The following is a 63,822-nucleotide window of genomic DNA, read 5'->3' as shown; positions in this document are numbered from 1 at the left end:
TAGGACATAATCTTGCATTTTAGTGAAAAATGCCAAAATCTCAAAATGCCTTAAAATGCAAGACCATAACCATATATCAGTCTACACCACTCGGCTGCTATTACCCATGAACCTGAGCCTCTCTGTCACTGAGATAATATAAATAACCCTGTGTACATTCCCACGGGAGGGTTCTAAAGAACACATCGAGTAGAAAAGTAGTAAATTGCATGTTGCTGAGTTAACACTGAGAGCTGCACCGTGGAGGTTCCCGAATATTATGTCATTAGCATTTAACCTTCCACAAGAAACATTTTTGAACGTAGGGCGGTTTGACGGCAGCATCATTTTTAAAATAGTGGTTGGCTACCACACGGACATGTCTCGTCAAGTCCATGAAATACTGTGACTGTGGCTGGATCTTAATAGACTATAAAATCACCATCTGACCTAGGACGCAAAACCCATCTTCTGTTTTATTCAGTACTGCAGTAATCACTGGAGAGAAAATACTCTTCTTTGAACTTATCTGCAATTAAGACTTGACACACAGGAACGATAATAAAAAATTTAAGACAACAAGGTACTTTTTGGTGCAGGCATTCCTACCAGGGTAGGGATTTAAACTGACAACCCTTTGTTCAGAAACTAAATATCAGGGGTGTGGGACATATGGGCCGTGGGCAATAACGGCCCGCTCGGTGGTTCAATCTGGCTCGCTTGATGAATTTTAAAAGTGAAACAAAGCACAAACAATTCATGTTCGTGATGTTTTGTGAAATAATATTTCATTAAATATGAACATTTTCTTGTACTTATTTGCATGGAAACAAAGTAGAAAAACATGGACTCATTGTTATTCTTAGGTAATTTATGTTATGATTGTACTGGTCCAGATCTTTAGGATTTCTCCCGTCAGGTCATCTGACAATGTCGCCTTTGGTTTTCTGATAAAAGAGATTGATTCTTTCGCCGCCTGTTTTGACCACAAGGGGTTTCACACCAAGGCCTTTGCCCCCCAAAACAACCAGTACAATAAAAGACTATCTAAATTCCTCCCTTCAGTGACCCTGAACTCAGCGGCTCTAAGCAGCTACAACCATGCACCACATGTTGTCAGAGATTGAACCTGGAAAGAAGCATGTCTCAGAAGTGATGAGCTAATCAGAGGGCTAATCAGAGATGTACCACTGGATGAAAAAAATGATGAGGTCACAGACCGGGGCAGTGGGGCTGATTGTTCCTGAGAGGAGGGTACGCACATCAGGTCAGGGGTGAGTGCTGGGATGAGAAACGCGTAGTTGAACACACATGCCCTTGTGACTGTCACGACTCTGGAACTTCTAAAATTTAGGAGTATGCTGTAAAAAGACCACAAGAGATGACAAGACAATGAGAAATGGTCAGAAAAGATATTTTTAATAGTATTATTTGAAACTTAACTCCAGGTTTAAATCTAGGGTTTATAGTAAACTATCATGATTGATTTGTCATCGTTTTGTCATTTAAATGCATCGATACATTGCAGTCATTCAGACCAGTGTTCCCCATACATTTAAGTTAACAGCATGAGGTTATTATCCAGGTAAAGATCTACTTTGTAAATCTGCAGTACCGAAATAGGAATCAAACAAAAATATAGGAAAATTTTATCGCAGCCTTTTTTTATTTCTGTCCCTGCTCTATATAGTAGTAAAAGTTAACCTTTTTCTTTTTTTAATTTTGGCGTATCTTATTGTGTGCAATTGTAAATTATTATAGTTTATAACAGTTAGAAGTAAATCTTCATTTAAAAAGTATGCTTCCTGGGTGTGAATGAAAAAGAACAAATAGATTAACCTGACTGAAAGTCATTTTTGATTAAATTCTGAAAGAGACATTAAATTCTTAAGACACATTATCTTGAAGGATTAAACCTTAAATCTAATATTTGGGGACTATGAATTTATTGCTTGTGATGCCTGATAACCACTTTTTCAAATGATAAAGAGTTTTTTAAGGTTTTATTTGATAGAAACAGTTATAGTTTTGATGACTTTACTTTGCAATACCTTTATGTAATACCTACTAATAACTGACAACTAAGTTATACACAAATTTAATTTTTTTTTTTTACTATATTTAATCCCTATTTCTCCAGGGCATCAGCCCTCACTGATGTTCTGCCCTAAGTCTTGGTGCAGTCAAATGGTTTCCACCACTGGGCGAACTGCAACACCTTCTTCCTCTGATTGTCAAAGTTCTCTCTGATCAACTTCCTCCATCGTCGTGGCTCTAAGTCCATCATGCCACCAACCACTTCCTGTGAGAATTATTTACAATATTAGATTCAACTTTTTCTTATTTAATTATAAACAGACATCGAACCTTAGCATTATCAGCATGCATCTTCCTTTGTCTCCAAAACAGGGCAGTTTCGCAACCTGGTGGTTATTTTTATTTCAAAGTTAATCCTGAACTACCACACACTGACCTTGCCAAAGTAGTAAGGGAACTTCTGTTCATTTTCAATGACATGAGCGAATCCTCCCTGGAGTCCAAAATCTACCGCAAAGTAGGGCAGACCACGAGGAACCTATGAAAACAATTAAAGTTTTTATTTAAAAGACAAAATAATCTTTAGATAGTTTGACAAAAAGTGAAAATATAAAGTACGTACAGCTCGTCTGACATCTTTGGAAGACAGATCCACAATCTTCTTGTTCATCGCCCATTCCTCATCACACTCCAAGATAGCTTTCTGGAGATAAAAGAGATTTTTATCAGTCAACTAAAGAAATTTGAGATGCCCTGGTACTGGTATATGTACTGGGCCACATACATTAATTAGATATTAACAAAATATATTAACAATATAAACAGTTTGGAGGTACACCCAGGACAACAGTGTTTTCAATGGAAATGAGACTGGAAATTGATTATAAAAGCTCTGCTCACTTTCTGCTCTTAACTCTGTGGTGTTAACCATCTCATTTTATTTATCTTTATTTTACTGATAGATGGTTTAATGTGACGACAGTGAAGACTTTATTTATATAAATGGTGTTAGGACAACACTACAAAATACATAAAACACAGACCTTAAAGTATATTGGTGCCATGTCTCCCAACTCTTTAGGTAGTGGGATACATTCCAAGACCATGTGTTGTTTTCTTTGAAGGTTCATGTGAGTTTCCATGAACACACAGTCCAGCTCCTGTGACTCAAACATGCGGACCAACGTACGGCGGAACAGCTGAGGACACAATGACAGAAAGTCATGACCTATTGGTCACTTATTGCGTATTAAAATGGGACCAAGAGGACTTGTGGACTAACCTGCATCTCCGACCAGACGTCTTCGTCCAATGAGGTTGCGGAACAGTGGTGCTGTAGAGGACTAATAAGACAATGTCCCTCTGCCATTGACACTCCTGCAGGAAGGCTCAGGTACACCTGGACACGAGTTCACAAACAAAGTTAACTACAGACACGTCTTGCTCCTGGAACCATTTTTTAAATAATTGTTTTATTTTTTTTAAATAATGATGTTTCTTCCAATCCTAAAATCATGTTTTTACCCTAACACAAAGACACAATTCCAGTCATCCCACATTCCCAACCCCGTACCTTGCTCCCTATTGCCACTATTAAGTGCTTCTGGAGCTCTTGGCTGCTGAAGCAGCGCTGACATTTCTCCAGAGAGGCAGCCATCCTCCTACTCTCCCCGATGGCTCTGCTCCTCATCCTCTCCTCCTCTTTCCCCTCGCCCTCCCGCTGTGCTGCACTTGACACAAACATGTCATCCAGCGTGTAGTTGTCGTCGTCCGTCTTCCCCATCATCTGTGGAGTCGAGAGAACACAAGTGGTGGAGATGGGAGATGAATTGCCAAGAAGTGGGGGGGGGTGGAAGATGGAGATGTGGAAAAAAAAAAAAAAGAGTGGAAACATAAAGAGGAGATGGTGAGTAACGTTCAAGATCATCAAAAAAAAAGAAGCTATATTTGCAAATTAACACATGCTCAATATAAAAGATTTGTTTTTATTAAATAAGGGAATATTACTGACTTTACATGTTGGAGTAAAATGATCATTTTAATGAAAAAAATGTTTTTATGTCTTTTTATCTTTTTAAATGAAGAAGCAAAATCTTATCAGAAATTGGCTGCTTTCTGTAATTGCTTTGTGCTGACGCAACACAACAGTCTGTGTCATTTCTGTGTGTGTGTGTGCGCGCAATACTCTGTACTGTCCTGAATGTGGGTGGGTTTCCATGTGTGAACTGTGTGAGGCTGGACACTGAGTATTGCCCGTCTCGTCACCATGGCAATCAGGCAACATGTTGGTAACTGTGTGTGTGTGAGAGAGAGTGAGAGGAAAGCATGGCTGAAGTGTGTGCGGTCAAGTGAGTGTCCCTTTATGTAGGAGTGTGTGTTTGTGTGTGAGTCAAAGTGAGAAATGAGTATATACCCGTGTGCAATAACTAGTGGGATTGTTCCTAACAAGGCGATCGCAGACCGGGGACCTCGCCCCCTTGTGGGGACGTGCAATGCTGAAAAATACCTGCTGCATTCACTACGTGTCAAAGGCGTACAGTTATTTTTCAGGCCCAAATATGTCATCACATGTACTCTCACATTTTTCATCAGGATTAATAAGGCATTCAGCTCACCACACATGTAAACAATAAATCTCACATACCTCACAATACATCTCAGCTGCTGTATTATATAAGAATATCTGCTTAACAACTTCTATGAAAGTCTGAGCTAATGATTAATTGATTTATTCCTGATGTGTTCTAAACTATAGATTGTTAATAAAACATGAAGCAGTAAAGTGGGGAGAATAACATATGTCCGCCTCACAGCTCATGCATTAATAAAATCAAATCTCCAACCAATACAAGCCCACTGGCTCTGCAGACTCCAAACAATAAATTACACTTCTGGACAAGTGGCTGCAGAAATGATGCTATAATTTTATGGATGGAGGCAGTGAAGGTTTGCAGAGTTTTGTGCCGCCAAATAAAAAAAATACGAGACAGAAAACGCTAAAAAGTCAGCTGTACAAGAAGGTTGGTTTCTCCTTTCCTTTATGACATAAGTAAATTGAATATTCATCTTATAGAATATAAGTGCTGTTTTGTTAACCACTATTCCACATTGTCAAAAGGAAGGAAACAGAAGATGTAAATATTTTGGAAAGGTGAGAGTCATTGTTTACCACATCAGAAATATAGGTGGATCATTTACAACTGTGGTGAGGTTTACTGGCAACATCAGTGACATAAGAAGTGACCACACTAGGTCTGTCTTGGGTCGGTTTTGAAAGGAAATCACTGGTTTTTAATAATTTTAATAACTTAAGCAGCTTAGACATTTGCTGAATTCCCTCAATTCACATTCCTCTCTTAACGTAAAGAAGATCCAAGTAGAGGTTCTGGAGGTTTTCAAAATTCTCCAAGTTAAATTAGAATCAATTAAGGTGTTAGAGATGTTCTTGTGGTCCCTGTTCGGGATCAAATGTTTGTAGGGGAGACGCAATCCTGTGTTTGGCTAGTATGATTAAAATCAGTAGCGCAGCATAAAATCTGTCATTTACGGTTGTTTGACTTTTTGCAGCATGAAAAATTATTCAAACATTTGATAAGATAAAGGCGAGGAGACATACTGGAAAACTACCAATGGAGTCAAACAATGGGAAATGAAGATGTAAAAGAGCGTAGTGAGATGCTGCAGCGGGAAGGATGCGCTGAGACGAAAAGCAGTTTCTTTCTCTTGTAGATCATAAATCTATAGCTGTGATTAGATGTGGTATTTATAGAAGGCACGCCATGGTAACTGTAGATGTATTTTTAGTGTTTGTCTTTGCTGGTGCACTGTGTGTGTGTCTTTGTGTGTGTGTATTTTTGTATTCATAATAAATGTGGGTGAAATATTTATTGACAGTGGGCCTGCACAATATAAGCAAATGTTCAAAATGCGATGACAATACTGCAATGATGACTTGACTTGCGATAAATAAAATATTTAAGTTTGCATACCATACATAAAGGACTCAACTCTGGTGAGCTGACGACAATTAAATAAAAAAAAAATTGAAAAATAGAAATGGAAATTGAAATGGAAATTCTAAAACCAACTTCTTTGGAAAAAAAACATTTCTGTGCATGCTTTTATTGAACTAAAGCCACAAATATGAAATAACTGGAATAGGAGGGTTAGAAATGGAAATTCTAAAACCAACTTCTTAAGTTAAATTTCTACACATCACCAAAAAACAACGATAACTTGCGTAAGGAACTTACGTAACAACTTAATTAAGTTTATACTTGCTGTTTAAACCTAATTAACGACTGTTAACTATAGACTACAGATGCCTCTTAAACACAAATAACATCTCGATGATGTTAAAAATATAAACCATGTACCTCTGAGTGTTGCTAATATCTTGCACAATTATTTAATGTACTTCTACCTTTTCCTTTCTAACTGTGTGTCACTTCATTACAACAACTTCCATAATAAAAGCCATTATCATCAAAACAACAAACGGAAAAATTATAACCTCAAATCCGAGATGAAAGCACAAAACAACAACAAAATTATTCAGTAATGCAAACATACAGTCATGAATTGGATTATTGACAATATCCTTAGCCAAATATTGTTGATTATTAAGTTTCAGTCATGTGGCGTCGCGCTTACAAAACTGCTGTGACGGCTACAACTGCTCTGCTTTCTGGCATTTTCCTTTTTTTCTTCTGCTGAGCAGAGAAACCATGTGTTCAGGGCTGCACCTGATTGGCCAAATATTAGCATGCTGAGCATAAAAACACGGCACAAACACTTTGCCTTTCAGACCGGCTTTTGCAGTGCTTTCATTAGGCAGTGACAATGGAAATACGATTAATCCGACAAGCCTAACTGACTGGATTGCATCTGTGAGCACACTGTCATGTGAAGACATTTAAAATGTTTAAACCAAAATATGAAATCAGATGCCATCTTAGTAAGTTAATAAAATCCTAAACTATCTATTATTACATTAAACCAATTAAATAGTTTATGCAAACATACTTACATGTATACATTTATATATGCTAACATAAACACACACAAGATGTATATACTGTATACCTTCTTCTATATATATCTTCCATGTGTGCTTTGGCCGGAGCACAAACAGTTCCGTCCTGCAGTGATTCATTTTTATCACCCAGTGGAGCTGCTGTTTCCGCATCGAGATTTTTATAACCTGAGAAAACTGGCAGTGCCACCTACTGACCCTGAGGTGTTGGAGTGGTGAATGGATATTGAAAACCTTCAACCTGAAGTTTCCAGGCTGGGGAACATATCCTGAGTTGTCATTTTCTATGGTCAGCAGCTTGACACTGCACAGATCACACTGCTCATTCTGGTAATAGTATAATAGACAGCAGTTCTCCTACCTTGGCAGCCATGCGAGAGTAGAGGGCATGCTGATCATGAGCTGAGCTCATCTTCTCCCTCCGCACCATTTCTTGCAGACCAACATTGTCATCATCCTGGAAATATCGCACACGCTCTCCATCCACATGAGTCTCGATCTGAACAGAACAGAACAGAGATGTTTAAAAAAAGGCACTTCTTTAAAAGAGGCTGTGGATAAATAAGCCAACACTAAGAGAAACTGTGACAATAGTGACAAAATTAGACATTATGAAATAACTTAGCCATCAGAAAGACACTTTCACAAATTACCAAAGGCAAAATGTAAAGGACACACTAAATTAGGAGTGCACCAGTAAACCAGTGTTGTCCTACTGCAGTTCAGTGTCTCATTGTCCTTGTAGGTCATTTATTCAAGTGCTTCTACAACATCAGCAGTTTGGAGGAATTAAAAAAAAATCAGGTTCAAAAACAGGAGCAATGCTCACAATAACATTTGTTCTGTTAGCAAACAAGTGATTTAATGCAGTGTTTCCCAAACTTTCTTTCTGGGGATCCATATTTTAAATGTCACAAATCTTCACGACCCAAGTCAATAGACGCAAGACGACCCAAAAAAACCCAAAACTCTTGCGACCCACCTGAGGGTCGCAACCCAGTCTTTTGGAAACAATGATTTAAAGGATAGCCTCAAGATGCACCTTAGCACTTCCTTAATATGTTCCTTCTCAATACAATGTCACAATGGATTCAAAAGTTTAGAATAGTATTGAGAGAACGCTCCCATAAAAGACAACTGATGAGATTATTAATAGAATAAAGGCACTGTGATTACTTTAAAAATGTGTACCCTCAGAGACTGAATTCCTACGATAATAACAACCTCTAGCAACTAAATGAATAAGAACAAACAGCAGACCGCGTACCCTTCATCTGCTGCCGCCAAATAACATTTCTTCTCTCGGGTAGTTGCTTTGGTTTATAATTGTTTTTTATGTTAAGTTGTTTTCTTTTGCCTGGATTAGTTTTTCTGTTTATACCTGAAGAAAATTGAAAATTCTTAATCTCTCCCCTTTCATCTCTTCTTAAGTTGTACCCACTTCCCTCTCTCACCGGTTTCTTTTTGCGTCGTCCTCCATGCGGCTCGTGAGGTCCAGAGGGGGCGTTGACTGGCCAGGCTCGACCAGATTGGTCTGTTCTAAACAGAAGGACTTCCTGCTCTTCAGAGGATTTTCCAGATGGCTGCAAAAAATGTTTATGGTTTTGTTTACTTTTGTCCTGTTGTTTTAGAATCTGAAAACAGAACAACAAACATATCGAGTAGAGAAGCAAAACTTCGGATTTTTTAGATTTCACTGTCTCCAACAAACAACAGTGGCCTCCATCACAGCCCAGAGGTACTGACATTATTAAATCGGGAGTCCCATTGTTTTAATTAGTCTTTGTTTCATCTCATCTCTATCCTTTATTAGTCAGGTTCATTAATATTTGTAAGGAGGCAATATTTGTGGGTGGACATAAGAAATAACTGTATAATTATTTAAGTGTTTGCATAATAGGACAATGTAATTATGGAAAAAAATGTTCAAAAAAAACCATTTTGTTTTTTTTTTTTTAAAAGACATTCAGAAAAATCCATTGTGGAATTCAACAGTCTGTAAAAGCCTGACCATCGACTGATAACTAAAGCTGGACACAGAGGGTGAAAGCAGGACAGGAGACAGGAGAAATGGAGAAGCAGTGTATGACAGACTGTCAGGACAACTTGACAGGGGAAGAAGATCCTGAACTCCGACCAACACAATTAGGTCCACCGAGGCTCCTTACACAGCGAAAATAAAAACAAGACCTCAGTAGGAGGGAGGACAGCATCAGAACGCTGCACACCGACTCTTTAATAAAAGCCAAAAGTCTTCCATAACAAGACTTGGAGAATCAGTTAAGCTCTGAAGGGTCAGAGTAACTTGTTCTAAACTCACTTGGACCCTGCACTAAATCCCAAGAGTTATGACACTTCCTATGAAGCCATACGGAAGACTTAATCAGGCTTAGTGGATAATGCTACATGTTACAGCACGATAATTTTGCCAAAATTACTAAAAACTGATTTACAGGTTATATAAATAATCTGGAACTGTTTTATTGTGAGTGTAAATTAAATATAGAGTTTTGCATTCTTTCTCTGCGGGCCGGTACCAAATGATGCACAGACCGGTGTCAGTCCGCGACCCAGGGGTTGGGGACTACAGCTTTAGATCAAACTCAAAGAGACAGTGTTTTAGCAGTCTCCCATTGTCTGTGGTGATACATTCAAGGGTGGGGAGAGCTACAGAGAAGACACAGAGCTACTGTCCTTAACTCTGTAACACAAACAACAAAGCATACCTGATAAATATTCTCAAAAAGCTACAAAATTTAAAAAGTATACACTACCTTATTGCTGATAAATATACTCAAGGTACATAAAGAACAGATAATCATGGATATTATATGGGTTTTCAATGTGGTTTGATGGGATCTTGGGATTGTCTAAGATCTTGCTGTTCAAATAGGTTTAATAATGTGGATAATCACAGATAATCGTGGTTTGATGGGATCTGGGGATTGTATAAGATGTTGCTGTTCAAATAGGTTTAATAATGTGTTTAGGTGTGACGCGAAACTTTAAGTTAACAAGTTTCCACAAACCTGGCCGGATTTTGCCATCTCAAACTGCTTCTTCTGAGCGGCATGGTTCTCTCTGGCTTGTCGTGCAGCTTCAAGTTGTGATTTCAGTTTCTCAACCTGGGCCTAAAACAGACATGGACATAATTTTTGCAGCAGGCTTTTTGGAAACCAACACCAGGAGACTTAAGAAAGTGATGGAAGACACATCAGTCAAGAGAACACACACACACTGGAGCTCTTAAGCTACACTGTGGTGAGGGATGTCGATACCTTTATGTACAAAACACACACACACAGATCTGCCCGTAAAAGGCACTTAACGGGTACTAACACACATAACATGCAAAAGGGTGTTTGGGGATTACAGGTCTGATTGCTTTGTCGTGTATGCTGATGCCGACTGCCGGGCTGATGACACTGAGTTTTACAGTTCTCAGTTTGTGTGTGTGTGTGTGTTTGTCAGTCAGTCCTGACATTTTATCCCAGAGGTCCCAGTAGCACTGACACATGAAGACAGATGGGGAGTTAAGTGCTAAGATCAATACAAACAATAAATGAAATAATCCCCTGATGGGCTGTTAAATCTCAGCCCACGCTGTAGGGTAATAGGCCAAAAAAAAGAGAAAGAAATGGAAATCAAACTAATAAATATTCCAATTAAAAAATGCACTCAGCCAGAAAAATTAAATCCTGAGAACGAGGGGGTTTGGAAACACGGGTGGTAACATTTAATCAGCTTAACATGGGATGTAACGGTGGTGTGATGACTCACTGTTCTGCCCCTGAGTTCTGCCTTCACCAGCTCACTTGCCAGTCTGTTCATCTCCTCCTCTGACAGCAGAGGAACTTCTTCTTCTTCCTCCTCTTCTTCTTCTTCCTCACTTTCGCTCTCATCTCTGGATGAACCCAAAAGAAAAAAAATTAAAGTCAGAGCAGAACCAAAATGGCATTTAAGTCACTTTTTATGACTAAATCACTCAAACTAATCTAAGTAGCAATGTCAGGATTCTCTGTTCAGTTGGTAGTGACAACAGGATTAAGAAATTGAATATCCTGCTCTTCCACCAACCCAAAAATACTCCAAGGAATCCTCTCTGTGAAGATTGTCCTTTTGATTCAAACATGAGGGGTTTTTTTTTTCTCCGCTGTGAGAGTCTGTTTTGAGTTCTTCCCCCCCTCCAGCGATCATTACAGCTTTGTATAAAAGAATGTGAACTGAAGTATGGAAAGCGTCGTTCGAGGCTATTACACTCCTCACAGCCTCATTTCATTCTGCTGCCACGCTGCAGACTCATTTGATACTGCAGGGGTTCCGCATGCTGGTTTACCCAAACAACTTAGCCTAATGAGGCAGAGCTCAGAAGTGTGACGACTGCACACAACCATGAGTGATGCACCGACATCTGGCTCGACATACAAGAACAAGCCAGGAACTGTTTCTGTGACAATTATTTTAACATTTTGTCCCACATTTATTCATAATGGATTAAATAACAGTTTTTATTCTACAGTGGAACTACCCTCTGCTTTAGTTTTCACTTTTTTGCAAGAGAGTAAAAGGTTCTGATTGGAAATGTTTCAAATTGTAGTCACAGTTCCCCCTGTTGGGCTGGAAGGAGAGCTACATGCCTCTCTGTTTACAAATATACAATACTAGAATTCCAGAACTCACACACAGAGACAGACGTTAGAAATAAAAAACAAGCTTCACACCTTGATGTTTTTACTTGAGCTTTGCTCCCACATGGGGTTTCCTTTGTAGCAGTCCCAGTTTGACTAGGATCACTCTTTATCTCCTGAGGTGTGTTTTCTACGTGGTCATTATTTTTGGTTGGATTACTGATCTTCTTCCAGGCTGGAATGGCTGCACTGCGTGTAGCAGAAGCTTCATGATCAGAGGCGGGTTTCAAGTATTTTGCATTGGGACGGAGTGGAAGCCGATGCTCGCTGCCTACATTAAACAGACATTAAACATTATGGTTAGCATCTTTTTGCTCTACAAAAGTGAAACGCTTGATCAGTGTATTTACTGACTTTTATGGTTGTGTGCAAATGCACCAGCAAGTTTTACATACATTTTTATTTTCAAAATATTAACCATGTTACTCTCCACTTACTAACAAATAGGAACACAATAAAGCCATTAACAGTTGTGGTCACAGTATACATATGGAGACATCATTATAACTTAATTTAGCCTGGGTCAGTCTACATGCATGTGTGTGAGCATGTGTGTATCCTGGTAAATTAAAGATCTCTTATTAACTCATAGACAGGCAAATACAGTAGAGGTGACGAAACAATGGCTGCACTGCTTGAACTCTATCTAATGCTGTTAAAATACACCAGAATGCCTTTGACTCAAACATGTGAGAAAAGGCCTTGACATCAACCCACCTAATCCGACGTCATCTTCGTCTGAGGGTTTAAGGAAGCGGCCTTGAAGTGAGCCACTCGAGTGGGTACCCTGACTCCTGGATGATGATGAAGATGATGACAATGGGCTGACTTTGTCCCTGTCCCTGTCCCTGTCCCTGTCCCTGTCTCTGTCTCGATCTCTGCTTCTTTCAGCTTCTCCTTCTCTCTCCCTATCTCTGTCTCGATCTCTGTCTCTGTGTCTGTTCTTCTCTCTAAACCTGTCCTCATCTCTTGCCCTCTCTTCTCCTCTCCCCCGGTAACCTTCATTTTTCCTCTCCCCCGCCTCTTCTCTTCCAGAGGGGTATCTCTCCCTGTCTCTCGCTGATGAGTCTCCCTGTCATGTCTTGGCCATTGTTCACCTCCTTTGGTGTCTCCCTCTCTTCTCCTCCATCTCTCTCTGTTCTCATTTTCTCCTTTTCTCCATCCACTATCTCTCCAACCATGTTCTCCTTCCCCTCTTCCTCTTTCTTCTCTTCCCCGTCCGTAAAAGGCCTTTTCAGCTTCTGCTAGTCTCTGCTGAAATTCTTCCATTGACTGTGAAAATATTAACACAGAATTACCATTTTAAACTTTTTCCACACGCACAACAAAATATCACAAGTCTGCCATTTAAAATATACCACAAACAAACTTTAGTATTGCAAGTTGCTCCTCTACCAACCAATAGAACATACTTACTCCATATCTTTCAGCCACCAAGTCAGTGAGGTTTCGTTGCTCCCTCTCTGCCTGTTCCTTCATCCTTTGGTAACTCTTCCTCAGCCAGCTCAAACCACCATCGTTAACTACTGAACCTACAGCTAGGGAAAAGAGAGAGAAAATGTCAGTTCTGCATTATATACAATTATACTAATTTAAAGAGCTGATAAAGCATGAACCAAATGGTAGCGTTCTGCACCTCTTTCAGCACCACTGTAATTAAAAAAGGTGAATGGTGGTTTGGTGGGAGTATGTTAGTGTCAGCATATTTTGCTTTGCTGTTCAGATTCTTTCAGACAGGCTTTACAGCTGGGAGCTGTGCAAACTGGGTAGATAAAATATATTTGTAAATACTCCCGCATTTACTTAGCTTATCACAGCTTTTTTACTTGTCTTTATCTCGTCCAATGAATTTTAAACAGCAGTTGTTTTTATCTGGCCTGTTGTTAAACATCTGTTCTACATGTTAAGTCTATAAAGAAAATTAAATCATTTACACCCTTCTTTATTTTATGTTTTTATGATATTCATGGTAAATAGGACATTATATGTTTCCTGCTGTTTTCTGTGGTGGACTCAAAAGACTCACATCTTTGAATATGTATGCTGACAAGGTACATTATTAAATTCTTGTATGAATTTATAAAGAACCTGTAAATAATCAAGACCAAATTAATGAAGTCTTTCAACACCGCGATTAATTTGTATTTCAAACAGCTGGACAATATAATGACCAACGTCAACAATCACCTACCTGTCTTTGCTGCACTACCAGTTGACTCCTGTGGAGGCAGGCCAGTTCCTCCATTTTTCCAGTATGGGTTCAACTCCAATTTGTGCAAACCAGCCTAGGAAAAATCACATAATAAAAACTAGATTATATTAGTTTTTTTCTTAATTATTTTATTATATCAAATCACATGATAAAAACTAGATTATATTAGAGTTTTTTTCTTAATTATTTTATTATATATTTTTATTATTTTCACAAAATATTCCAAATATATTAACTAAAACTATGTAAATCATATCTACTTGTATGGTATATTAGTAAGGTATGTCTACAAAAAAGAACAACCAACAGCAATTGCTCTGTGCCTTGGTCTCAGCTGGTGTGTTTGTTCCATAGTGGAATGAGTGAAATAAACCGTCTTGTCAGTCATCCACTGTGTTCAAATGTGGTAGCAACAAAAAAAGGCGGCAGAACAAAAAAAGAAAAGAAACTGTACCTCGAGATACAGAGCCTTTGTCTGTATTTAGCAAAGTAAATACAAAAATGGAACGCCCACAGCAAGTGTACTTCGTTACTTTGAAAAAGCTTCACAACCCCGGACATCCCTTAAAGTACCGTAATATATTCTTTAGAGGGTCCCTAAAGGGGTCCCCTGAGTGGCATGTCCTTAACCTTCCTCTGGTGTTCGGGTCGGCACCGACCCGTTTCCAAGTTTTAAATGCATTAAAAAACACATAAATTAGTTTATTGCGTCAAGGCTTTTTGACTTTGTCAAGAACCTCTGTTTCAACAAAATAAAAAAAAAAATTTTTTTTTCACTAAATTATAAAATGCTCTGGTTGAAATTACGACCTTTGTGTTGTTCGGTTCGGTTTCGACCCGGTTATAAAAGTCAGATTATAAAGCAATAATTAGAAGCAAAACTTTAATCATAAGTGCACTGTCAGCCAAAACACTGAGCTTTAGGGGATGCTCATTTTGCCTTGTTTTCCAGTATTCCTGCACAAAAACAAAACAAATACCTCATGATGAACATGGCAGGGCAGCTGCTGCAAATGTCATCAAAATGACCCCTGGAATCACAAGGTTTGCTGTGACAAGAGTCAGTGACATCCAGAGGTCCAGGGCGACATGTGGAAAGACATTGATGAGGAATACCTGGATGCCTATATTGGTGTTCTTCTTCTTGCTGGAGTGTACAGATCCTGCAATGAGGCCACTGATAGTCTTTGGGACGCATCGACAGGCAGAAATATTTTCCGCTCAACAATGTCACTTCAGACCTTTCGCATGATATCAAGAGTCCTCAGATTTGACAACAGAGATACCAGAGCAAATAAAATAATAATAATTTAAAAAAAAATACTTTTTTGCCCTTTTCTTGAAGTAAATATATATGGGTCGAAACTGACCCGTAACACCATAGATGTTACTATAGTTAATAATATTAAAATTAAAAAATAAATAAAACAAATTTATTTAAGAGATGTGTTCTAATAGTGCTTAGTAATAGTCAGGTAACACAACAACCTTTTATTTATTTATATGATTCTGTTGAGGTTGATTTTACCATTTTTTTTAATTGAAATCGAGGGGTATACTGACAAAAAAAGGCCCAGAGGCCCACACCAAAAATATTAAAACCAATATTTTCATGGATATGGAAGCCTAACAAGGTAACCAAGAGATGAGAAACAAATTGGATGATAGCTAATTGTTTTTAGTGTATTTTACAGCTGATTTAAGACACGGGTCAAAACCTTAACATAAGAGTTGGTAACAGAAAGTGAACACAAGAGGAAGGTTAATGAGGGGCATTAAGGAACCATTAGAAACCTGAGAGTTAGGGGTACATGATAATTATCGGCCCAATATCAGGAACTATGACATTATTCCAATAAGTCCAATATTGTAAGGAAAAGACCCAATAATATATCATATACATTTTCGTCAGAACCGTGGTGTTTTTTTTTTTCTTTCTCAACCTTCAGACCTGAAGGGCCTGGAGTGGGTGCTTTGTTCAAGTTGCATCAGTATAATCGGAAAATTATTTTTCCTGACTGGAAAAAACTTGTCAAGTTGTGATAGTTGCTGACTTGACTGTGTCAATATCTTATCCACAGCATTTTACCCATTATGTTATACATAAACCATTAAAATGTGTAGATAAATAGGACTGAAAAAACTTCTTTTAGACTGGAAAGGGAAACGTCTATCACCATGTGTTTGTAGCCCAATGCGCAGTGCTTGGTAGCATTGTGCACCTAAATTTATTGTAAATAAACATAAAGACTAGTCTAGTAGTCTATTTGCTTTATATTAAATTGGTTTTGGCCTTATTATTTTGCAATGAAACTATTTACACACACTGCAGTCTGTCGGCTCTGACACAGTGTTGCATCACATGCATCTGCATATCATAGCCCATGATTACCGAAAATATGTGAACTAGTGATATCAGCACAAGAACTATTGAGGAACATTTAGATAATTGCTTTTGTCATGTTATAATCCTCAGACACCATCATCGGTCACAGAGGAGCTCAGTTTCACGGCGAGACACAAATTGACCATTAAGTTAAAACCTTTACTCTTTAAGGCAAAAGGCAAATCCACTTCAATAAAAAAAAACATATATTAAACAACCCAGATCAAGACAAGTACAGAAACAATATAACTTGAAAAATAAAGAGATTTGGAGTCTTAACAATAAGCACATCATTAGCACTTGGTACTTTTCTCCCGATGAAATTAACACGAAAAATGGAGAAATCGAAATTTTGGTCGGGCCAGAATGTATGAACCAAATAATCAACCAGTTGACTGGGAGATTACAGGCCTATTTTCCAGATTGTTTATTATTATTTGTTTCATTTTTATTAAAGGCTTGCTAATATTTGTTTAAAAAAAAAAGATTTCATTTACAGACTCAAAACTGTTTTTGGTTTTGTTTATGGTATTGGTATGGTATTGCATTGGCCTTTGGTAGCAGGAAGTTATTGATTATCAGTATCAAACCTGTTGAGAATTGTAGAACTGTGACAAAAAAAATTGGAGAAAACAAACCTGTTCAATTTCCCGAGCCTTCGCTCTCTCCTCTTCTTTCTGTCGTTCTTTCTCTGCCTTCTTCTCTGCAGTGGATGTGGTCTTCATTGCCAGGAAGTCAAATGTCATCCATTCATCTCTCTACAAATTGAGACAGACAGTTAACTCCAAATACCTTACCAGTAACTTTCATCTAAATTGGGCCTAAATTTATGATTCACTATTATGGAATTCGCCACGCAAGTTTTGAAACAAGAGATTAAAACCTTGAAGACCTTTATGTTGAAATAAGGGTTGAAATAAATGTTTCTTTAATTGTAAAGTATAGATACGTATGTTCCCTGACACTTAGCTTACAGTTAAATGATAACACATTGGGAACTAGATAAAAATGCTAGACCTGAACATTCTGGTTTGAGCTGAGGTTATCTTCTGAAGGTTTGGAGTCACTGGAAACCTGCCAAGGTTTTCTGGCTTGGGGCTGAGGCTGAGCCTCAACCCACTCATCCTCAGAGCCCTGGGAAACAGAAAAAAAGAAAGAGAAACTTGAAAAAATAAAGTTTGGTAAATGGTGGTGATGAGGTGGTAATGGGTTAGGGTTAGTATATAAATCTACCTCAGAACCGTCACTTGAGCCATCTTCTTCTGCGGTTTTCTTCTCCTTTTTGGACTTCTTCTTCTCCTTTTTCTTTTTGGATTTCTTCTCTTTCTTTTTCTTTTTGACCTTTCCGTCCTGTAGGCAGTTTGACAATTCAGAATTTATGGGATTTAAAAAGTGATAACTGTCATTAAAAACTAATTGTTCAACTTTAAGTGACAGAAACTGCAGCTTACCTCCTCTATTTGCTGCAGCCTCTGATTGACATCAGGGAGCATCCAGGTGTCCTCTCCTCTTAACCTTTTCAGCTCTTTTCTCCTCTCTTCTTTCTCAAACTGCTGCTTTGCCTGAAAGTATAAACAGTTAAAAACTAAAATGTTAAATCTATTGGCATAAACATGAGGAAAAAGACTATAGTAGATAATCTGTAATGGACAGATAGACATAAGTAGATCTTTCTAACCTTTATCTTTTACTAATTCCTCCTATATATCAACATTAGTGGGGGGAAGTCAATATTTAATCTAAAAAAAAATCAGTTATGAACAGTAATGGGTGGTTCAAGCACAGGATGTGAACTCACAATCTTCAATTATCATCGGGTCCCTTAGTTGGCCCATGTGTTCATATCTATTGTTTACCAAAGTTAAACAGAAGATGCAATTAGAAAACCTAGTACGTACAGTCGGAAATTGCAACGATATTTGCTCTTATTATAAAGCTATACCTTAGGTACACTTGCTCTGTAGACAAATCGCTTATATAAAGAGTGGTAAACAGGTACAGGTACTCTGACTTCTTTAACGATTTATCCTGTAACTAATTTCCTCCGAATGCTCGGCAACTCATAACAGGGTTGCGATCTTTCCAGTACACCTAACAAGTCAATACATTTAATGGGCAGTAATTTAAATGTAGTAGACCCGTAACAATCCGTGACTGTAGGCGTTAGATTACTTAGCATATTAGCTTTGATTCAGACAGTAGCTTCGTTGTTGACATTATTAATTATTAAACAATAAACTGAAACGTATATATTAGTTATCACATCATATACTTCATACCTGTTCTAGCACCTCTTGTCGAGCCTGTCGTTTTTTTTCTTTTCTTTCATCGATACTGCTCGAACTCTCAAAACTAGCACCGTACGCCGCCATGATGCTGTCGCAAATGTGTTCGTGTAAATGTCGCAAAGCATAACATTTACGGCAAACGTTAAGTAGCCCTACTTTATTGTAGTCATTTATGCCTACTGGCTGGACGCTATGTGTGTTGATATGTTCAATACTTTTTTACGTCAATGTATAGGTTTATAGAGTGTCAGTGCTTTCGCAAAACATTGCAGTGTCTGCATTCAATGGAAATAGAAGGGAAATGAAATATATTTGTATGCATATAGGGACTTGTATTAAAATATAATTTTAGAATATTCCAAAAAATCTCCAGTAGCAGGAAACGCTATGCCTATGTGAAATATTTCAAATCCCCCTTAGATTTTATTAAAAATCATAGATATCACTATACTATGGCCAAACAACAGGCCACACATGGGAAATGTGTTTTTAATCTACTCTCCAAATGCTGGGCACAAATCAGATGTCAGAGAAATGGCCACAATAAAATCATAGTAGTAAAACAACAATACATGTTCACACACACCAGAGGAATAGTGTGCACTGGTCCACAAAAGAAGCATCTCATACTTCCACTTTTATAAGCTGTGCTACAGTCTAATCAATAGTACCAATAAAAGCTTCAACAATTTCAACACAGTAGTTTGTTGTAAATGCGGCGAGGAGACACAGGAGTAAATTTCCAAGAGAAGCCTCTGACTCTGGCAGCTGCTACAGAGCGAGCACAACAAATGACGACATTCCAATCCACCACCATCAACACCCCACCAATATCCAGTCAATTCAGTTCAGTAAAAAGCAAACAAAACAATTGTAGAAAACCATTAAGTATATTTTGGGGTCTATTCAACACATAACAACTAAATAAATGTATAAACTTGATTTGTTGTACCAACCTGAAGCCTCTACGTCTGCAAACCAGAAGTTGATATAATGAAAATGGATGAATTACAATTGTTTACTTAATAACAGTAAAGACTGTAACAACTTAAAACGTGACAGAGTAAATACTTTTAATGGGTTGACTGAGGGCCTGAAATGTGAGGACAAAGAAGATAAATTGTTTCAACTGGCTATATTTAACAGTTTAGGTCGATAAAAACAAAATTTAAGCTACTAGTGACAGCACAAACTTTAACAGAAAAAAAACTTTTTTTCTGCAAGATATGTGCTACAAAACAAAGAAAATAAGCTTAAGAACTATACGTTATGGGCATTTTGAAAAAAAAAATCAAATTTCAGAGTTATTTTTAAAAGTCCTTTATTTTGCATAAAATCATAAATGGTTTTGTTAAAAAATACATGTATTTAGATATCTTTATTCTTTCTCTAATATAACACACCAGTTTCCCTGATCATGGTAGCTACTCCGCACTTTAGCCCCCATCACCTGACCACACAGCTGCTCCAGCTCTCCCTGCTGGAAAACATGATAATAACGATGGAAGACTGGCATTGGGCCACTGTCACATTCTGATCCAAGGACAGGAGCCTCAGCGCTGTCAAGATCAGACGGAGACGATATGTTTGTGTCAAACTCTGGGTTCGATTTTCTATCACAGTCTGACTCCGTTTCAGATACCAAGGTAGAGGGTAAACCAGAGTTATCTGAAGTAAGTTTGGATTTCTTTGTGTTTGTTTTCTTCTTCCCACTCTTCTGTGGTTTGACCTCATCTCGACTCTTCCCTTCTTTCAGATGCCAAGGAACCAAAAGATCCTGGGTGTTAAAGGCTGTGCGGTTGGTGTGCACACTTAGTTTTCCATCGGCCACTTTGTCCACATCTTGAATGCTGTCAACAGGGCTGTTTCCTAAGTGTCTTCTACAACCCACAGATTCCACGTGAGGCTCCTGCCTCTCCTCTAATGTGTCATCAGTGGAGTGGAGGTTCTCGTGATGATCTTTGTTTTTCTCTTTGAGGTACTTGGACTTTTGCTTGTTGTACTCTTGCTCGTAAGCCCAAACATAAATGAGTGCTTTACCTCCGGGCTTCAAAAGTCTCACCAGCTCCCTCACTGCTACCAGACGTCGTTCCTACCAAACAACGCACATAACTTTATATACAGTATATATATATACTGCATATATATATATATATATATATGTATATATATATATATACACATATACATAGATATATACATATATACAAATTGACTCCTTCATACTGTATACATTTACAGCAACCTACATCTATAAAAAGCAAATTTCTGTATCAATATCTGAAAAAATATCTGAAAAAAAAATTAAAATGATACCTTTACTGTATATACTGAGGTAAATTAAGAGGTCAATAAACTGTACCTGTGTGGAAAAGTGGTGGATCACAGCTATGGAGATACAGGCATCACAGGATGCAGATCGCAGGGGGACACTGAGAGCATCAGATACAAACACCTGAAACCCTCTCACCATGCAGATTTGGACAAGAGCTTTACTACGATCACAACCGATCTAATAGAAACAGACACAAGCACAGGAGCATTGTTTCACACTGTCAGTATTTGTACTGTAAATGTATGACACTGATGGAGTTGGAATATCTACTGAAAGCTGTATCACTTGGTCAAAAACACAGAAAGTAAACAAAGAAAACCCAATATGAGATGAACTTTTAAAGAAGGTCAAATTGTGTCAAGTCATTACTGCTTCAATAAACTGAACTGAGAAGTGGGACAAACAAATCAGAGTCATCTCGAGAACGCTGACATGTCACCTGAAGACATTTTCTTCTGTAATGATTTATAACAGTCATGGTTTAAATCAGGTTGAGCTGCTTAGAGGCACATCAAAATCCCAAACAATCTCACAAACACGTAGATAAACATGGAGAATTTATGATGTTACCATGGAAACCAAGTTTATCCCACCTCATTTACATACAGACAGAAAAGGACAATAAATGTGAAAATACAGAAATAAATATGGCAGATCAGACACAAAGGCAGAAATAATATATATATATATATATATATACATATATATATATATATTTGAAACAAGTATTTTATAATAAAGTAATACAATAAAATGGAAAATACAACAGAAAGAAAGCGATAGTTAGTTGAGGGGAAGACAGTCATAGTAGAAAAAGACACTCACTGCTGTCACCTCTGGGTTGACACCCAGGTATTTGCCATTTCCACAGCCCACATCAACCAGCACACTGCCGGGCAGGAGCTCGGACAGGAAGTGGCAAACACGAGGCCATGGGGAGTGACGTGTGCTGCTGAAGTGGCAGGCGATTGCATCGTACACCCGGTGGACGTACTCCTCTTCAAGGCGGGCCGCATCGTCATGGCAACAAGGAAGTGAAGGAGGAGAGGGCGGGGATGGAGATCCTTGACTGTCACAGGCAGACGGAAAGGCTGATGGGGAGAGAGAGGAAACAGGTGATTAGCAATTCACAGGTACCTTGAATGAATATGGCAACTTCTTGCGCAGGAAGGAGCGACAGTATGCATAGAGCTTTTTGAAACACAAGGAGTGTTATTATGTTGCACTTGTCGGACACCCACCACAGCGGCAGGGCTCGTGTCTGATCTTCCTGAAGGTAAAGGAAGTACGAGTGCCTCTCTTGCTTAAGGTGAGATTGTTGCAGGCCCTGACATCAGCTGCTATGCCAACAGGAGGTGGCTGGTCACCTGCTGGCACCATGTCAAACTTCCGAGGAGTGATTCTGTGAAACCACAGGTGTTGGAATTGACTACGCTGGAAATCGAGCGATTGTTAAAGCAACTGATATATTATGTAGTAGAATAAAGTTTAAATGAGAAAATGGTTTGTTAAATAAAACACAGTCCAGCTCACCCATGAGTCCAGAGGTATCTGCTCTCTCCCTTCATAACCAGGAGGCTGCGTCCTGGCAACAGCACCGGAACAAAACGACCATCAGGATTGCGGAACTCCATCACCGTCTACAAAAACAGAAGCAGATGAATCTATGATGATCTATGACATTCTGCTAATACTGAACACAATCAAAGTGAAAATTTCAATCTTCCCCTTCATATTTAAAACTTCTGTGTGACGTCACTCACAGAAGACACTCCATTTCCTCACTAACAACCAGCTGAGGCTTCTGGGTATTTGATCCTAATGTTTCCTTACAAAGCAGAGCGGCATGAGCTCAGCTGGGAAATTGCATCTGCACAACTTCAAGTACAACCTCTCCAACTTCTGACAGCAAGAAAATTGGATTGTGTGAAGTGGAGGCGGAAATGCATGTGTGTGTGTCTGTGTGTGAGCAAAAAAGAGACACAAAGAGAAGAAATAACCATGCAGTTGTTGTTCACCCCATGAAAAAAAAAAAGTTGAACCTAAAGACTGTTCCTTAAAGATTGTTAGCAAACTTTTTAGTTTTATTTAGACTCTTGAACGTAGCTTCAAGTTTTGCTTTTTTATTTCAATATTTCAATAAAAAAACATGCATAAACATGGATTTAAAATACAAATTTTCTCATTCATATATTTTCATACATTTTCTCCATCTGGCTACACAGTGCCTATATCAAGACTATCAGAGCTAACGATTGATCTGAAGTACACACTTACTTGCAGTTTTACAGTGTGGTGATACTGTATACATAAAGTACTAGACTGATAAGAAACCCATTTGTTGTTCAATATACATAGAACCATGATTTTAATCAGGGGTTCCCAAACATCATGAACTATCGTCCACTCCACCCCCATTTCGACTCAGATATTGCTCAGCAATTGCTTCACTGAACCTGTAAAAACTGTTATCACCACAAAACTGCTATTCTCACTAAATGACAGAATATAATAACAAATCAGTTTAATTACCCAACAGTGTAACAGATGAAGTAATTGTTAAATTTATTTTTATTAAATTTAATAAAAATGTATTTAAAAATTATTTGCATTGTTGTGCTGCTTCTGCAACAGCTTCACACCACCTATAGGGGTCCGCCCCCCACATTGGAAACCACTGCTCTTATCCAAGCTGCCGATTTGCAAATATTTTCAGGGCCGAGTGTCTCCCCAGCCTTATTATGAATATTAATAATATAATAATAACCATGCATATATGCGTGTAAAATATGCATATTGTGTAGAATCACTGATAATTTGACTGCAGATGGAGAGGAGGTGCGACAGCGACGTGGAAGCAGGTGAAGTTTAACTACATAAACACTGTTCAAACAGGTTAGACCTCAGAATGAGGTTAGACAAATGACCTCATTCTGGCTGCAATAAAGCATAAGCTGCATCTCAGGTTTGATTTATCTTACAGCATAGAAAAGAAAAAAAAAACAGAGGTTAGTTCATTTCAAGGCTGACAACCTCTGTTTCTCACTAAGCCTACTATCTGAAACGCCTAAAACACAAGTGACACCTTTGTCTCTCCTCTTCCACACACAAACACTTTCACAGAGATTCCCTCTTGAAGAAACCGGTGGTGTGTGGCTATATTGATTGTGGCAGTGACAGCTCTGCTAAGGCTATTCATCTTCTCCTCTCACAAATGTAGATACTAACGATTATCTGGGAGGGTCGGGGGGGTTCCGTCATGTCCAAAATAGCAGAAAACAGGTGAATGGAAAGGCGGCAGCACAATGAAAGGTTATTATCATGAAGTAATACGAACAAAGTGTTAAATGACAGGACGGTTTTAGGATTTCCAATAATGTCAGTGTGTTCACAGGCTCTGAAACGTTATTCTCAAAGGGCCTGACACATTTAAGGAGTCGTTGGTGTGTGAACAGCAGTGTCAAGAAAAGAAAAAGAAAATCTCCACAGACACAGGAGGATGTGTTTGAAGCAAGAATTGGACTATAAATAGTAAGGTGAATAAATACGGTTCTATAGTGTAGCGCAGGGGTGTCCAACTAATTTTGGTTCAAGGGCCACATACAGCCTGGTTAGATGTCATGTGGGCCAGTACAGTCATAACATAATTATTTATAAATAACAATAAGTTCATGTTTTATAAAGAAATATTCATATTTAATGAAATATCATTTGACAAACCATCACTAACATGAAGTGTTTGTGGATTTTTCACAAAATTCATCAAACAGGCCAGGCCAGAACCGCTAGAGGGCCAGTTTTGGCCCACGGGCCATATGTTTGACATCCCTGGTGTAGCGGTTATCACACTATACACATCTGCCTGACATGAGGTAGGTCCCCCATTAAATGATAACCTTAACCCTCCGCATATAAGTCATTATGCTAAATGCTTAAATATAAATAACTGGATTATTAACAAAATAACAAAATAAGAAAAAACAGTCAAAATAAGATTAGTCATTTTTGTTGTCTTAAAATAGACAACAGAAATGACTAATCTTATTTTGACTGTTTTTTCTAGATATTTCCAAAAAATATATTCTTAAAGTTCTTCAAAAGTATAGTACAAAAAGATTGTTTGACATTGCTTGTTTACAACATATCCTCTGTTTTTTTTAGTTCTCTATTGAATAGCCTATACTAAATCATAGCAAATGATGCATTAGTTGTCTGTGATCACTATTGTTTGTTTGTGTGTGTGTGAGAAATGGAGAGAGGGAGAGAGGGAAATAGACAGATGACACGACAGATGAGAAATGATTGCTGCTAATAGTATTTCAGACAAGCAGGGACAGCTGGGTGAATATCAACAGCGTTAGCACGCAGGAATGAAAGCACAGAGCATCGTAGAAATACGTTGCCTAGAGTCCCACATAGATCAGTCAAGGACAGACAAAAGGCAAGGAAAGAAATATGTTCCTCCTCTTGTTTGAAATGCACCACAAGCAGCTCGACTTTGCCAACTTTATTATTAGAAGGCCACAGAGAGCTGCAGCTGCACGAGTGTGGTGGAGAAAGACAACATTGCCAGCAAGGTGACAAAATGTTGTCAGTGAACTCACAAGGACACAAACACACACACACACACACACACACAGAGAGAGAGAGAGAGAGAGAGAGACTCACACAGACAGACAGACACACACACACACACACACAGGCTCCCGTTTGTGGTGACTGTGCCCCTGGGACAGATCAATCATTCTGGTCAGTGAAGTGTATGAGAGTTGATTTGATTGATCAAAATAGGGACAGACCAAAGGCATATCACCAACAGAAGAGTCTGGCATCACAATTTTGTCTACTCTCCAGTCAAAGATAACGTAAAACACTTTAGATTAAACAGAATGTTCAACAACAGGTTATAGCTAATTCCATAAAAGGCAGCGTTGACAGATTTCTTACCTGCGCCCCGAGGCTCAAGGACAGAATGGTATCCTCAAAAGCAGAGTGCGTGTCCACGTGAGGAGGAATACCTGAAAGTATCATGAATCATGAATTCACTTCATATATCTACAAATGATAATTTTTCTTTACATAAGCTTTAAAAAAAAGCAAGGGTAAAACAGCCTATTTTTCTTCCAAGGTAAACGTAAGAATGCGTCATTCAAAACTCTCTGCTGCCACTTTGTGGTAGTAATCAGTAAGGCTTCACAATAAGATAAAGAAATGTAATAAACGGTTTTAGAAGTGAATTTAAAAATAAATGAAACTCACCCTGTCCGGCTTCGTATTGATTGACAGTCAGCTGGTCTGGCATGATGTCAATGTATCTGTTATTCAGACATCGCTTCAGGACAGGTAGACACGGTTCAGGAAGACCTGAGAAAGATTTTTTTTTTAAGATTAGTGTGTCTTAAATATTGGTCATGTGAAAATATAACCCATAGAAGAAGAAAACCGCAGATACATATTGATTACCTGCAGCTAAAGGCTTATCCTTGTCCACATTGTTGTTGTCATAGCGAAACTCAAATCCATAATGTTTGACTCTTCGGTGCTTCAGGGCCTTTTCAGCTTAAACATAATACAATAAAGTTACTTTGTTAAATTTAAAATACTTGTATGTGTAAATTCTTGTATTTACTTCAATATTGTATTGGATTTAATTATAAAGATTAAAAATAATAATAATATGTCTGGTTTCTCACCAGTGACATCATCAGTGGATGATGACCAGTCTACAGCAGCCAGCAACAAAGCCTCTTCCTCTGGCGTCACAAAGTCCTCCACCAAGATCAACCCCTCAGGCAGAACTACAGATGTTTCCTCCTCACTCGTTACTGTACATAAGCATTCAAAGTACAGCAAATAAAATGTTTTGTCTTCCACTACGAAAATATAGTGACAATCAGAGGACTCAAGTGTGACACTAATATGTGCACAAGTAAATATTGAGGGCTCACACCTGAAGTTACATAACTCAGGTAAAGTGTGACGTTGTTCTCTTCACAATGAAGCTTAAGTCCATTAAGCTGAGTGACAGCCTCTCGAGCACTTTCTTCAGACCTAGGGACAGAACAACACTGTGTTTACAACGAAAATCCACAGATCTGTTTTTATCTAAAAGTTTTTTTTTTAACTTGCAGCAACTACACCTGTATGTGACAAAGGCATAAGGTTTGTAAGGAGGCATCACCAAGGCCTCTACCTCGCCCATCTCTTTCAGGACTGTAGAAAGTTCCTCTCGTCTGACGCCGTTCCCCAGGCCACCATTAGCCACCACCAGACTCTGAAGAAGTGACGGTCACATTTATGAATAACGAGAACACTCAACATCACTAACTGTTTATAAAGCAGGGTTGTCAAATTCATTTTCTCTGGAGGGTCATATCAGCAATACAGATCCCTTTAAACGATTATAAATGGAAGACTTTATAGATGTAACTACTCCATCACGTATTAAAAAATGTTAATTGATTCTTATTTCTTAAATTATTATTAAGTTACAAATATTCATCATTGCTATGAAATACAGTAGAACAATGTTTAATTTATCAGGTTAACAAACGCCACAGAGATCCTATACAGACTGTGCTCTATCAGTATGCCACTAACTAGTAGTCCAGAACCAACATAGCGGTACAAACTAATTTTAAAAAAATATTTATGGAGTCAAATTTTCTATCATGGCATCATTTTTAGTTTCTGAAACGTCGTATATATTATCGTGGTCAAACCTTTCAGGTTTTAGATGCACTGACTAAATAACTCCAGAAATACCCTTAATAAATAACATAAGGGTTTAGAGTTTGATAACTAATCAGAATTGACAAACGAACGGACAAAAAAACAAAAAACAATCAAACCACACTTCTAGTTAGTAGTATGTACTTAAAACGAGCTATTTATCTTATAGCTTATAGACAATGTCTATAATAAACAGTCTGTTAGCTTTTCTTGGCTAACAGCTAATATTTGTCCAAATGTAAATCTTTCCATTACTATTCTACTACAGTTTACCTTCGTGGGCTGCGTTGACGTGGCGATACCTTCATGTTTAAGTAACGTGTGGCTCGCTTTAATTTGCTTTCGGAGAACTTTCTTATCCTCTTTACTCCTTCTGACAGCTTTCAAGACACTTCCCACACAGGGATCCATCGTTCGTCATTGTATTTCGTCCGGTCGAAACTGAAACGCAAACATCGTTCCGGCACAGCAGACGTACTAAATATAACTCAAAACCTGTTTATTTGTATAAATGAAAGGAGACAAAGGGAGGAAACATTTAGTTGATATATAAAATATGTTAATATTTTTGTCTTTCTTTAATCCATTCCCCATGTAAATGCAGCCTTCACATGGTACCACACCATTTTTTAATACTACTTTTTTGTAGCACTTTTTTTAAAACACTGGATGTTCCAGAAAAATGCATGCTTAGACTTTGTGTTTTCTTAATTGCAATAAAACGTAACATAAGTACAAGCTCTCAAAATGATATAATTAGAGGTAAAAGGCTGGTAAAATGTCCTTAAGTGGAATTCCATTAAACCTAAAGAGAGTAGGAAGTTGTTTTAACTTTAATTTTTGTTAACGTCCTGTTTAAAGCAAAGCCTCTTAATGATGATTTAGGACTTCTATTAATACCAAATAATGACAATGACTGTTTGTTTCTGAAATGCCACGAAGGTGATGCAACTAGGCTCTTTATGATTTAGTATTGTGTGTTATGAAGCCAGTGGGCTAATAATTAATATATTTTAAGAAAGTCTTAGGCTACATAAAACCTACCCAAGTACGACAACTGGTCCACAGACCACACTTTGGAAATGCCTAAGGCCCAAACACTGTATATAAATCCAGGGTGCATGCCTCTTTAATCTCCATGCAAAAGCCAGACCAAAATTCTTCATGGATCATTTCATGGGTCTTTTTAACCTGAGGCTAAGGGATAAAATGTAAATATATCAGACGGCTGTATGGGGGCTCTCTCTTGTTCCATTTTCATCCTCCGCTTTCATCAGGCTCACATTTTGGTAACTGAGTAACAGTCCATTTGTGGTGTTGGACATAAATGACAACAATCATCTTGAAAAAATGAAAACATCCAACAACAATGAGAAAACAGTGCCAAAGTAGAAATTCAATTTTTTATCTAAGATTTTATCATTTCTACTCTGCACACTGACTACTGTGCTCTGTTTCCTCTTTCAAAGGGACCAATTAGCTTAGATCCTGAGTATAAATCCCTCCACAGCCAGACTAATGACTCTACAGCCCTGGTTGGCGTGCACGTCTTTGTGTTTGTGTGTGCGCGAGCACAAAACATTTGTGAGTTTGCGTATCCATGCATTTATACACCCATGTGTCTGGCAATGGAACCCTCACCTGTTCTCAGTTGTCTTTGTGAATACTGTGCCAGGCTGAGCTGCTGGCCAAACCTATCGTCTTATCAGTGCACTCGGTTTGGTCTACAAAACAACAGCTGGTCGTAGAGAAGACTGCTGTCTCCACCATGACAACAGCACAAGCCTCTGTCTTGTTTTCAAAAACAGTCGACTTTGATATTCGCTGTATCGATGAGCAGCAGACGACACGGCCGCGATATTAGTCATGTACATTTATGGTGAGGAAAAATCAACAGTAAAATGGAAAATGTTCCCCTTTGTAAAACCTTACAAAAAAATAGGATTAGGATCTAAAATGTGTTGTATTCTGTTTAATCCTAAAAACATAGGTTCACAGTTTGTCTTAAAATATTAGATGCACCGTCTGACCACAAAAATACAGAAGATAACACTATTAAAACAAATAAATGATGCAGTTAAATAAAGCATACGTTTGTATTTTACCTCATAAAAAACAACTTCAAACTCGTGAAATCCGTCATTCCTTGCAATGAGTGTTACAAATTACCGACTCTAAAGGCTCAGAAAGAGTGAATGTGAATTGATGGATGGTGCATGAAGTGGAAATGTCAAATCAAGATATAAACAGGAGACGAGTGAGGAATTTCCCTTCGCAGCGAACAAGGGCAGCTTCACCTTGCACATCAGCCAAGGGCTGAAAAGCACCGTGATGGTGAGAAGTGAAGTGGAACTGTAAGCTGACACATGCCATCAGCCTTTGAAATGCAGGGCCCGCAGCCAGCGGCCAAACTACTGTTGGAGGCATCTGTGTATTCTAATTGGCCGGAGACTGCGGGGCCAAGGTGGACGCATAAAGAAACCAGATCCTGTTTTTCAAAATAGCCTGATCTCCACTTCTCTCCAGAGAATCTGTCATCTGAGAAGGTTCTTTGAGAAGGGTGACAGTCATTAACAGATGAAATGAAACTGGCAAACAGTTTAACAGAAATGTAACAGACAACTCTGTCTGTGTTTTTTTTTATCATTGTGATTTTGCAGTTAAAGACATAATAACAAATGAATAAAAAACAAGTACACAAATGTGACATATTAGCCTTAACTTAAGTAGCTCTTAGGTAATTCGCACACCGTAGTGACACTGGCACAGGTTTTGCACTGAATGCCTTGTGCTGCACCACTCTACGTTTGTCAAGGCTTGGGAATGGCACTGAATGTCAAACATAGGGGTTAGGTGTTTTGCCCAAGGACACATGGGTACTCAGCTGGAACTGAACCTGGGCTGTCCACCTACATCTACATGACCGCTACCCAAATCACACTGCACTATACCAGCCCCTCGTGAACCTTCCTGCAGGTGGGGGGTCCACTGGAAGGCGCCAACCGCCCTAACAGGGATTCGATCTTGACCAGGACCACACCAATGACAGAGACATTGCCTCTGGGCCAAAGCGCCACAAGAAATATATGTTTTTGTTTTGTTTTTGGACATTTTTACCTTTTCACTATTTATCATGGTTCTATAGTGTAGCATTTAGCACGTCTGCCTTGGAAACAGAGTGCAGGTAGTCCTGGGTTCCATTCCCAGAGGAACCATGTACTTGGTGCCTGCAAGAGGTAGCCTGTTGCAGCAGCTCTACTGTTAACACAAGAATTATCTGTATTTCTGTCTTGAATTTATATTTAGCTGGGTTAACCTTCTCTTAGCCTCTGTCACAAGTGTGGGGTTTTAGTTTTGTTTGTGCTTGTGCACTGTGGTGAATGGGGTGAGCATGCTTGTGAGCACAAGTATCAGCCTGTGTTTTCAGCTGCACTGATTCCAGGACTGACAAGCAGCAAGCCTGAGGGCTGGTCCAAATCAGGGTATTAGCCCCCCAGGAATCAGTGCCAGAGACGTTTGCCATGCTCATGTGGTGAAGTTTGGTCTTGATGGAAACTCTCAGTTTGTCTTATGTTCCTTTCTTCCAGCACCTTTGAGATGGCCACTGCCTGCACCTTTTGAGATGGCCATTGTGTGTTTACTTTTAAATACGGCGCTTCCTCACTTGATTGGACTCACCAGCTTCTGTGAATTCCTGCCACTCGCCACACACTCCCTCATGTCCCACACCTTTACCTGGAAAAAGAGACCTCTGATGATAAACTTAACCCTCCGCAACATTCCTGAATAAACTCTGTTACATCCTGCTAACTTGCCAACTGTATGTCTTCAAGATATGTAAGAACCAGACACATTTGAAGCTGGCTGCACCAAAATAGTTTGCACTTGCTAATAAACACTTGATACATGCAAACACGCACGTACACACACACATACATAGTGAGTGAGCGGGAGAATTTTGGGAATGGTGCCTCTGATGCGCTGTTGTCACTCTGTTGTCTCTTCTGTGATTAGGAGGGTAACCCTAACAGTCCTATCTCCATGCACGCACACACACACACACACACACACACACACTAGTTACAGTGGGCCACAGTTCAGCCATGGAAGATCTATGGATCTTACCTTGTTTTTATTCACCCTCCCCCCCCCCCGCCCCTCTGATCTGTGTGACAATGGGATTCCCTGAGTAAAATAGCTTATGGTCTCATGGTACAGTGGGGTGACAGAGGTGATAAAATGGCAGGCGTTTTGATCTACCTAATCCCCTGTGAATGACCTTGGTATGTGCCAATCGAGAGGTTCAAGGTAGTCATGCTCATGCACACTCTGTCCCGCAGTGACCCCGCTTGCATGTTCAGGCAAAGGTGTTGTGTCGAGGGAGTTAACACCGCTTTGGAGAGAGCACTGCTCAAACAGCTGTCAAGTGAGAGATGAGCTGAGAAGGTCAACGTCAAATCCCCTTCCTTAGCAGCAGCTGAAGGAGGAGAATTTTATCTATAAATGGCAAACGATCTCTGCGAACAATACGGACTTGTTCCGTTAAGGTCACTCCAAAGGTTTGACCACTTTTACGTTCGTATGGCACAATTTTAAACAGCTGTTTGTGTTGGCCCAGACACCGGGAGTTCTTTGGGGTTAAAGGTCAAGTGAGTCAGATCCAGAGAACTTTATCGGGCAGGCAAAATTCTATATATATTTTTTCCAATCACAGCTACTTACAAAGATAGACTATATGTGGGAAACTTGTCTGTTTTTGATGTTGTTAATGTTGTGAGCACCTACTTTAAATCACAGTATATTAGCTCATGATGGTGACCTCCGTAAAACCACAACTATGCATTGAAAACGCAAAGAAAAAATGTTTCTATTTAAGAGATGTAGTTGGAATCAGATAATCAAGTTCTAAACTGAAGTCAGTGAATCACATGGCTTGTTCCATTCAACACAAAAATTCCAATTCAAATGAAATTCTCCTGGGAGCAGGTTTATGACTGACCTCAGCTGGATGAGTTTGTTCATCCATCAGTCAGGTCAAAGAAAATCCTTTAATTACCCTCAGAGACTGGCAGTTGTTGTAAACAGGCAGATAAATACATTGAAATAAATGCAGAGCCGGTGGAACGCACTACTGGATACCTTGTGTTTTAATGATGTACCGAGTGACCCATTAGTGACAGTGACAGCACATGATGAGCCGAGGGATCAGCTGGTCGAAACCTACGTGCCTCATGTTGTACATTTTACCAAGGTTGAAGCCCTGTTGTTCTCCTATGCCTCTCTGCTCTATCCGTACTCCCCAGATACAGACTGATACTCTTACAGCTTTGCTTAACCACGTGAGCAGCTTTAATCCAACTACTATTCGCAATATTGTTTTAAAAATAACCCAGAGAGAAAGAGAGAAAGGGAGCAACTGGACGTGGCTTTAGATGGGAAACGCTCCAGTGGAGGAGATTGTGGAAAATAACACACTCTATTGGTCGTTTAGTTGGCGTGTGACATCACTCTGTGTGTATGTGGACCATGGGCGGTACACTGAGGGTGGCTACTTTAGGAGCAGGCCCTGCCCTCGATGACCACAGAGAGCTGGACAACAAAAGGATCAGCTGGCACCAGATGCTGGAGCGGGGACATAACACAACAGAGAAGTTTCCAGCAAGAAGGCAAGACGAGGCCACTTGAAGAAAGCAGCAGAAACTACTGCTGTTCTGCCCTACTCCTGGTACAGTCAGGATCCAGAGAGGCAACGTAAGACCAGGACCAAACTTTTTTGGAGTTTTTGCTGCTAGGAATGTTTGACATTTGTAAAGAGATCAAGTTTGTGTAGAGTGTGACATGCAGATTTTGTATTTTTAAATCTTTAAATGTTGTTATTATAGTATTGTGCTTGTGTATATTTAAATATATATATATATATATATATATATAAGGGTGTGATACGTAATATTTTGATTTCTTCATTTGAGTGATGACAATTGTCACCTCTACGTCATGTTTATTTTAATGGCTTATGGCTTATTTTCTTTATTTCTCACTGAAATATAACCTTGCTCTTTCTCAGGTCATCTATATCAGCTTCCACAGAAGGAGCCACACCTATTTACGATTTCTCACACGTCTCCAGCATTCCACAACTTTTCGGGAGGTTGCTACTCTGCTCCTGACCAGTCGCGTCTCCAACCTCAATCCTCACGCCGCGATGGATCGTTCGGCGCAGGAGCTCTTCCTCAACTTCATGATCGTCTTAATCACCGTGCTGCTGATGTGGCTGTTAGTGAGGGCTTACCAGGAATGAATCGGCAGAAGTAAGAAGATGGAGGAGAAGCAGAGGGCGTTTGGAGATGGAGGTGTGGACCGCAGCCAGACTGGATACTATGGGACTTTGTGCAGACAACATGTTTAGATCTTTTTTGATATTTTAAGCTGTGCTCACTTTGTCTGAAGCAGAGATTTGGTATTTATACGACGCGGGCAGAAGGATTTGTCTCAGATCTGCTTGTATTCTGATGCCCATCACGATGTGGCCGTCGTATTCAGGCAAATGTCAGAAAGTGAAGCTGTTGTGCTGTGTAATTGGAAAAGTGAAGGAAAAAATACCAGTCTCTAGAAACCATTTTTCAATTGACACAAAATGAATGTTGGTGTCACACATGTCATCATGCATGTTTTACTTATCTTTGACTTTGTTCTGTGTCTCTGTCTGATTGTTCAACACTGTCCACCACTGGTACTATACCCACTCACAAACCAAGACATCCACTGAAACAATAAGGATTTTCATTACTACTGTATGTTGACAACTTGACAATAAATCACCCGTCTTTTGTTGGATTAATGCTTTCTTTCTACCTAGAAACCCCTGCGCTGCGCCCTGAAACCTGTTTTATCGTCATAGTTAAGCAACCTTAACATTGGTTTATAGCCGTTTTTCCTGCATACAATTCACAAGCTTGAGAACAACTGAAGAAATGAGGAGTCACGTATTTCACATTATTGCCCCAAACACATTTAAGTTTTACATTTAAGATGTAAAAAGTTCTAATCTGGTCTGGAGCCTTAATGTCATCAGCCAAGTTTTTTTTATTCTAACTAATATAAATGAATTGGCTGCACTAGTGGACATTACAATATGCAAAGAAATTCAATTCAATTTCAAATTATTAATATAACACAAGTCGTACAACACCATCCTCCTTTTAGCAGTATTTATTCAGCAACACTTTGACACATCGCGATTACAGCAGACATTTGGTTGCACCTTAGGCTCAGCTTCATTTTTAGTTTTTGTCCAAAAATCATTGAAAGCTGTTTGTGTCGATGCTCACCGTTCATGCTGCTTCGCCGGTTAGCATCGAGTGACAAGAATGCGGGTGGAGGTAAGTTAAATTACAGTGTAATATTGATCAATAACGTTGTTGCCACTGAGTAAGGTAAGTATCTGAATTACATTGAGTCAATTTTCTTTTATAAAGTCTAATAATAATAATAAAAATAATAAGTTCCCAAAAGAAGGTCTCTGGTATATCCTCATGCTCATCAGATTTCCTCCATGGGAGAAACAATATTAAGACCATTCAACCAAAAGGGCTTCACAAATACGATCTCCATTGTATTTGTGAGTTTGTAAATAAATAAATATACACATAAAAATAATTTCTTGTTCTTGTCTTGCGTTGATTTGTAAGAAAAGCGATGTGGAGCCAAGACTCTTCTTTACTGTTATTCTGTGTAGTTGCTGTGAGATGTCCAACATGCATGTAGGGTTTACAGGCAGGACAGAGTCATCCCGGTGCGTTGCTTATTGTTACACATGCACATCCACTCATGGATGTGATGTGCAGTCAAACATGACTGTGTCACTACTGTGTTTCTACCAGGTCACACCATGGGTCTCTATATCTGTTAAAGCTGATGAGCTGGCAGTGAAACTCAGTGAGTGCTCTGGGCATGGGTGCCACTTCCTCCCATTGGCTCCTCCCACTGTAGAACACCTGCACAGGTGACCGGGAGACAAAGAGGGTAAAAGATTATTCTTCAGTGTTTGGGCAATTATTTAGTTATATGGTCAAATTGGAAAAAAAAAGTCTCTGCCATACCTGAACCTCATCAGTAATCTCATCAGGAGAGTAATCCCCACCCAGGATGTAGATTCTGTCTCTCATACCAACAGCACCTGCGTTGAAGCCAGCACACTCAAACGACCCCTGTCCTTTCCACACACAGGTATCAGGACAAAAACTGTAAACCTAGATGGGGAAACAGTTTAAAATGTTAATGTATATATAAATAGATAACACTCTCAGAGTATTGTGCAGTCACAGTACCCATTAAACGACCCACCTTGTATGTGGAAAGGTCACAGAGGTGCAGTGTATTGTGAATTGACACCGCTTTGACCAGTGTGGCATGGAAGAATTGACCAAACTCTGCCACCAGGCGGCTCCATTGGTCGTGCTGGGTGTCGTAGCAGAGGAAACAGTCCAGTGAGGGGTTGAAGGAGTCCGTTATTTCTACCTCTGAACCAAGAGTGTAAATAACGGTGTCACAGGCACTGGCCTCAGGATAGAAGATGGCAGTTGGTAGTGGGCTGACTGAGGACCAGGTCTGAGTCAGAGGGTTGTAATACTCAACCTAAAACAAAAGAACATATATTTGTTATGGTAAAAGAATTACTTTTGCCATGAATATAACTGTAAGGATATTTGAGTCACCTCCAGCAAATGGGGAGCACCCTCTCTGGTTCCCTTCGTCCGCCCTCCTATAACGTACACTCTGTCCAGGCAGGTCACAGCGGTGTGCATGGTGCGAGGCTTCAGCAAGGCTGGTGCAGGGGAGCAGGTTAGAGTCACGGGACAGAAGCACCAAACTTCATCAGAGGCATCATGGATCGGTTCTGCCACATGCAGACGAATTGCTCTGCAACAGTTTCCACGACAACCACCCGTGACAAACATCTAAAGTGGAGAGGGTGGGAAAACAGGACGTGTATATTAATAAAAAACAAGGTGTGCTTTAGGTGCGTGCAGGGCTAAGGCTAAATTGCAATGACTGGACTGTCTTAACTTTAAATAAACCATTAGCTCCTACGGTAATGGTTGTTAAGGCCGTGTGATTGTTTAAGGTTGCTTTTTAACCAATAATAATAGAAACATATCATACTATGTAGCTATTGTTGCTACATAGATACGCATCCATGATAGAAACATATCGTACTATGTAGCTACGTATTGTTGCTACATAGATACGCATCCATTTCTAAAGAGAAGCCCAGTCTGCTGCATTTATGTTGAAAATGTTAAAGCTAGGTTGAATTTGTTAACATTGGACACATTCAAATTGTAAAAATCAACCTTCTCTGCAAAGCTGGTCAGATATGATCCGGGCGGGTCTGGAAATGTGGTCGATCCGTCTGTCCCATCTCCCGCTGGCAACTCTTTCCATTGGTCTGTTTCCAGACAGTAGCAGAAAGTGTGGCGGATTTCACCATTTTCCTCTGTCTTATGGATGTAAATGTAGCTCTGTGTTGTTGCAGGTCTGGCGTCAGTGAGGAGACCATTGTACTGGTTGTGTCTGATTTGGGCATCGGACAGCAGGGTGAGGCAGGGCTCATCATTGCAAAGGAGTGTGTCTGAACTCTGCAGTGTCTGAATGTGAAGGCAAGACAGCAAGATAAACACAAAACTGCAAACTGCATTCAATCTGAATTAAGTAAGTGATCATACTGTACCTTCAGGTCAGGGGCAGGCAGATGATGGAGTCTGGTCAGGGATAATAGTCCCGGTAACAACTTCTTTCTTTCTGGGATATCGTACCTTACCCATCTAAGGACTGACATCACCACCGCTTCTTCACTTGGCACATTTAGGGCATCAGAACGCAAGCATATCTCCAGGACATTTATCTGAAAAAAGAAAAAAAAATGGATACAGTATATACAGTATACAGTATATGTATGAATCAAGCAGTTTTTGTTGTTTTACAGAAATACCTGCATATCTAAGAAGTCTTGAGTTTTGGAAAGCTCAGAGAAATTCTGAACCACAAATTCTTTGGCACTTCGTAGAAGAGATGCTGAGCCATAGGCCTCAGCGAGAGACAGGAGAGACAGACAGTTACATAGATCCATGGTTCCTATCAGAAAGTCACTGCAGGCTCTGGAAAGTACTGCTACCTGAGCAGACAGAAACAGTAGAACTGGTCCATAAACAGTTCACATGTTTATATGCCGTACATATTACACCAGGTAATTGACATTGCTTCATTACTTCTAATATTTCATGCTTTCAAACCTTCCATAACATTTTAGATTTTGAACCAATTAAAAACTTAGAAATATTAACATACAGAGACAGAGTGTTTGCTACCACATGCGTGTGCTTCCAGTTAATTAAAGTTATACCTGCAGGAAGGAAGCAAGCTGAAACAACATGTCTATGTTACTGTCTGTAATGAGGCACTCTCCAGAGTACGCAAAGTCCAGAAAAGAACCAACTGCCACTGGACACTGGTCATTTAGAGTGACTGACCCATCATCACGTTCTTTCATGTCTACCTCGAACATAGCCCTAGACACAGACAAGACATCTGTTATTGTTATATTATATATACAGATACATAGACAAACGAAATGAAAGACAGGTTAGATAGATAGTTAGTTAGACAGATACCTGAAGAAATCACTGCAAGCTGCCAGGACACAACGATGGCATGCAAAACTGCGATCCTGGACCTTAATGGTGAAGTCAAACAACAAACCTCGATCCCTCAATGACCTGAGCATGCTGAGGAGCTGCAGTCCATGGGACTCAGAAACCCGTAGCAGGGTCCGGTGCTCTGGGGCCCCGTTTTGTTGTGGAACGATGCCAGGTTGACTGTTGGAAAGGGTGTGGATTTTGCAGTTGGTGATGCAAGTGGATGACTCTTGATTTTCGTCCATCTTCCCTTATTCTGACAAAATTACAAAAAGTACAAAATGGTCAAAATGATTTACAAAATAAAGCCAGGCCAGATATGTTCCTCGGTAATAGTAACTGTAGCCAATTTAATGAAGACAGTGGTCGTAGTGAAAATCCATGTATCAATGTCACACAACTTCAGATTATCAGGAACCTAACATATTATCACTGAAAACATTTTTTAAAACACATAATTTAATGTCTGCCACACTGATTTTAATCAGAAAAGTAGTGAGCATTTACATAAAATCCGTAGAAGAGCTTACAAAAAGTACCTTTTACGTTTGCCAACTATTCTATTGCAATTAGAAAAACTGTGCACCGGCTAGTGGTAATGAATCAAATAAAAGCGATACTCACAATGTCAGCACCTCGGACAGCTCTTCTTATACGATGAATGAATGCAACTTCCGGAAGCTGGAAATCACGCGAGGGTTTTACCCTTCCTGGTTTTTGCGCTATCTCGTGTGGTTAACATCGTCACAGTGCGGTTTGGTCGAGTTTTAGTTGGATTTCTTTTCTACCGTCTCTTCGTCAAGCCCTCTCGAATTGAACCGACGTAGCCAGCTACCTTTGTTTACGTCATAAGTAGGCGCAAGGGCTACCGGGAATTATAGTTCTCCGTCATTGACGGCTATTATCAGTACAGAAGAAATTAACTATCTAACTATATTAGCTAAAATTGTTTTTATTTTCTACATAATGTTTGTTTGTTTGTTTCTTTTTTACAAATATTCAAATAAATACACCCATAAAGTAAAAATATGAATGTACAATATACTTTAATACCACACGATGGCGTAAATTTACTGTGAGTAATTCTCGTGGTGTGTGGATTAGGGGGAAAAATATTGAAAGATTAAAAAACTTCGTATTCTGCATACCCTGTCACATACCCTGTCACAATAATATTTATACGTCTAGATATGTTTTCTCCATTGGATACATTAATTGTGCAGGTATAACATCGTAATTATCTCCATAAGGTGTGTTTGAACAAAAATAGTTTGTAAATAGGGTTTTATGCGGCACATCCGATGCATTTTTTGTTGTTGTTGCAATGAATAAAAATGACTAGTTAATGACCCCTACTACGTCTTCTTATATTAATGTTATTGCTACTTTTACTGCTACAATACCACAAGTTCTACTCATTATAATAATCATCATCACCATCATTATAATATTAACTTTATTTTTATTATTAAGTAACAAACTAATCTAAAAATCAAGTAGTAATAGCTACATTGTAGTGGTGATCAGATGTTACCTCACATGTCCTCTTGTTAACTTACACTGGTCATAAACATTTTATTATTGACGTAGAACTAAAACAATTATGTTATTATTATTATTATTATTGTTGTTGTTATGAAAACCGGGCCCTCTCTCTCTGCATCCCTGCATCCCTCTGTCCTTCTCCCTCCCTCCTCCCTCTGCCCCTCTCTCCCTCCCTCCTGCCTGTGCATCATCCCCATCCCCCACACAGTGGCCGTCCCTCTCTCCGTCTCTCCGGGTGAAAGCTGTCTTCCCATCGCCACTAGCCCCGACTAAACACTGCTGTAGCAGAGCTAGTCTGAACCGACCTGAGCTGAGGCAGTCACACAGGAGAGAGCACCTATACACAGAGGAAAGCGGTTGTTTTCCCCCTTTGTTTCGTCAAGACTTTGGTGAGTCTTATAGGCTTTTTATTGTTAACAACATTTTTCTTTTTATGTGCAGACTTTTTTCAACCCTTTCTTCCCTCTCCGTATCCTTTCAATTGTCCTCCGTTGTGTTGTCGGTAGATGGAGTCGGGAACTAGCGGGCTAGGCTAAATATGCTAGTTTAAATAGCGGAATGTAAATGGTTGTAAGGACGAGTTCGGTTATTCTTTTAACAATAATGTTCTATAGCTTGATGGTAGATATTAGCGGCTGGTGTGCCGCAGGGCTCCACTGTTACTTAGTGCGTGTGTTTTTTATTGTCATTGCTGCGTGCGCCCGAGCTAACAAGCTAATTAGCCATTAGAGCAGAAGCGTGTGGAGACAGAGAGACTTACACAGTGCGAGAGATGCGGGGATGCTACGGCGGGTTAGCACTCGTCCTTTCAGGCTAACACAAGACTTGTGCTAACATTAGTATTGTGTGACCCACACGGATTCTTGCGGCGGAATGGTTTGAATTGCGTGACGCTAGCATGCTGCTAATATTGCCATAATTGGCAAGATGGCATCTCGATGTTGTTATCTAGAATTCGTGGATTTTCAAAATGGTGTCTTAAAGCTTGTTTGAGTGTGACCATTTCTGTCCAGCTATGGCTGTTTTGGCTTCCACAGACTACTCGGTGGAATGCAGTGCATGCCGTCGAACGTAACTACATATCCATCAGCGTTGTAGTGAAAAACACAAATGCGTGCACCCTTTGCAGTATACTGCAGGCTACGACAGGAACAACAAAAGAACAACTGCCTATTGCAGCGACGGCAGTTGGTGCAAACATGTTATTTGAGTGCGACCTGAAGGTGCAATTCAACAGAATTGTGCAGAACAGGCCTGAATCAAGACCGCACTTATAGTAGGGATACAAAAACGCCTCGGTTTTTGATATGCGTCTTTATTTATTTAAATGACGTGCAAAAGTTTTAGGCATAAGAAAAAAACTACATAAATAACAAACATCGTTTTAAATCATTAATACTCACAATTTAGAGAATTGAAATTTAGATAAAATAATATGAAGCCAACTCAATCAAATGTTTGCATTGGCAAAAAGTATGCGTATTTTACGCAAAGATAGATTTTGTTTATGTTTAAACTGTGATGCATAGAATAAAATTTCTTTTACACATTAAAAATCGGTACCTCTTGGATATTGTAAATATATCTCCTCTACATCTTTTGTATTGTTTTTGTTTTCTGCTCTATTGTAAAGTTCAATTCTCATTTAAATATATTTCAGAAAAATATTGTAGCACACATTCTAAATACTACAGAAAAAAATTAAACCTTAAAATGTGTTAGGACTGTGGGTGACATGCACTATTATAAAAAACGAAGTTATATAAAAAGGTGGCTTTGCACACAGTCTTTTTTTTTGTCTTTTTAGCTAGTCTTGTCAGTCAGACAAATATCCTCTTTGTCATTGTATTTATGAACAGGGTTTGGTTTAGAAAGCCCTAAATGGGTTTAAATGGGAATTAAATCCCAGTTAATTCCAGCAACATTTTGTCACATAAATGGCTTTTTATTCATTTTGTCTTTATTGGGAGTGGAAAATTTACTTTAAATCTTTTAACAAGGTAACAGAAATGAGTGACTTAAAACTAAAAGTGAGCAGAAGTAGATTCTCAACTGAAGGTTTATGGTGCACCTTGTCAAATAGTTTCCTGCATTGCAGCTTAACAACTTTTCTTTAGCTTCCCTCTACCTGAAGGGTGCAAAATGTTTTCAAAATATATGTAAAACAGAAGACAACACTGCTGCAATAGAAATTGACCTTAAATTGAGTAGGATCAGTTCCCCAATCATCTCTTTATCCATGTAATCCATATTTGGCATATTTAGCCTGTTAGTTGAGTAAAGGAAAGAGTATGAAAAACATGTCACGTTCTCAAAAGTTAAAGAAACAATAAAAGCTCTTCACTCTGAATCTTTAAGTTAATTGTCAAAGCTTACAATTCTGAGCTAGCTTCCACGTAGCTTTCCATGCTTTAAACCAAAAATGTACACATCTTACTGGAGGATTTGCAACCAATTAGGTCAGTCAAAATCTATAACAGTGGAAAGTAGGGCTTTAATCAACCAAAGAATGTCTTGGTCACTGAAGCCTTGAAATTTCGGCTGAAAATCGACTAATCGCTACTAGACTGCTAGTCTTTATGTTTATTTGTAATTAATCTTTGCAGCATAATGTGCAGTCCTTGGTAGCATTGTCCACAGTTACATGGTGACAGAAGTTTCCCTTCCCAGTTTGAAAGACGTTTTTTGCGACCTTTTTATGTTCACATGTCTATGGTATAATGGGTATAATGCTCTAGATAAGATGTTGATATCAAGTCATCAATTACCATCATTTTTGCGATTTTGTTTTTTCCAATTAAATCGATAGCACTTGGACTCGGCCTTAGAGTGCCTGAATAAAGAACTTCCACACTTCAGTGCTGACAAAAAATTATAATCATATATTAGCAAGGTTTTTTGTTATAATATCAGACTTTTCCAAATGACGCCATCATTTCCTCGGGTCAATAATTATTGTGCATCCCTTAATATAGTGGCTCTATATCTGTGGTCAGCGCCCAGTGCTTGAGGACGATGCCATGCTCAGTGCATCTCAGTGGTAACCTGGCAGTTGGTGGATTCGAACCTGGGGCCTTCCGGACCGAAGTCCGCTTCCTTTACCACTAGGCCACCACCACCCCGGAAAGAGGAGGAGCAGTGGCTTTGGCGTGTGTTGAGAGCAATTTCATGTGTATTAATGGTTGGCAGTACAATGCAAACCATAAAACTGTCACACTGAAGAAGGCTGGAGTCACTTAATGTTAGAGAAGTCAGCGGTTCACTAACAGACTGTCTGTTCCCCCGCAATTCATTCCCATGTGGTTTGACCAACTTAATGAGCTGCTCATCATGGATCCGCGAACAAAACACTTGCAGATGGTGTCTTCCATGTTCACCTTCTCGTCGTTTATCTTGGCCCACCACATGTCCCTCAGTTCGATCATCAATGTGGTGTTTGTTGAGGCCTATAGAAAAAATACAGCAGTGTAGTAAAAGTACAGTCTTGATTCTCATTCCTATTGGTATAGGTGAATACCTCTTGGAATCTGTTTTCATTATTCATGTGTATTTTAGTGAAACCTGGTAGATGGTTATTTTAGAAATATTATTGTTATCTGATAAACGTCTATTTTATCGCCCACATTTTTCATTGTACATCATTTAAATATACAGTAACTTGGAATCATTTATTGATTTGAACAACTGTAACTGAGGAATGCATATTTGTTGTAGCTTTTCATTTTCAAATGCTACAGGTATATTATGTTCTGCACATTTCCTGTTGAACAGGACAGTTAAATTTGTATCTTACCAGTAATATACTGAATCTTTATTCAGTTATTTCTGTATTTTGGGGAAAATAGCTCACAGTTGTTAAATCCTGTTCTGGTGCTAGGTTTGCATTTAAGCATCTGAAGTGATCAGATCATTATTAATAGTGGTAGGACTGGAGGTAGTAGTATTGAATCCACAAATTAATTTTATCTAGTTCCACCACTGAGACCATAGCCTTGATAGAAATGCAATAAATAGGACGTGACTTAATGGGCTAAGAATGGGCTAAAGATTTTAACTTTTAAAATGAATGAATGAAGCAATTAGAAGTGCATCATTTCCACTACGCTCTCCTCTACTCCTTCGGTGTAATTGTGGTTTCTATTTTAAGTACGGTATTATGGTCTTTTTTTCCTCCCTCTCCTCCCATTTTTGTCGCCCACCTCACCCCAGGCAATAATGTCTGTCTGCTGTTAATACTTTCTCCTGCTATTGATTGTTTATCATCAGTTTAACTGCTCTCTCCATGGTCATAAAGCAGTCTTGTCATGTGTTTATTTGTCTGTATGTGTTTTTGTGTGTATGAGCTGCCTCTGCAGCTTATTTATTTTAGTACTTTTTAATGCATAAGTAATTTCTATTATTAAGTGTTTCTATTCTTTTTTTAATGAAACTGTTCAGTCAGTCAGTTGCCATCCATCCAACATTTTCTTGTCCTGTGTGAAATGAATGTCAGAGCCTTACTTGCAGGGAGCACCACTATAGACTTTGAGACTAGATTTCCAGTATTGTATTGTCCTGCAATCCAGGGATCCAGACCCAAGAGGTGTGTGACTGATGAGATGGGTTTTAGAAAAGAAGAATAGAAGATTTGAACGAGAAGCTGGAAGAGGAGGATGAAGAAAGCAGAGAGAGAGAGAGAGACGGTGTCCTAGATCTTAAATAGCCTGGGGGGTTTGAAGCTTATTGCTCTGGGTCAGGTCTGAATGTGTGCAAGTCAGAGCAGGGATTTATGATTCCATCACGCAGCCGTTTAATATTGCCCCAGGTCTTGAACTTGTATTTGGTTGTCTGCTATGACTTTGTTCACAGATACTTCTAAGGTAGTGCTTGATATTAGTGTTCTATCAGTACCAGACGTTTGGGCACATGTACCAAGTGAATATTTGGAACACATTTATAGTACTCTTTCAGATAACCTAGAGAAAATGTGAGTGAATTTTTCTAATGTCTTGGGTAGTTTTTTTTTTTTTTACGGCTTCTGAGCACAGGATGTCAGTTCCTCTGCTGTCATAATGATAAGAATCTTAGGCCCAAGTGTCTTTCCCAGGAACACACAGGCATGCAGCTGTAAGGCAGTTATATGATTTATGCATTTTTGTGTATTTATACTGTCACTATACTTTCATACAATTTGGGGAACACTTAATAATGTTGGTTCTATTCTCTTTTGTGCTCTAGTGTGGAAACACCTACCAGTTTTTGATTAGTTGCCTAAAGTGTAAACGCCTGCTGAGGCATTATGTGGGAGGATGAAGTCAATGTGGGGGTTGTGTGGTATTATACATGGTTTTCCGGAACTCTGTGTGTGTGGGGTGGGGGGGGGGGGTATGTGGTTTAATTCAATCCTTTTCTCCACCTTCCTCATTAATACCTCTTCATCCTCCCCCCAGGGTGCTGGAATCTCCCTTTATGAAATAAAACCTGTGTTATGGTCTTGAACTATACTGTATTTATAGGCATTTAAAACATGTACATAATCTTCAAAGTGGTTAGGGAGCTACTGTTTGTTTTACTGTGGTAGCCTGAAGGCATACGCTTCAATTCAATAACCTCTCATTGCACAGTTGCAGAGATTAGCAGAGTTCTTAGAAATAATTCCAATTCAGTCAGTGTGTAATAGTCTCGCTGGTAACAAAATATAGCAGTCACATATTCCCAAAAAAATGTATTTCAAGGAAATGCACATGCTAGATGTTAACAGTAAACAATTTACTATATTGCTATAAAAAAAACACAAGAACTACATAATTCAAGTTGTAATGCCACCTACTGTATTGAGGAGAGCCAATGTCAAGTGTGCTCTCAGTTGCCAGTCACACTGTTGCTCAATTGATCTCCCAATCATCTCACAAACACACACTTTGCGCGTCCCCCATGCTGTTGCAAGTGATGGAAAACACTTGAAGTTCCATGAACTTTTGGGTTTGAACTGGTTTCCAGCATTCTCAACAGAAGACATTACTTTGCAGCTCATCTAACACTACAAACCAAAACCACCAACAAATAACCAAGCCGCAAGTATTTTTTATCAAATGTTTCCTACTTATCTGTTAATTGGAAGCGCATTGAGCTGCATCATCGTGCTCAGTGTGAGGGGTATGACAAGTAGGGAGAGGGAGTAAGGCAGAGGGAAATTGAAGACAGAAAAGGAAACAATCAGAAAGAGGCAAAGTGGCAGGTTTATGAACCTTTTCTTAGGGCAAAAGTACATATTGATATAAACAATATGGTCAGATTTTATATTGCATATAAAATGTATAGTATATATTATTGTAAAAACTTGGACATATTGCCAGGACCCACGTTTTACCAATATAGCATATCACATCGGCAGCATTTTGTGTTTGCAGCAGCACCCGTTTTCAGTGTAAATCCAATTTTCTGATAAATGTCTTTCCCTTTCATCATGGCGGTCAGGCACTCAGTGACAGAGTGAGAAGGGCTTGTTTCTTTAGCCAGAATTCAAGGCTGTTAAGGGATTCAGTTATTGCTTTGATTTTTGCACCCTGCTGAGAGATAAACTACTAGCAGATAAGTGAAGGTGCTTGACATTACATGCATTTGATCTTTGGTTCCACAGCCTGCGTGAACACCTGTCCTTTCACTGATGGAGGGGCTGCTGCACAGCACCATTCCCTGTTCTCATTGAAGTATGGTTTGTACCAAGGCAGAAGGATCAAATTACAGCAAGGTTGCATTTTCTAAGTGGTCAAGAAACAGTGATCTGATTGTGTTTAATATGGCACATGCAGTGAATGGCATAATATACCACACTTTGGACTTTTGTTGCCTGTGGCCATTTGACTCTAGAGGAATGATGGCTGACAGAACTTCGTTACATCTTTTCATGAGTGCAGTAGCCACATGGGATACATGTGGATCCAGCTCAGCTGAAATTTGTGTAAAGTGATTTATAGGGCATTTTCACAATAAAAGTGCAATGTCATATCATCAGAACAAAGGCATAAAATTCAATTAATTGAAAATAAAATTATTTTGGTTAAGGAAATGTATTTCAGTGTAAGAGGTGATTACAGAACGTGGTCTTACTTACTTACTGCAGAAATGCCTTTGTTATGTTATTAGGTGGTGTGCAGAAATGCCTTTGTTATGTTATTAGATTCATTTTGTTATTTTTCACAATTTTCTTTCATTGTGCTGAAAATGGTTGTTTGGATTCAGTGTGCTGGGAGAAATACAACATCATGCATTCATTCACTCAACGCTGCGTGTACTGAACAGAAGTAAGATAATAATTGTGTGTGTCACAAACTGAAGTACAATAGTAATGCTTAACAACTTGTGCATTTCGCCCAATATCTATATTACTGTTGTAGACAGAACACTACCGGATCACTGTGCTCATTTATGTGCTTCACTGCACTCTGTCCAGAGGACACCATGTCATCCTCATCAGCACTTTTAGCTGTGTAGCAGCTGCCTCTTTCTGTCTGCACTCAACAACACGGCAGCTAAGGAGTTCCTGGTACTTTTCTAAATTTAAGGCAAAAACTCACTTACTGTGTCTGTTATTTTGTACTTTCCTACTGAGTAGCTGAGGGTTTTTCTGCATATGCATCATCCACATGCATCATGCACATCATAAACATAAACAGATGCAAATTGGTGTAATAGGTTATTATTTCAGTTTTCAGTTTGCAAAAATGGGATTCTGGGCTTGAGACATCATTGTCAGGTTTAAAATAGTGTGAGCAAGTAACACATCATTGACTGACATCCTGATGTACATAAAGCATCTTGCACCCCACCTACACCTAAAACAAAGACATGTTTAATTGGACACTCCTACTTCTGGCTTTTCTGTTGTCTCGCGTTTCCTTCTATTTCTTTTTCACACACACTTGTTAGACATGTTGTGCTGCCTTGTTCTCACCTTAAATTTCCAACACCTTTGTCTCACTCTCTCTCTCTCTCTCTCTCACACACACACACACACACATATAATGAACATGTCTATTCATTCACAGCAGTAATTGGATATATAATGAGTATTTGGAGGTTGAGACCCTTAACCTAAGGGTGGCTTGAGTGGCTTGTTTGTGGTAATGCCTATTGTGTCTTTCACACCACACAGTGGTGTGAAACACATTAGTTTACACATTTAAACTTAATTCAAATAAAAATTTACAAGTGCATTAGGAGGTTGTACGGAACAAGTGCAGTGGTAATTATTTTTAAACATTTTCTTGTTTTTCTCCTCCTCTCCTTTGAGACAAAATTTCCTGTTTCAGTAAATGTCACGGCTGATTTGTTACTGGGAACAATCATTAAAAAGTGTGAAATGGAAAAAAATCTACAGTTATTAGGGTTTGTTACAAAGGGTTGTTTTTCAAAAAAAAGATTCTGCTCTTACCCTCATGAATAGTTTGCAGTAGTGTTTAGTAATGCCTAAAACAAAGTTAGAACTTCACTTATACAATTTTATTTCCTATGTTGAAAGAATTGTTTTGTTAGAATTGTCTTTTAAATAAAACAGTAGGGGGTTGCAGAAAAATTGTAAATTACTGGCTTTAACCTTGATATGGAAAGAGAAAATGTTTGAATATAAGACATCAGAAATGTATTAACGTGTATCATTACGTGTGTGCCTGTGTTTGTGTTTAGTAGCACAGTACTTGTATATAAAATAACTGTATGTATATATGCTTATACAGTCACTTTTTTGCAAATTTTGAATATTGGTTTTTACTATCTAAGAACTTGTTTTTGTCTTTATGAGGAGCTGATCTTCTTTTAAGAGTTGTTAGATCACATGGTTTGATTGTAGCCCATAATGGACTAAATGAATGCACAACATGTCACATACAAGGGGTATCTGAAGGTTTTGTGTAAGGAACTGTACATTTTGTGTTTGTTTGTTTGTTTCTTTGAAAGCATGTAGCTTTGGAGAAATTAGTTTATGCTCAACCTGGATTCAACCCTGAAACTTTTAGGAAATATTATATTACAGTTTAAGGAACAGAGGCTCAGTCAACAGTAGTATGGACAGTCAGGCTAGGTGATTTATAGTGAGTCGGGTTTGATGCATGCACACACTCAGATTCACACATGCACACATTCGCGCGTCATTTCTCTTTTTATTTCTTGGCTGCGAGGCTCTGTTTGTGCAAAGCTCTCGTGGTTCTGGCTCATTTATACTTGGTCCTGCTCATTCATGTCCCGCTGCAAGACACTGCTTTTTTAGTACCTTGTTTTGTCCGCTGTTCCTTTGTTCTGCTCTTTTTGTCACCCAGCTGCTCACTGGGCGTGTTGCACTCTTTCATATACTATCTTTGCTTTGTTCTTTGCTGCTTGTATTCATTATTTTTATGAAGCACATCACACTATATACATACAATAGGCTGAGAGACTGCAACTGAGACAAAGCTGGCAATGCTTACCATGGCTAATAAATCCATGTATCCATGCCTAATTGAAATCAAGCGGGAAGAGATTTGAGTGGAATCACTTTGAAATCCAATTACTGACTAACTCCTGATGCATTGTGCAGAGATGATTGGCATCAATTTTGACCAATTATGATTTCCTTCACTTGGCAACATGTTCCAAAAATATACAGTGTTTTTAGGTGTTCTACATTTTCTTCAATAATGAGTATGCTAAATTATGCTATTAGAACAAAATGTTGTTTATTACTATTTCTTCATATACATCCAATTGTCAAACTAAATAAATTAGAAAATACACATCATTAACTGTTCAAAAATATTAATATAATTATTGGAATTTTTAAAATTATCTTTCATGTCCCATCCCTGAATCAAATCCCTGTTAGTGTCCACATCACAGTGCATCTTGAAAAGGATTCATTTTGCAACTTTTACTAAGATTTGACCAAGCTCAATAATATTCAGATAAAATTTTGAACAGGATGAAACCTAGTTTCACATTCACATTTATTGATGGCTATAATTTACACTCAGTCACTCAGACACACTCTCCTGATCACTGCCACCCCCTGCTGCTACCACTAACCATTTGCTGTTGCACTATTGCTTGCTTTTTTTTTTTGTTTGTTTTTATTTTCTCCTGTGTTTCGTTGTAATCATGACCTCTCGCTGTTTTAATTTCAGATTTGCATATCCACTCCCACTCCTTCCTCCTCATTTGCATACAGCAAGAATGGCGAGCGGGCATCCCACAGACAAATTCAGTTTCATGTATCAACCAGACACGCACAAGAGGTACGGGACACGCATGCACACACAAACACACAAACTCATTCCTACACAGGTTTGAGTGCAGGTGGTGCAGTGGTGAAAACAAGGCAGGTTGGAAACTGTTGACGAGCAGAATTCGATGTCACATTGAAACCCTGGTTAAAATGGGCCTTTTTTTTTAGTAGAACATTAATGAGGCTGGTGGTTGCAAGCAAGGAACGTCCTTCTGCCTTTCTTTGCCTTTTAAATCTGACTTGGAGATTATTGTGTTTATATGTCTAATGGGTGCAAAAAATATTCTGGCTAATATATATGTCTTGCATCTACCTATTATTTTTGTCCCTTTCTTATTTTGGCCCTGTCCCCTCCTACGCTCTGCTTTTCTCTCTCAGCAAGAACAGATTATCTTCAACGATGAATCCAGTCTACAGCCCTGTGCAGCCTGGCACCCCATACGGAAACCACAAGAATATGACCTTCACAGGTAAAATGAGACATTTCACGCCAACATTGTTATGTCACTGCATGGATTTAATGTAAAATGCTGTTATTTAGCCCGTTTATATGGATTAACTATAGCTGTCAGAGGAGGAGTACAGATACATCGATAGGAGGGTATTGTTTTTTTTCCCCACATGGTTGATTGGCCTACAAATTTACTTGTGACTTTTGACTTTTTTTTTAGTTGGATGATCATAATAAAATTAAAGTGGCCGCCCAAAGCCCTGTTGACAATTGTTCAAGATTAGGCCATAAGCATATCTTTCTACAGTACTTTGTACAGTACAAATGAGGAATAGTTCACATTTGATAGCTGAATATGCTCAGGATCGTCAGCATGTGTTAAAAGGGAAGTTGATGTTTTGGTCTGTGTTTTGTTGACACTTTGGGTGTAACCTATTCACATTGTCAACTCAACAGTAATTTCATCAAGCTCTTTACATTTGACTCTGACATGTTTGACACACGAGACACTTCCTCTTATACAACAAGGCACGTAATTGAACTGGTGCAAGAGATCATTTCCCCAGTTTCTCTGTGTTTTGTTTAATACGCTTGAGGAGTAAAGTGAGATTACTGTGGTGCCCTGTTCACTTTACTTCTGCTTGTAAACATGACACCCAGTATGTGTGACCCAGTTTAAAGATCAGCATGATCTTGACAGACAAACGTTAACAAAAGGTCTATTCTATGTTTATTGATTTTTTTTCACCACTTAATGTAAATGCATTTAAACAATACAAAGCTATATAGATATTGATTTTTTGTTGACTGACTTATTTAACTCCAGCCCGATCATAATGGGAAATAAAAAAAGTCTTGTCAATGTCAATATTTAAATTAGTCTCAGGATCAGCTACCTGCACAAAGTTAACTCTAGCTAGTCTTTTTGTATGTACAAATATAAAATGTGTGTATGCATATGTGAATATATATATATATATACGTGTGTGTATACATGTTTGCTTATATTTGTATTGATATGTTTATACATATATTTTTAAATGTTTGTGTGTGAAACACTTTTTGTTCAAGTTCACTCTTATGTGTATCGTTCAGCAATGAAAAAAGTCATTTGAAAATTGTTGCTCATTTTGTCAACAATTTATTTGAATAAAAATGTGATTTATTTATAGTTATCCATATAGGCTGCAATTATTAATTGATTTTTTTTTAATTGGCCTACTACTAATGTTAATGTTTATGTGAGTGTGTGAATGAATGTTTAAGTTGAATTCAAACAGAAATCTGTGGATACAGCATTACTATGAAAACAATATCCTAGTTGTTTTATTGAACATGGAGAACTGTAAACCAGTCCATGTGTAAAAGAAAAAAAACACATCAGATGTGCAGTGTTGCAGAGATCATCGCCCAGGTGTTGTCGACAGATTTCTTTACAGGAAGCAGGCTTTTATTAAGCATGTAAATGAGCCCACATCAGACTTCTTCAAGTTTAACGTTACACTATCTTTTGTCCAACCTTTATTTAACATTTTGCACACAATGGACTATTTGTTCTTCCATAAAACCTGACAAGAACATCTGTTACTCTATCATGTAATGTAAGTTTGTGTTAATTTCTGTGTGAATTCAACAAGTCCTGTTTTAGATATCAATTGTAGCTGTTGAAATTGCTTGTATTTTTTCACCACTGTTTCCCTGTTTCCAAGGTGATGTCTTCAGATTTCTGTTTTTGTCTGACCAGCAGTAGGGAGCAAAAACAGCAGTATGAATTTCTAATGATAGATAACAACAGAAAAGAGCAGATTCTCAAATTATCTTCCCTGCAAAAATTCTTAACTCTTTATTCTTTTTTAAGATTTTAGTTATTATTACCATCCTGTCTTAGCTGCACTGTACTGTATATAGGCTGTATATTGACCTAGATACATGAAGCTTTTCTTGATTATAGACAGAGCTGGATTTAACAGGCAGTTGTCTGACAGCCCATAACAGTGAGCAACACATTCGTTTCTGCTCCTTTTTTATACACCACTTCTTATTGATCTCATCCCTTTTTTTATACTGTGAATCATTTTTCTCAGGTCAAAATCTGCTGTTATGCGCCTAAATGCTGACTCACAATACAACACTTTGTTTGTGTGTATTAATGTGTCTTAGTGCCTCGCTAAAATTTCTGCATTTATCTACCTCTTAACAACCTGGTGGGTGCGTTAGATGACATGTGAGACGTATCCTGCCGAGTCTGCAGTTGGGGCAGACATGTTTTTTTTAGTGGCTCCATCTGTGCACGTCCTGTTCTGAACCTGTGTGAAAATGTGCTCTGTTTAGATGTGTGACTATTTTTTTTTTCCTGTTTTCTCCAATGTCTCACAGGCTACCCAGGAGGCTATCCTACCACAGCTCCCACCTATACACCCAACCTCTATCAAACGGGAAGTCCTGGGTATCCACCAGGTGAGCTCCAACATAAACAGGAATTCCATCTAAAGAAGCGTCTTGTTATTGACTAAGTGTTAAGAGTTAGAGTTAGTGTTTCAATTTTGTTAATTCGGTAAAGATGTATGATTTGATGGTTTTAACAGTTTTAACCATTTTTTAATCAAATTAAAGCTAAGGTTTGTCTCGAGCTCAATCTTTAGTGCAGACATTTATGTTGCTTAGTAGCAGACAAATTAATGCAGTCAAATATTGGTGCATGTAATCACACCAGTCTGTCCAATGTCTTGCACACCAGTAACATTGATGCACACTCCAGTCCATAGGTGGAGATAGAGCATTTGTTTTCTTGTCTCAAAGCTGTAGAGAAACAGTGAGTTTGAACTCCTCTATGAACAGAGTAGGCGGATGAAAAATGAAAGAAAATAAATATTGTTTGATTTCACTTGGTAGATTTATTGATTCAGTAGTCAACCAAAATAGGTGAATTTAAAAAAAAAACTTGATTTTATTATCCTTATTGTGTAAAAATGCCTACAAAGCTTCCACTTAATTAGATTATTGTTTAAATTCCCACAAAGTAGCTTTGAACAACGCTTATGTATCTTTGTCATAGCTGACAGAATGCTTATGTATCTTTGTCATAGCTGACAGCTGGAGCCTTGTTGTTTAGATTGATGATGTTTATGTTGATGGTTGCACAGAAAACATTACTTCAGTGTTTTTTTTTTGTTTGTTTGTTTGATTTTTTTATTTTATTTTTTTCAGACAAGCTAGTTAAAGCTCCACGTCTGTTTGTTTGATTTTTTTTTTTCAGACAAGCTAGTTAAAGCTCTGTTAAACTGCATCTTGGTTGATGTCTGTATTCCTTAAGTCCATTAAACAAACAAACAGTTTTCTGTCAGCAGGGCTATTGTCTACCAGTCATGCACTATTGAGGTCTAATGCCCTGCATACATGCCGGGGTAAAGAATGTGGGTGTGAGAGATTATGCGCAAACACACATGCTTTCAGACGCACACAGAGCAGCTTCAGCATCTCTTTGTTCGTTTGTCCTTGTGTGAGGGGAAGCTTTCATAAGACCTGCTACTGCAGCAGCGTGAGCTAGCTCTTAGCATGTTTAACCTTCAGGCTCCCCCGTGTGGCTGTTAGGGGTTACTGCACCCCAGAGACACAGTAACATCCTAATGTAGCGTCAAATTTGGTGTTATTCTTTAAAAGTTATTCTTTTAAAACAAAATTTATTCAATTCCCATTTACCTATTTTTAGATGCTGATGTGCTTATTTAGACTGATGTTTTAGGTCACCTATCAAAAGGTAGAACCTGGTAGATTTTGTCTACCCACATCGATCAATCCACATTGTAAAATGTGTCCTACTTTAGCAAACACTATTTCACAAATGTGTACCTAAAAATTGGATTTACAGATGTGCATAGTTTATTTATATATATATATATCACAAACAAAATAAAACATTAAATTACTGTTAAATTATTATTTATTTAAAAAAAAAACTAACAAAAAAAAAATTGATATTAGTTGTTTTGTTTTGATGTGCTTGATATCTTTCCCATCATTTCTTTCTATCTCTTCCTCCGTCAGGATATACTGCTGCAGGCACCCCGTACAAGGTGCCACCCACCCAGTCAAATGGAGCACCTCCGCCCTACACCCCCACTGCCACCCCATACCCGGCAGCTATGTACCCCATTCGCAGTGCCTATCCGCAGCAGAACATTTATGCGCAGGTAAGGACACACTTGTTGTGTCTTCTGAACGTTTGGTCCTGGCTTAAGGAAGATGCACCATCACCACCCTCTCACCATCCCTCTCCTGTGTGCGTTTTGACAGGGAGCATACTACACCCAACCAGTGTATGCGGCTCAGCCACATGTGATCCATCACACCACTGTGGTGCAGCCTAACAGCATCCCGTCCACAGCCCTCTATCCTGCTCCTGTCCCTGTACCAGCCCCACGCAACAACGGCATGGCTGCCATGGGAATGGTCGCTGGGACGACTATGGCTATGAGCGCAGGTACCGTGAGCAAAAGTTGCTCTTTAGTGTCTCCTTATGTCAGGGGTCTACCCAAAACTGTTATGATTGCCTTTTTGGAAACCACTGGCAGTGTTCAGTTACAGACAGTCAGAGAGGAGTGTTTAGGTTGAGTTGCACTTGGTACCTACAGAAAGACATGTTTGGACAGGTTCCTAACTCTGGTTGTCCTGAATCCTTTTTTTTACCAACTGGTGTGATTACAAGTGTTTTCATTCAGTTCAAAACTAAAGAAACTTCTTTGATTAGAGGTGAAACGTCTTCACGAAACCAAGACTGAGAAACTAAAACTACAGACAGACTTTTCACTCTTTTGCGATGGAGTGCTGCAATGTTTTGAACACTTCAGAGTGCCTGAGATAATCGTAGTGACAACCAGATTATGACGCCGTAAAGAGTAACCTCACATACGTCTGAAACCAATAACCTTGTCTCCAGAAAGTTCTGCTCCATAAAAACAGACACATTTACAACTATGATGAACAGACTACTGTATTCACCGTGTTGTTGATGACTTCCTGTAGGGACCCTGCTGACAGCACCCCAGCACCCACCGATTGGAGCTCACCCAGTTACTGTGCCAACCTACAGGCCACAAGGGACACCTGGGTACAGCTACGTACCCCCCCACTGGTAGAGCCAACCCACCATGTGAGTGTCTGCCCTACCTCCCCGCCCCCTTTTTTTTTAAACAAACATTACCACCTCTGTGTCCCTTCCCTTTTTTTTTGTTTTAAACAAACATTACCACCTCTGTGTTAATCCACACCTTTATCCCTCACCCAGATCTGGAGTCCACCATCGTATGCAACTGCTCAAATCTCACACGGGCTCTCGCTGGTAACCATGGGAACTCGGCACCTGTCTGAACAAAACTAAAGTGCAACAGCCACTTTATTATGTTTTCTTTTTTTTTTTTTTCTTTTTTTTAGTTTTTTTATATTATGCCACATTCTCTTAACAATATTACAAACGCTGCTTTGGTTTTTATTTTTTATTATTATTTTTTCAGTTCATTTGCCAAACAGTCATTACTTTATTTTATAGGGTTGGGTTTTTTATTTTATTTCCTATTTCCTTCTTCGCTGCGTCTGTTATTGGAACTCCAGAAGGACTCTTGACCAGTCATAGGTGTCAAGGTGTCTCCTGTCTCTCTGTGTGTGTGTGCGTGCATGTTTGTGTGTGTGTATATCCTGCCTGCTGTTGCTCAGTTGGCTGGAAAATATTGGGCACTTACTCCTCGTTATCATTTCCATCATCCACTACAAAGACTTACTGACTTATGCTGCCAAACTTTTTAACAACTAGATATCAGCACAGGGTTTGAACATAATGAAGCTTGTTTTCGGGAGGGGGGTATTTAACCTTTTTTTGTTTTGTTTGGTTTTTTTTTTACCACATTCAATCATATCGCGTTTGTATTTTCGCCTCCTTGGTTCTTCCTTAATCTTCATCTATTTCTCACCTGGTTTGTTTCACTTCCTGCCAAACCTCGATCGTCTTCCAGCACATGGCCACCAGTCTTGCAGTTATTTTGTCCCCTCACCCTTGTCATACGCGTCCCTGCCTCAACATGCCGTGTCCCACTGCCTACTGGCTTTCATTCACACTAATGCATGCACAACTTTAGCCCAGAGCCTAGCATATAGACTTTAGATCTTGCTGCCTCCTTCACGCCACATTCTATGCAGTTTAGTTTTTTTTTTAGTTTTTTTTTTCACACGGTTGGCATAAGTTGATGCGTTTACTAAAAGATTACACTAACAGACAATTGCACGGGTAGTCATGCACACTTTTACACATGTTCAAAGCGATAAAAACATAACACACAGACACACACACTGCCTCCTACAGGGTGATTTAAAAAACACAATCACATGGTAGCAGTTAAAGTTCAGCATCAGTGAGCTCTGCTTTTAACTGACCAACACACAAACACACACAATCACATAAGGTTTGCACAAGGCAAAATCAGACAGGAGTGAAGTGAGTTAAAGGGAATGTGTTGGCGCCAGTGATGGGAGCAGGACAAGACAAATTGAGCAGTTGGTGAGGAAAGAGGAGGCGATGACGACATGTAAAGTCCGTGATTTCATTTCTAAGTACCAGGCATTTGGGTTCCACATCTTCATCTGCAACAAACTGCACTCACACCTCTGCAATTTTTTTTGTTTGCACTAAACATATCATACATCGATTTTCTCACCTTAAACAAAACGCCGTCTCCTCCTCCTCCCTTTCTCCAGAGCAGGACTAATAATCAAACACGGTGCAAAGACAAACCCAGACTCTCGAGCACACAGTCAATAATGGACTGTCATACAGACGATGAATGGTTCAGTCCTTCATTTTGCTTCTTGGTGCCATAAGATCTCCTCTTAACCACACTGAAGCAGTAACACTACTTCAACACAGTCTAATCCAGGAGTTTTTAAGCCAAATTTTCGAACTGTTTTAATAATTTCTTAAGATTTTCATTGCCGATGCAGCAGCTCGACTACAGGAGAAATCTGTGTGGAGTGAAAGAGCAGCAGGATTTTGATCAGTAGCGAACCATTAGACTTTTAGCAGTATTGTGTGGGAAAAACAACCTCTTTTTACTGTGTTTTCATCAACTTCAGTATTCCTTTATGTTTAGATGGCAAACTTCAACAATTATAATAACAGTAATTAAGTAATGACATAAAATGCAGTAGTTAACTCGTTAAGGCTAGGTTTTTCAGAGTAAAGTTCACACGTCTTACTCGGTCTTTGGTTATTGGTCCACAACTGGGGGGGGGGGGGCAGATGCAGAGTTTTCATTGGTGGTAAATAAATAAATAGACGAGGCCTGTGGCTTTAAAAATAAGAGTTTCAAATATTAATGATCTATAGAGTACAGGTTGGAATATCAAAAGGCATTTACAGTGCTGGTAGGTAGATGAAGTGGATTGTTATTGCAATAAAAACAAGAGGGATGCCTCTGGGCTGTTGAACACTTTTATCAGCCTTTTGGATTGATTTTAATTTTTTTTTTAATTGCTATTTGTTGTAATCTCTTAAATATGGATTGCAGGGCTTTTTATACAGCCCACAATAATTATTACAGTTAATGCTAAGAATAGTAGAACATATCAGAAATCTTTGGGACGTGGGTATTGAATAACTTTGTGATGAAATATTGCACAACATAAGAGAACTTGATGATAACAATTTAATGCTAAGCAACAGGTACCTAGGCTTTGTAGTGCAAAGGGTGAGGAGGAAGCAGTTTATATTGTAATTAAAAGTTAAAAAAAATATATAAAAAAAAAAACCCAATGTGGAGTGTTTTGAGGTATTCTTAGTCCTGGTGTTTGTACACTAGTAGGTTAATTCTCAAGAAAATATTGCATAATCTTGCTGTCGGATGAAAGCCACATATCTTTGAGCCTTTTTTTTTTTTTCCTGTATGACCCAGTATTTTAGAGGGCACAGGGTGCGTGCTGTTGGAACAAAGGGTCAGGAAGTCGTCACCTCATCTGGTGAAGATGTGGGGATGGAAATGAAGTGTTTTTTCATGCGACAGCAGTGATGTGGCATGTCATTAGAATTTATTTAACCAACCACGTCTTCTGTCAGTATTTTTATTTTTTTTTGGACTTGTGTATGCCCCATTTTTTCCCCATTTCCCCTCTGGTCGATTAAACATAATGGGTATGCATAATATTCAGCTGTATTTAACTATAGCATTGGATCACTATGTTTAAAAAAAAAACAGTATATTTATACAGCAAGTGGTACAGTTATGTATTTCTAGCCCAGCATGGTTGCATCAATGTGGCAGCTACTGTTTGTGCTTTTAACTGTTTTTTTTCTCTTTCCTGACTTTTCTCACATTATGGAACAAGGTCTGTAAATACAGCGGGAATATGCAGAACACCCTGGCAAAAAAATATTTCGACACAAACCAACTTTTCAAGGAAACAGTTTTTAAAGGTGGACTAACAGAAAATGAAGAACGGCCTTTTTTCCACCTATACAATTATTTGTCTGTTTTTAAAAGAAATTGATTCTCTTCCATACCACTGCAGCGTAAGTACCATTGATGATAAACATACCGTAGTTTGAGAACCACTGGTCTTCATGGTTTTGACCTGTTGCAAAAAGTCCAGGCCTGACTGCTCTGTGTTCACAGATTTCAAACTCCCACATTTACAGACCTTGTGAGGCGTGTGGTTTAATATAGATGGATGGCATTAGTCTTGACTTGAGTGGAGAGAGGAAAGGAAAGTTCCCATAATGCTCTGGCCATCTTTGTCCCGTGGATGCAACGTCAATATAGAAAGATGTCTTGAAAACCCTCCATGCCCTCTGTTCTGTGCCATATTTCGCCAACTTATTTGCTAAGACTTTGTTTTTTTGTTTCCCTCCCAGTACCTGGTGAACTCGAGTCTCTGTTCTGTCTAACTTCCTGTGACGGTGTTTGTTTATCTGTTGCTGTCCTGGTGTAATATTTGACTGTTTCGCTCGTTTTATATTTCTCTTTGTGTCCTGTTAATCCCTCTTTTACACTTTGTGCCACAGCTTTCTCTTAAGAGAACATTTTCATTTTGCCCTCTCTCCTCCCGCTCCAACCCTCTGCTCTGACTCTATCTTCCTGTCATTTAGCATCACCATGAACTTTGCAACTAACTACCAGTTACCCTAAACCAGGGGTGCCAAACTCATTTTGATTCAGGGGCCACAATCAGCCTGATTAGACGTCAAGTGGGCCGGACCAGTAACATAATTACCTGTAAATAACAATTCCACGTTTTCCCCCTTAGTTTCCATGTTAAACAAAGTAGAATTATGTTGAAAATATTCATATGTAATGAAATATTTCACAAACATCATAAACATGGAGTATTTGTGCATTTTTTTAACTTTCAAAATTCATCAAGCGGGCCGGCTTTAACCACCTTTCCGGCTGGTTTTGGCCCACGGGCCTTATGTTTGACATCCTAACTAAGGTGAGCTTCTTAAAGTTATTGGAATTCGTACAGATTAATATTGATCTTTGGCCCACTGGCTTTAAGACAAATAAGTGGCAGTTCCACCTAAGGCTCGTGTTCCATTATTGATATATAAATGTCTTTACAATTAGAATACTCAGTGCAGTTCCACCTAAGGCTCGCGTTCCATTATTATATATATAAATGTCTTTACAATTAGAATATGCAGTTGGTTACACATTATTTTTCCTAGACCCAAGGGAACATTTTCTAAAAAAAAAAAAAGAAAAAGAATTGGATTAAAAAAAATGTTTCGTCCGAGGACCAACGCTCTTTAAACAGAAATAACTGTTTAATTGTGGCACAGAGTAGAATAAACTGATAAATGGCTGAGTTTACCCTCTGCCTTCACCTCCATATTACAATTTGCACTTACTGAAAATTACTGAACACTTTGCTGTGTTTTAAGAAATGCAAAACTGTCTTAACTATAGGATCTTATTTTCTTCTTCTCTTTTTTTCTCCAGCTTACATTGACATTTCCTAAAACTGACACTTGCTTTTCAGTGTATTTTAATTCTGCCTTTGTTTTTATACTTTGATGGTGGTTTTGAAAAAAAAATAACAACACAGGACCATTTGCACCCATTCCTCCCATCATTTCTCCTCCCTGTTTTCTCTACTGCCTTGCAGTTGCCGAGTCTTAACTTCTTTTTCATGAGTATGAGAAAAACACTACTATCACAGCGAATAGTAGACACTTCAATGTTTTTGGATGTTCTGCTACGGCTATTTCGTTTCAAATCGTCAGCAGTTTATCTGTCTTTTGCCTTTTTTTTTTTTTTTTTTTGACACTAAATGTGATGCAAAAAGTGGAAATTCCTTGTCTTCCAAACAAAAGTAAGAAAAAAAAACCACAAACACAGTTGCATTCAGAACAACCCCATCTTTGGATGTTTTTTTTTTTTGTTTTGTTTTTTTTGTACCCAGTTTGCACATGCTTTGGTAGTTCTGTTACCGTAAGGTTGTGTTTGAAACTGAAACTGAAGCCCAGCGTCTCGTTCAGCGTTGAGAGAAGTGAATTTTACGTTAGCTATTTTGGTCCAGAGTGAAGGACCCGCATCAGGCTTGTGATATGAAGTGTAAATCTGTTTTTAATTTTTTTTCCTTTTTTTTTTTTTCCTTTTTTTTTTTTTTTTTCCTTTTTTTTATGTTTTTATGTTGTTGAGGGTTTTTTAAGATCAGTTAGTGATCTTAGTACTATAACTAAGCCAAGTTTGTAATTGTATATTTACTGTAAAATGTAGAACATTGAATAACTATTAAAATTTTCCTATAAAAGGAAGCCTTTCTGGTGTGATATTATTTGTAATGACTGTCAATTATTCCTGACTCGATAATGATTTTATTTGTGGACAAGTTTTCTTTTATGTCTTGGTTTTGGCTCAAAAGAATTAAAGGATAAAATATTTACACGGAAGGGTTGGCCAAAAAGGGCGACGTAATATGAAGGTCAACACCTGCTTAACACTTTGGAACAGCACGGTAGTTAATTAAGGATTAAGTTGACACCAATTACTATTTTCATACTTGCATAAAACGTCCATTTTATTTGGCGTAGTTTAAAAATATATATAATATAGTCAGTAGGTGGCAGCAGTGCAGCAGTTTTGTTTTTGTTTGTTTCTTAGCCACAGCTGTAGCAGCTTATATTTTGTCATCAGGGAAGCACCCAAGCGCATTGAACTTTATTGTTCGCTGAACAAACCATGACCCCTGCTGGGATTCAAACCAATCAAAATCCTCAACTCAAGTCTGATTTTCCAAGCCACACGCTGCTTTTCTGACCTAGAAAACCTATGGTTTAGCAGAAATTAGCTTAGCTGAGCTGTGGTGGACAATGATGATAATAACTAGCTAATCTCACTTGAATACATAATTAGTTTGTTTTGCCTGCCAATAAAGAAATGCTTCTGAAAAACAGGAAAGCATAACTAAAATTAAAACATTGTTGATATACTTTTGTGCGTTTATGTAATTCTTGTAAATATTATATTCCTTTTTTTTTTGTTCCTTTATGCCTGTATAAACCTGTTTCTAATTGTTAGCAATGTGCTGCAGCAGACATTATTACCCAGTTTCACTTCATTATTCCGGTAAATTCTGTATTGTTTTTAACTCTTTTTTTTAACGTTCAACACACACAAACATTTGTCTTCCTATGTGTGTGTGTTTGGGAAGATAGCTAATAGTTACTCATATTTTACTAGCCTTCAGCACAGCAAACAACTAATTGTTTGTTTTTTCTCACTGAGTGAACCCTAATGGTTTTCTCATTACCGCATTACAAACCTGCAGGCCTTATGTCTCTTTAGAGCAGGGGTGTCAAACATACGGCCCGTGGGCCAAAACTCGCCCGCTTAGCGTTCCTGTATGGCCTGTTTTGCAAAATTTTACTAAATATGAATATTTATTTTATTTAATTTTTTGCATTAAAACAAAGAGGGAAAAGACAGAGTTTTTGTTACTCATACCTGATTTAGGGGCTGTCGGAACACAAACACTCATTGCAACTTGATGGAAAGTGATGTTGCAGCGTAAGGCTGCCATTTAAACCCTTCCGCACTCTTTCAATCGTCTTCGGATCCGCAGACAGACATTGGACCGAGGCTGTGAAACAGACATGAGCAGTACTGAATAAACACTAACCCCACCAAAGACACACAGCCTCGTATCTCTATCCTCAAGTGTCAGGTTTGAAATGTATGTTCATAACAAGACGAGTATTTGTTTTTGTTAACACTTGAAGTGCAGAAGACAGAATCGTGGGTTTATGTGGCAGAACGCAGAGAGCCATTTATTGTGAAACAGCCCAAGTGTGCATTTCATTGCACCGAAGTGCATGTGCTGAACCAGTAGAAAGGGAAAAATGTGTCAAAATGCAGTTAAGGTAATGAGCATTTACCATAATGGCCAGTGGCCTCTGAGGGCCTTTAGTGAGTAATAACTTAATGTCCCAGGCAGGCTTCCTTTGACCAGACCAAGTTATACTATACACTCCCGGTATGAGATATTCACATAATTTAGTTCATGTTTTGGTAATGTACATTAAAGACTCTAACTTGAGTAAAGAACTGCTATTCAATAATAATTTGATGTTTGTGTTGATACTTGTGTTTTTATAGCAGATAAACATACATATAAAATGCATTGTTATATAAAAATAACATTTATCAAGTAGTGCAATTATCAGGATTTACTTGATTAGAGTGAAGTAGTGTAGCAGCAGGCCTGGATAGCAGTACATTTGAATTTAGCTATTAAAAATCAGGATTATTTTAACTATTTTCACATGGTCATAAAATAGAAGCCCTGTCGACATTTGGCCTGGAAATGACTGCAGGAATGAAACTGTTTTTGTTTTTATTCTTTTTTTCTTTCTTTTTTCTAGGAAAAGATATAAAGGCCAGTTGTCTCTAGGTCAGCAGTTTTAAACAGGAAGTCTGCAACCCCTTGGGGGTACATGACACAACCTCAGGTTCAACTGAAAACTTCAACTTCAAAAATTTGGTTAATTAGACAATTTTTTTAAAATAGTTTTTATACATGTTTAAAATATGAAAAATCTGGTTAATTAGACAATTTTTTAAAAATAGTTTTTATACATGTTTAAAATACATCTATAAACACACATATATAGATATATATAAATAGATAGATAGATAGATAGATAGATAGATAGATAGATAGATA

The 63,822-nt window shown here is 38.6% G+C and overlaps 5 protein-coding genes across 7 annotated transcripts; 2 read left to right on the top strand and 3 right to left on the bottom strand.

Annotated features, from left to right (window-relative positions):
- Positions 1-1,965: 1,965 nt before the first annotated feature.
- On the bottom strand, positions 1,966-18,743 carry cwf19l2 (CWF19 like cell cycle control factor 2). The gene is given in 20 exon segments (XM_008309775.3): positions 1,966-2,281; positions 2,453-2,554; positions 2,639-2,719; positions 3,060-3,215; positions 3,299-3,415; positions 3,590-3,802; positions 7,413-7,550; positions 8,506-8,634; positions 10,081-10,182; positions 10,832-10,955; positions 11,773-12,010; positions 12,457-12,808; positions 12,811-13,011; positions 13,156-13,277; positions 13,931-14,024; positions 16,976-17,095; positions 17,355-17,471; positions 17,571-17,687; positions 17,789-17,899; positions 18,617-18,743. Coding segments are annotated over 20 exon segments (2,862 nt in total). The 5' UTR covers positions 18,710-18,743; the 3' UTR covers positions 1,966-2,146.
- Positions 18,744-19,929: 1,186 nt separating this feature from the next.
- alkbh8 (alkB homolog 8, tRNA methyltransferase) lies at positions 19,930-28,146 on the bottom strand. The gene is made up of 12 exons (XM_008309776.3): positions 27,966-28,146; positions 27,101-27,234; positions 26,911-27,011; positions 26,654-26,785; positions 26,424-26,519; positions 26,220-26,324; positions 25,908-25,978; positions 22,494-22,600; positions 22,202-22,362; positions 21,786-22,051; positions 20,988-21,137; positions 19,930-20,717 (listed from the first exon to the last, which is right to left on the bottom strand). The coding sequence occupies exons 1-12, from the start codon at positions 28,101-28,103 to the stop codon at positions 20,004-20,006; spliced, it is 2,175 nt and encodes a 724-aa protein (XP_008307998.1). The 5' UTR covers positions 28,104-28,146; the 3' UTR covers positions 19,930-20,003.
- Positions 28,147-33,760: 5,614 nt separating this feature from the next.
- sln (sarcolipin) lies at positions 33,761-34,526 on the top strand. The gene has a single exon (XM_008309777.2). It carries the CDS (start codon positions 33,895-33,897, stop codon positions 33,988-33,990), a length of 96 nt encoding a protein of 31 aa, XP_008307999.1. The 5' UTR covers positions 33,761-33,894; the 3' UTR covers positions 33,991-34,526.
- A 360-nt stretch (positions 34,527-34,886) lies between these two features.
- kbtbd3 (kelch repeat and BTB (POZ) domain containing 3) lies at positions 34,887-42,695 on the bottom strand. 2 transcript variants are annotated; one of them, XM_025054885.1, is made up of 10 exons: positions 40,692-42,695; positions 38,363-38,642; positions 38,095-38,260; positions 37,684-37,866; positions 37,423-37,596; positions 37,046-37,339; positions 36,407-36,649; positions 36,036-36,326; positions 35,792-35,941; positions 34,887-35,686 (listed from the first exon to the last, which is right to left on the bottom strand). In XM_025054885.1, exons 2-10 carry the CDS (start codon positions 38,629-38,631, stop codon positions 35,555-35,557), a joined length of 1,902 nt encoding a protein of 633 aa, XP_024910653.1. In that variant the 5' UTR covers positions 38,632-38,642; positions 40,692-42,695; the 3' UTR covers positions 34,887-35,554. The 2 variants fall into 2 exon arrangements, with proteins under 2 accessions (XP_024910653.1, XP_008308000.1); XM_008309778.3 differs by lacking the exon at positions 40,692-42,695 and adding an exon at positions 39,011-40,038.
- Positions 40,158-59,965, top strand: fam168a (family with sequence similarity 168 member A). Of its 2 annotated transcripts, XM_008309780.3 has the most exons (8): positions 40,158-40,320; positions 50,065-50,175; positions 50,544-50,635; positions 52,993-53,073; positions 54,661-54,806; positions 54,910-55,096; positions 55,639-55,765; positions 55,901-59,965. In XM_008309780.3, exons 2-7 carry the CDS (start codon positions 50,114-50,116, stop codon positions 55,749-55,751), a joined length of 681 nt encoding a protein of 226 aa, XP_008308002.1. In that variant the 5' UTR covers positions 40,158-40,320; positions 50,065-50,113; the 3' UTR covers positions 55,752-55,765; positions 55,901-59,965. The 2 variants fall into 2 exon arrangements, with proteins under 2 accessions (XP_008308002.1, XP_008308003.1); XM_008309781.3 differs by lacking the exon at positions 50,065-50,175.
- The last annotated feature ends 3,857 nt before the right edge of the window (positions 59,966-63,822 follow it).

This window comes from Cynoglossus semilaevis, chromosome 4 (assembly GCF_000523025.1).
Source record: "Cynoglossus semilaevis isolate Cse_v1.0 chromosome 4, Cse_v1.0, whole genome shotgun sequence".
NCBI classification, from domain to species: Eukaryota; Metazoa; Chordata; class Actinopteri; order Pleuronectiformes; family Cynoglossidae; genus Cynoglossus; species Cynoglossus semilaevis.
Note: the sequence above shows the minus strand (reverse complement) of the source record. Positions and strands in the feature narration are given on the sequence as shown.

What these genes read in the sequence shown, in the direction of transcription:
- fam168a (XM_008309780.3), top strand. Translation starts at nt 50,114, where the DNA reads ATGGCGAGCGGGCATCCCACAGACAAATTCAGTTTCATGTATCAACCA. An exon ending in CAACCAGACACGCACAAGAG is followed by an intron (nt 50,176 to 50,543) that starts GTACGGGACACG and finishes TTTCTCTCTCAG; the next exon opens with CAAGAACAGATTATCTTCAA. An exon ending in GACTATGGCTATGAGCGCAG is followed by an intron (nt 55,097 to 55,638) that starts GTACCGTGAGCA and finishes GACTTCCTGTAG; the next exon opens with GGACCCTGCTGACAGCACCC.
- alkbh8 (XM_008309776.3), bottom strand. Translation starts at nt 28,103, where the DNA reads ATGGATCCCTGTGTGGGAAGTGTCTTGAAAGCTGTCAGAAGGAGTAAA. An exon ending in TATGCCTTTGTCACATACAG is followed by an intron (nt 27,012 to 27,100) that starts GTGTAGTTGCTG and finishes TTCTGTCCCTAG; the next exon opens with GTCTGAAGAAAGTGCTCGAG. An exon ending in AGATACCTCTGGACTCATGG is followed by an intron (nt 22,363 to 22,493) that starts GTGAGCTGGACT and finishes GTGGTTTCACAG; the next exon opens with AATCACTCCTCGGAAGTTTG.
- kbtbd3 (XM_025054885.1), bottom strand. Translation starts at nt 38,631, where the DNA reads ATGGACGAAAATCAAGAGTCATCCACTTGCATCACCAACTGCAAAATC. An exon ending in TGCCTGCCCCTGACCTGAAG is followed by an intron (nt 37,340 to 37,422) that starts GTACAGTATGAT and finishes CTTCACATTCAG; the next exon opens with ACACTGCAGAGTTCAGACAC. An exon ending in AGATTACTGATGAGGTTCAG is followed by an intron (nt 35,687 to 35,791) that starts GTATGGCAGAGA and finishes TCACCTGTGCAG; the next exon opens with GTGTTCTACAGTGGGAGGAG.
- sln (XM_008309777.2), top strand. Translation starts at nt 33,895, where the DNA reads ATGGATCGTTCGGCGCAGGAGCTCTTCCTCAACTTCATGATCGTCTTA.